This window comes from Eupeodes corollae, chromosome 2 (assembly GCF_945859685.1).
Source record: "Eupeodes corollae chromosome 2, idEupCoro1.1, whole genome shotgun sequence".
NCBI lineage: Eukaryota > Metazoa > Arthropoda > Insecta > Diptera > Syrphidae > Eupeodes > Eupeodes corollae.
Genome location: NC_079148.1, coordinates 5899403 through 5971491, shown reverse-complemented (window position 1 = coordinate 5971491; position 72089 = coordinate 5899403).

Sequence of the window (72089 nt, the reverse complement as noted above, 5' to 3'; positions counted from 1 at the left end):
TATTTTGATATACGCAGAATCGTTTACATACCAATAAATCTCAAATAACAGGTGATATCGTCATGAGATATATTACTCGCCGCGGTAGTCGGGATATCTCAATCACCAATCAAACCACCTCCGAACCCATTCTCTGTTCACCATCATATCATCCTCTCCCGAATCCCAAACAATATATGTATTATAATCCTCAAAAATATCAATTTCTCGCAATTGTGCTAATTGCTCATCAATCGAATTCCGTCGACATTAACATTAGACTTTATATATGGGCTCCACATCTGTAATTACACTCGCATCAGGAGCGCAAATACCATCAGTGCGACTCCACTTTCGCACTCTGTGCCACTCCTCCCTGACCCAACCCACTTCGTCCCTTCAACCATCAGCGACAGCTCCAACTCCAACTCCAACTCTTGTAACTTTAATTCCAAACACCGCCATCTATAGGTACATCCACAGCCACAGCAATCTGCGTTTTCTCCCAATACCAGCAGTTATCGTGCCAGCCAACCTCTGTGCATTGCAGGAAAATTATTATGTGGTAATTTTATGGCCTGGCCGATTGTTACGCAGAGATGGAACGGTTTGTGATAAGATTTCCAGCCATCGATAGTTGTGTCCAAGTGCGCTTATACTTACAAACACCCAACCTATAGCGATATAGCCGGGAAGTGGAGGGGTTGTTCTCGATTCTTGACTATGACTATCACTATAGCTATATAACATCGACAACATCCAGTTTTCCGCCCCCAGGCGTTGATTATGATTATTGTTATTGCATGTATCCTGGTTTTGGTTCTGGTTCCGTTTCGCAGCGACAGATATACAGCCAGCGCAGCGTAGAGACTCCTTCCTCCCATCTTCCAATCATGTTTATTGGAAAGATGTGCTGCGGGCGGAATTGGTACCCACTTTGTGCATAGTTACGACGACCATTACCGAACCGAATAAATCATCCTTTGGAATAGACCTCCAATTATTTGTCAATTTATGTCTCCTTCAAGGGCAGCAGACCATAAATAATTGCGCTGCTGTTGCTTGCCTCTTTCCCTCTTACCACCCCCTAAGCGCTCTACCATCCTTTAAGTGAAGGATAATTCCTTTCGGGCTTGCGTTTTGTCTTGTTTGATATTTTTTTTTATTTCTTTCTTTCGCTTTTCTTCTTCCCTCTTCTGTATTTTCTTTTTTTTTGCATTTTTGTGTGAGAATCTCTTCTTCTCCAGGATCAGATTATTGTTCCTCTCGTTTATAGAATATAGTTGGAAGTCTTTGGTGTGCTGCTTGCCAAAGTTCCAGAGATTTGTATTTGATGCTGGAGCTCCTTCTGTCTTCTTATTTCAGTTTTTGTTGTTGTCGGTAGTTGAATATTTTGTAGCTAAAAGTATTCTCTGCCTCAGTGGAACAAGCTTGCACCCACCCTGCCTTAGATGTATTGTAGGTATGTAGGTATACCTTTTGTTCGAAGGACGCAATTTAACCGGATTTAATCGGATCGCCCAACCAAAGTCGAGTGTTTCTGGAGCATCGTATTTTGAACTGATGAAAGGATTTCTTGTTCAAATGCTCCTGCTGTTGAGCAGTTGGCCAGGCCAAAAGAATGAGTTACACTATAGGTATGCTCTATGTATTGTGTGTGTATGTATATTTACTTGTATATGTTTCAATAAAATGCTGTCACTTTTTCTCTAAAAGTCTCAAAAAATGGCTAAATCGCACGACACATTCAAATAGAAAATAAAATAAATTTTAGGAGAATTTCACCATAAGAAGATTTTTGAAGAACAGTTTTTAAGTTAGAAACATATTTTAAACGATCCATGATTTTGATATCTGACTTAAAGAATGAGACTGACATTAGAGTCTTGGAGTTTTTTCAATTGTAAGGCCTTACTATTGACTGAGGGTGCAAACTTCGGAGAAACGATATTTGCCGAGGTTTTAACAGTGTGCCTTGGTCTGCCCAGGGTCTCAGGTATAATTTTAAGAACAGTCTAAAAGCCTTATTAAAATTTTTAATTGCAATTAATAGAAACTACAGTTCGATCGGAATTTTCAGAATTTTATACTTTATAGATTTTTTTGGAGGAAATTGCATTCCTGGAAGACAAGTCAATCCACTTCTAAGTACATACAGATAGCTCAAAAACTAATGAGCAAGTTGGTAAAGGTGTGTATTCTAAACAAGTTAAGTTTTAAACCACTGAAAAGTGTTCAAGGCATAATTTTTAGCGATAAAGAATGCTTATCCTATCTTAAAGAAAATATATTATCAACATCTGATACCCGGATTTTATCAGAAAGTCAGGGTGCCATCAATTCTTTTTACTCTGTCTCTACAAACTTCATAACTCGTCGATCATCTTTAATGGAGATGGCATAACAGTTAAACATTTAGTTTTGCTGGGTGTCGGGCCATAGAGACATTGAAAGAAATTCTATCAGGTTTGGTTAATGCTGGCATCAACTAATTCCTACATAAAGACACTTTAAATAAAACCAACATAAGGTGAAATAATATCAGCACCTTTCATGTCACAAAAAATATCTGGACTACTTTAGATTTAAAGCGTTTAATGCGCTTGATATCTCTTAATACCATATGCATTCTCAAATGTGGGGGAAACAGTTCTTTACCTTATCTGTACATATCGTGCTGTAGCTCAAAAACCTAAGACCTACATAGGAAAATTCTTCTAGAAGAGTTAGGGAAACAGACATATAATTAGTCCAACACGTTTCATAAGAGCTCAGAGAAGAAAGCCTGAAGAATCATTTGGTATCCCAATGGACCACCATCTGGACTGAGAGTGTTCTACTTCATAACGGACAGCCACTACAACTTTAACCTTATCTTACCTATAGGAACTATAGTGAAAGTGTTGCATTCGTACAAAATTTTGACCTCGAAATTTGAATCAAATATCTTTTTTATGTTAGAAAAGTTAAAAAACGTGGGTCCGGTGATTTTGCCCGTCTGTCTGTGCTTGTCCCAAAGGCTCAAGCCATTAAGTCAATTGATCTACTATATCGGCCTCCGATTTATTCGGATAGATCTTCTATGCTAACTTCTCTCGTTTCCTGGTACTATCGCTTATCCTTCTATAGCGACAATATTGTTAGGATTTATGGAGAAAATAGTGCCCCTAGTAGTACTGAGCTTTTTGTAGTCAAGCTCAGAAGGTGCATGTCCCCTCGGAAATATAAGACCAGCAGATATTATTACGCTTCTGGAGGTAAACAGATCTGAATTTATAACGTCTCTGGAGGCTTTTCAGATTGACAAGTTTATGGTCTCTGGTTGCAAACAGATCAACAGGATTTCCGCCTCTGCAAGCTTTAAGATAGGCATTATGGTGGCTCCAGGTAGCTTTAAGATCATTAGGTACTTCTTCCCTGGTAGCCAAAGCAGTGATAGATTAGATGTTATTAAAGTCCCTTGCGGAAATCACAACCTGGTGGACTGTGCTTGATCAGTAGCAGAAGTAAAACTACTTGAGTTTATTTACACACTGAGACTCTTAAAAGATCTGAAGGGTTACTTACCCACACTCGAGTAGGTTGTCTTATGTTATACTTTTGTCCTGACTGTGAATCAGGTGTTGACAAACTGGAATACCGTAGATTATAGATGGTATATGGTTGATGTTGTACTCATACATTATTTAACGCCACGATACACCTCAGTCTTTTGCCATAAACCATTTTTTGACGCCAATTTGAAAGATTTGTGAAAACTAGAAATGATAGGTTTAAAAAACCTTGAAACTCGTTTCTAACTTAAAAAAAATATTCAACCAATTAAAAAGGAACTTGAAATAAGCAATTCTCAACCTGAAGACTTTTTTGTTCAAGTTTAAGTACTCTGGTCATTGTATTGAACTTCTGCGTAGTCAATAATTTGACAGATGTCAAAACTAAAGTTACTTCATATTATGCTCCTGTTACACTTTAAAAAAATGTCTCTTGTTTGTGAAATTCATGTTTACGAAATTTGCTGTCGATGCTGGCTGTCCTACACGCTTAATACTAGTCTCCTATTTCTGTCTGCTCAAGGATGTCTAAGAAGCTTAAAGTTGAAATTGGGAACGGGATTGTTTCCTATTATTTTAATTTCCATCAGTTCAAAAAAAAAATTAAAAAAGGATTGAGATCGGGAAAGTCTGTCTTTCTGTCTGTGTTTATTGGAGAGATTTTGAATCTTCCACAAAAGTTCACTTTGAGTTAGTGAATTAAAGAAAAAAAGGACATTTCTATAGAAAAAGGCAATATATACACATAAATTCATTTCTATACAATTGTCTCTATTTTCTTTTTCTCCTCTACGTTTTCTTAAATATGTGTAAAAGCAATACAGACAGAGAAGAAAAAAATATAAAGTAATGTAATCCTTCTTTGAATTCTTTATTTCTTATTGTTCGCTTTTGTTCTGTTCCTCGAATTCTTGACACCATCGCACCAATTGTGTAACCCTTTCGATCGGGCGGAATGAGACATAAAATGTTTATCCTTTTAGTCGATTTTATCGCACGGACGTAGGTAGGTGGGTATAACACCAAAGCGTAGAGATATACCTACTCGAACCGAACCGGTAAATCAATATTATATGTAGGTAGGTAGGTGCCTTTAAGGAGGGAGCTATTGGGATGGAGGTTGGAATATGTGTGTTTTGTGTAAAATCCTTTCACACCAAGTTTTGTGGCCGTATAAATATTCGTCCTTATACATATACGTATGTGTTTTGTATATACCAATATTAATATGTAATGTTATGTAGGAACGTGGTGCCAAGGAATCCTCTGGTGTAAACGAGTCCAGGAAACATTTTCTGAACGATTAATGGCTTTTGATTTTTTCTTCTTGTTATTATTTTGCCTTTTGTGTCTGTTTAAGGACTTCGTTTTTGACTTTGATGTTGACGGGCAGTTGGAGAATTTATTAAACTCGGCTTTGAATTTATTGTTTTGGGCTTTTGTCATTTTCTTGGAATGACCAAATGGTGAAGAAGTATTAAGACTTTAAAGACATAAAATAAATCGATCAATGATAACTTTTTGCATTAAGTTTCTGACGATTGAATTCAATAAAAATAAAAATGCATTGGAGACATCCACTTTGACAGCTTGGATATTAAGGCTACGGTTTCACTATTTCACTCGGTTTCTGTCAAAATTAATTTTGAATACAATCTTACGTATCAACTTCACAGCTTGGATATTAAGGCTACAGTTTCACTATTTCACTCGGTTTCTGTCAAAGTGAATTTTGAATAAAATCTTATGTATCAATTTTGACAGCTTGGATATTAAGACTACGGTTACACTATTTCACTCGGTTTATGTCAAATGAATCTTACATATCAACTTTGACAGTTTTGCTATTAAGGCTACGGTTTCACTATTTCAGTCGGTTTCTGTCAAAGAGAATTTTTAATAAGATCTTACGTATCAACTTTTAAAGCTTTGATATTAAGGCTACGGTTTCAATGTTTCACTCGGTCTCTGTCAAAGTGAATTTTGAATAAAATCTTACGTATCAACTTTGACAGCTTATATATTAAGGGTACGGTTTCACTATTTCACTCGGTTTCTGTCAAAGTGAATTTTGAATAAAATCTTACGTATCAATTTCACAAACTGACATTCCGACTTATTTCCTGTAAGATTAGTGACCATCAGCTTAAATCGCATATTTTTATCAAGAATGTCAATGGTAAATTAATTAATAATCTTATACCAACCATGAGTACGTACCTTTATTTATCGTTTTGTCATACATCCTTTCTATGTAAATGGTGCAAATCCTTTGGAATGCGCGCTTCATTATCAGCTTTGTAATTATTCTTCCTGTTTTGTTGTTGTTCGTTCTGTCACACTTAGCCTTAACCGTATAAATATATACAAATATATTAACATAATAATATGTCAGTTGCAATTATTAATTAAATAACCAGAAATGACAAATTATTGCATCGTTTAAGTCGTCCAAATGTCAACAAGACAAACTGATGGAGACTCTCAACTCGATGCTATCATCGCGCGTCGTTCTGCTGGTTTGCTTCCTTTCCTTCAATATTTTGTATAGCTATGAAGGTACTTTGGCGTTCATTATCGTAGGAATAAGCTATATATACTATTTACATATATAAATTCACTTCATTCTACACTCTTGATATTATCCTCAGGATAATAGTTTGGGAAATTAAGTTGTATATTCTAGGATTGAGGTATTGGAAGGAGGGAATATGTGGCTAACACGACATTAGGAGACTTTGAAGAATTTCAAACAATTTTTGATTCTACTTCTTCATGGGGTTCATCTTGAACCATAGCAAACATTTTTTCAAAAATGAAACACAAACTAAATTTTTGGACACGCAGTATTTCTGATGTTTCAATCATCTGTCATCGAGAAACAAACATGGCACTCTATTCTTTGAGGCAACAAAGCTTGCGAGCAAACTTTAAAATGTTTCACAATTACACAAACTGTCAAAAAATCTGCAAAATGCTGTAAGCTGTCAAATTGTTATTATGGCAGCATTTGGATGTCATTTTCATTAACTATAATTTTTATCAATTGAAGGTTTTCCGAAATTAAACTCAACTTCTTAAACTATGATGTTGGCTCAACATCATCATCCAATTATACTTTCGTCGCGTACATGCCTGTCAGAGTTGATTAATTAGGAAACAATTTATTATTAATAAACATAAAAAACAAAATAATAATTAAAAAAACAAAATGTGTTAAACCTGAAATCCTTTATGGTATGCGAGTGGGTAACTGATGATGACAATTTGTTTACACAAACAGTGTTACAACTTAAGTTAAATATAATATATATAAGAGATTAATTAACAATTTAACATTTTAAGCTTTAATCTATAGGTAAATAAAATTCAATGCAATAAAATTACAAAAAGTTTAAATAATATAAAACAATACAAAAAAATCCAATACTAAAAAGTTTTTGAAATTAAAATAATATAAATTACAATGTGAGTAAAAAGGAGTACATAAATAATAATAAGGTTAAAAATATTTATGTAAATCAAAATACAAACGAAAACAAATAAAAATTCTAAAAAATATCATTTTATCAAATGTTCCTTGGGATCAGGGGCTTGTTTGACTTTACAAGTTTAACATTTGACAATAGCAGATTTTTTTCAACATCGTGTGAAACATAGATTGCTTCATTTAAAAATTAACTTAAATTATTATCAGTCGATTGAAAAGTATAGGTAGGTAATCAAAATAATAGCGAGAAGTTAAGGCTAGATTTGTAGGGTTTAGGAGTCTTGATTTCAACTACAGGATTAATTTAAACCCAACCTGGCTGTGCTGTGATGCTTTTCCTAGATAATTAACAGTATAAGCAAAATCGCTGTACACTTTTTTAACTTTCCCAGCATAGACAAATGGCTTCATAGAAATTTCGACAAATTGCACATGAACATAGCTATCCGAGTCGGCATAGATAAAGCTTTTGCCACTTTCAATACAATTTGGGGAGTTATTTAAGAATTTTTTTTCGGCTTTTGTCAACGTATATCTAAAAGTTTAAGGAAGCTCTTAGGGTTTTGCGCAAACCACGATTGTCAATCATCTCTGAACGAGATGACGGAACAGTTTAATATTCACCTCATTTGGGTGCCGGGCCACAGAGACATTCCGGGAAATTGCAAAGCCGATGAGCTCGCCAAAAACGGAACACTTCTGCCTTATGTTAGACAAAAACATAACATAGGAATACCACTTGCTACATGCAAATATCTTCTCAAGCAATATGCTCTAGAATCAACAAATGATAGATGGTCACAAAGTACCACCTGCCTAGCAACCAAGCAAATATAGCCAAGTATTGACTTAATATGGTCAAAAAGCTTTTTATCACTGAGCAGACAAAGTATAAGCTCTACAATTGGTGTAATAACGGGACACTGCCTCATAGGAAGACATGCTCTGAGGCTAGGGGTCTACACAAATGACTTCTGTAGAAGCTGCATGGACGAGGAGGAAGAGGAAACAGTCCAACACCTTCTATGTACATGTCCAGCACTCTCCATTAGAAGGAATAACTTCCTCGGTAATCTCTTCTTCGATAATACCAGTGAACTGGCAACGATTGACACAAAACGTCTCTCTACGAGTAACTTTATTAAAAGTACAAAATGGTTTATTTAAATTCATTACTCTACCATGAGTAACCTCATTAGTGGTATCACAATGGACCCTTGAGGTCTACGTGTGTCAATGACATCTGGGCAGCCACTCCAACCTAACCTAACCTAGGGTTTTGCGCATTATTATTGACTTAATTAACTTCCATTGGAAGTTATTGTAATAGGTCCGATTTGTCAAATTAAAAATTTTGACATTTCTCGACGTTTCAAGGTCCATAGAGTCAAAATAAAAGATTTTTAGAAAGATGTCTGTCCGGGCGTGTGTACGTACGTTCTTACGCCCGTACGTTCGCGATGTTTTTTTCGACATCCATAGCTCAAGAACCAGAAGAGATATCGATTTCAAACAAATGTTGTTGTACAGATAATAAGACAGAAAGATGCAGAAAGGGCTCTCAAGAAAATTGCGTGGGCTGTTTTCTTACCATAGCAGTTTGAAAAAAAGGTGAAAATGTTGGTTAACCCTAAATATCTTACAAACCAAAACCGCTAGAGACTTGAATTAAATTTAATATAATATATTGTAACGTGATACCAAACACGTATAATTTTTGAAAAAAATCAATATAATGGTTTTTTTATAAATCAATAAAACTGAAAAAAAAAATTTGTCACCTCCAAAATTTTACGACTGCAATATGATTTCATCTCTAAAACAATTTTGTGCAACGAAGAATAATGTTTTTAACATCTGATTAAATTTTGAGAAAATTCTAATTGACAGTTTTTTTTTATAAAAAATAAAAATCTAAAAAAAACATTACTCAAAGTTCGTAAAAATTGAATATCGATTCAAATATCTTTTCAAAAACATGAAATTTAGGCTTCAAGCTTATTTTATCTTATAAGAAATATTTTTTTTTAATATTTTGAAAAATGTTGAGAAAAATCGAATTGACAGTTTTTTTACACAAAATAAAACTCTAAAAAAAAACAATAATAAAACTTGGTAAAAATTTACTTTCGGCTCAAAAAGCTTTTTAAAAATTATAAATTTTGGCTTTAAACTTATTTTATTTCACAGAAAATTTCACAGTAATTTTTATATAAAAATCCAACAGTCCGTTTTTTCATAAAAAATAAAATCTACAAAAAATAGTACTCAAATTTGGTAAAAATTGATACGAGTACATATAGACAATGTTTTAAGCAAGACAAACCGACAGACGGGATGGGAAGTTATCAGTGTGGGTCGCATCCCAGCCTCTTTTTTTTTGTCTTGCAACTTGTTATAATTCGTGAAAATCCAAAGCTTATATTTGGTGTATAGAAAAGCAATGTCGGCCTTACGGTTTCAGGTGTTTGACCTTCTATTAAAATAAAGACATTTGAATGGTTTCGGTTTTGTTTTTCTTCAGCTTGCAAAATTTTCATTGAAAATTCTTGTCCGAAATTCTGGGAATTGAAATGATAAATTTAAGTTGCTTGGATGCCGTTTCATATATTTTTTGAACAAAATATATTTTGAAATAACTTGTTAGCCAGTTTAGCAAGATCGTAAATTATTATTTGCTGTCAATGATAGTTGCTTAAAAAATCATAAAATAAATTCTTACAGAAGCATTTGAAAATAAAAACATCCAGCCAGATTTTAAATTTAGAATATAAGTGATCCAGGAAAGAAACCATTAGAAATCGTTCGTCAAGGCTCACGCAAGGGGAACACTGCTATTGGCAAATGATTTTCACACCCATTAACTATACCTACTTTTGTCACCAAAATCCCACCCTTTGCTGATAGGTCCTGAGCGAGAGAACGCTGACCCTTGGGAGTTAGGAACTGGTTAGTAAAGATTAGACTAATATATACAGATTGAATATGAATCACAATTTTGCAGATATTTGTTTACATTTCTTAAGTCCTAAGCCCGTGGCGTGATGGTAAGTGCAGTGGACTGTCACACCAGAGGTCTTTGCTGTGTCACCCTTTTCACAGGCATTGAGAAATTCTTGTCATAAAAAAAGATTCCTCACTTATTTTTTTTAATAAATTAATTATAAAAAAATAAAAATTTGTTAAAACTGATTTTAATTCAAGAAGCTTGTGAATAAATAAGATATTGACTTCAAATCCCAGTGCTCAAAACCAAAACTTCTAGAAAGAATTAAACATATAATTTGACTAAAGCATTTGGAAAACCAAGACAGACATTAACTCCAATCAAAATACTGTGGTTGATATTTGGTAATATTTAAAGATATTGGCGCAAAATTTTAAACAACGTATTGTTATGGGTTAAACAATTTAAACGACTCCCACGTTCTTCGATTCCATTTACAAAACAAATATATGGCCCGCAGAGAGTTTGGTCAAAGATTTTACACAAAATCAAAATCGAGGTGTTTCTTAAGAGTCAAGTCAAAAAAATATACAGACTTGCCCTCTTTTACCAAAACGTAAGGGGATTTTGCCGTAAGACTGCTCACATTTTTCTTAACTCCCGATGATTTCCACACGATGTATTCGTGTTGAAAGAAACTTGGCTTAATTCAAGCTTTTCTGACACAGAACTTTTCAGTCAAAAGTTCGAAGTTTACGGAAATGATAGTCATGTTGGTGAAACAAAGGTGTTATCATAGCGGTAAAATATACACATTTCTCTTCTTCTGTATGCTTTTCATTTGAACTATAAATTGAACTGGTCTGTGTAATGATAATGGTACAGACTAAGACTATTTTCATTTTAAACGTTTACCTACATTCGTCCAAAAAGTTTGGAGTCTTTTTATGGCGATCTCTTGTTGGCATTAGACTTTCTTATTAGTTTGTTCAGCTCTGACACCAATATTTAACTTCTAGCACAGATAATAAATAATTATTTTTATTCAATCTGTATATATTAGTAAATATTTATAAATTTATTATCTGTGCTTCTAGGTCATTTTAATTTACCACAAATATTATTTGCTTTGTTTATTTTCCTAAACTGTCACTTTTTAGAAAAGGTTTTAAATTTTGGGCTATTTTAAGAAACAACATATAAACACCAACTTAAAATTAGCTGTTCTGAAATCGAAGTTATATAAGTAATCAAGCGAATTACTGTTTCCAGTAAGATAATTACTGAAGTCAAGACAAATGTCCAAGCGGTGGTAATATTTATCAATATTAGTAATTCCTGATCTAGATTAAAGAACAAGAGTGCTAAAAGAGTGAGAAGAAAATACTAGATCGAGAATTTGATTTTTTGAGTTTTTAAAACAAATTGTTTGCTGTAAGTCAGTAAGAAGGATTTTATCGAAAACGATAGTTCCAATTGTGAAAAAGAGAGAGAGGCTTCAAGACAAGATTCGTCGTCAGATGGAATCCAGTCACTGGATTTCTGAATTCCCAACTGTTGACTGGACCATTCCATCCATATCAAGTAAATTGTTAAGCCTTTAACAATAGGTTGTTTAGAAATTTGCGTACGAGATTTTAACTTTACCAAATTGTTAAAAGTTAGTAACATGTTAAAATCGTTAAAAATTTAGTAAATTGATAAAAATAGTTTTACCATTTTTCTTAATCGCTTAAGATTTTGAACCATTGACTTCATAGATTTCTTTACCAACTGTCCAGTTTATAGATGAATGGAAAATATTTTTTTTATTTTTCGAATATTTAAATCAGGATCTACGGACCAATTTGTAATTATCTTTTATTTCAAATATTTTTGAAATTGATTGTCTGTGATTAACTTTATTTTTCTAACAAATCTGTAATTTCTATTTTATGTCGTTAAGTCATTTAAAATTCCTGTATATATACTTTTGAAGCAATTGGCGAAATTGTGAAATTTTTGAAGAGACTGGATTGGTTACAGATTTTGTAAGGTCTGTGCATCATTGTGTCTCGAATGTGTCGATTGCTTAACTTTCTCAGGAAATAGGAGTGTCTCCCGACACACTACGGTGGACGGCTATTTTTCCAACAAAATTTTTTTTAGCGGCAAAACATATTTCTCACTCGGTGGGTATGTTAAGAAACAAAATTGAAGAGAGACCATTACATTCACAATAAGTAACTTTTTGGTGCGCTCTTTAGGTGGGATTGGACCTTACTTCTTCGAAAACGACTCTGGAACGGCTGTCACCGTCTTTTTTTTGCCTGCTATTTAAGAATACGACTTGAAGAAAATGTCGTTTCAACAAGACAATGCTAAATACCACACAACTCGATCGAATAAAGGCCCAACTATAATAGGCATAAGCAAACATAAGCTTATGTCAAAAACCCAACGAAAATTCACTCAAGTTTGTGAAATTACTGCATAGCCATAATGCAATTTTGCTTATGGATCTAAATGTCAGATTTTACTTAAGCGGCGAGCACCTGCGATCGCTCTTGCTTAAGTTAACGAAACTGATAAAAATTGAACGAAACAGAGCTAGGCTTTATTGCTAGGGACATTTCGTGGCAGCGTAATTTCTCGTTGTGGCAATATCAATGGCCACCAAGTTACGATTTAACACCTCTGGACATTTTTTATGAAGCTTCGCAAAAAACCGTGTTTATGCAGATAAACCTGTAATTCTAGGCCACTTAAAAACTGGCATTCGTCAAGTTCTGGCTGAGATATCGCCCAATATGTTGCAAAAAGAAGTCGAAAATTACCTCAAAACAATCGATGCTTGCAACAATTCGTGTGTTGGTCATTTAAATGATGTAGTTTTTCATACATAATACCAACGATCAAAATTTAGAATTAAAAGAAATATCGTGAAGATCTTAAACTGCAAAATGGATAACCATGTGTTCCACAGGGGAGTCATTTTGGACCTTTGCTTTTTACACTTTGCATAAAATATAATAAAACTCCTCAAAACTATGAATTATCCCATCCAACAGGACCTCATGGAATCTCTGTACGAGATTCTGCAGAATAAACAAATTTCTATATTTGAGAGCCCCACCCTGACTTCTGGAGCTCTTCGATGGTTGCTGGATCATGAGGCCCTGATCAAGGAGGAACTTCAGCAGCGTATTGATGAATTGTCCAGCGAAATTGTAATACCTTTAAGTTTTCTTAATATTTGTTGTATTCTGATGATATAAACATTTGTAAAACAATAAAATGTTTGTTACAGGATGCTTTATAAATAAATTAGCCTTCTGGTGACATAGAAATTTTGATTTTTTCTGAATGTCTCCAAGTGTCAAAATTTTACTTGTTTAAGAAGAAATTCTCACATTTTGTTTGATTACTTGATTAATGATATTGTTTCAGAAAAAGTTATTAAAACCAATGCGTTATTCATATCTGATCTTAAATTTTTTTAAATGTTCATATTTATTTTATAGCAAACAAAGCCTATACGAATCTAGGTTTGCTACTAAGGAACACAAAGAAATGTTCTGATTCTAACCGACTCAAATACCTTTACTTTTACATAGGTAAATCTTATATGTTGTTTCGAATAAATATTCTTTAAGGTATGCAAACTCTTGTGTTAAGAAGGATATAAACTACTCAAAACAAAATACTGCCCACCCAAAATTTATTTTGTAATTTGCCTACAATATTTGTTTTCTCAGTCTTCAGTTCTAGTATTGTTTTTTTTTTTTTGATTTTTGATTCTTATTGTTCTTTATTTTTTCGTGATTACAATGCCCGGTCCTAGACGCCATTTCGATACTGAAAAAGCAATTAAAGAGTGTCTCAAATGGCTATTGCAAATCGAGTCGGTCGCGGCGACACGTGTTGAAATGCTTACAGAAAATCGGGAGTGTAGCAAGAATACTACGATCAGGAAAAATTTGAGCAACAACTCAGAAAAGAAGATCGGTACATTCGAAAAAATGCCAGTCTGGAGCGTACTGTAACCGACCGCACTTTTGAACCTTAACTGCGGTAGTCAACTGGCACTCAATTCAGTGATCGCAATCGATTTCACGAAAATTATCAACGTTCAAGAGTGCGTGCTATTCTGCTGAAACTTATACTTGCCCATCGGACAGAGTGATAAAGGTAGGCTGGTGAGCATTCAAATTGGATCATGGACAACTTAAGGTCTGCACTCTTTACAGAAGAATTTAAAATCAAATACGAGTGTAAAGATAGGTGGGTGAACGTTTTAGCGACCGTGCATTCACGGAAATGACCAATTTGGGAGCCCCAGTTACATTGAAATGGTAGTGAAATGGAGTTTGCGATGGGTTTGTTCTTATGCAAAATAATGATTGCCCAAATACGGCCCCTATCACGCAAGCAGATTTTCTAAATGCCAATATTACACTTTTACCATGCCCATCAAAGAACCCAGACCTCAATCCGATCGAACATTTATGGGACCAGATAAAAGGAAGCCGCAAAAAAACACAGCAGTGTTCACACTAAACAGGAGCTCATAAACGCGGTAAAAGCCTATTGGGAGAGTTTACCTGAACAAAATGTAAGGTATCTGATCGAAATCGTACCAAATAGGCTAACAAAGTGCATACACAGTAGAGGAGGCCAACTCGACCCTAAGCTTTAGAAATTAACAAGATCATAACATCAAAAACTGATGTGTAAAGATATTTTTTTTAAATTTGTTGTAGATGTTTCTATAAAATGTTTTTTTTTTTAGTGTACCTTGAATAAAGAATTGTTTGTTCGTGTTAAAAGTGTGTACGCTATTATTTAATACGTAGTTGAAACATAATAAAAACAAAATTAGGTGGCACAACAGTCCGTTGAGACCTAGGGCCCAGTGCTTACAACTCTCAACCATTCCTGTGTGTCTTTTCAGACGAAAGCCAAAAAGCTTTGTGGGCCCTACTTTGTTTTGAGTAGTTTATTTTCAATGATATTTTGTTCTTATTTGCTTAAACGTATTTATCTTTATTTTACTTGAAAAAGTCTTTACAACTCTACAAAAACAGTTAAATTTTAAATTTTTATTTTCATATAGGTATTCTTTCAAAATCATTAAATTAAAAAAAAATACTCCTTTCAAAACAAAAACATCATTTAAAAATTTTAAGCGGGCACCAATAAAAAGTTATTTCTTTTTAAATTGTGTATTTACCTTGAAACTTAAAGCCATAAAATCAGAAAATAAATGAGAAACAAAAAAGCATTAAATCCTTCCACAGAATCCAAATAATTACTTTACTTTATCGTATAATAAAAATTATTACTAAGGACCTTAACGACTTAACGAAGCGTAACATCAAGAAAGTAGGTACTTAACATTTCGTACTTATTTCGCCTTTTCATTTTTTCCGATTGTTATTTTCTTATTCATCGAATACTAAAAGCACAAAATTTATAGTTGCCTCCATAAATATCGTTTATTTAAAGTGAAATCACACTTTTTTTTACCATTTCAACCATGATGAACATAAAAAGTTCTTTTCTATACAAGAGATGGAAACAACCTTCAACCCGCCCACAATATTCTTTTTTTATTTTGTAACAAAAGGCATATAAATTATTCGCTCAATCGTTCAAAGAAATAACCATCATCACTTAGGTACACTTCCACTTCTGATACTTTGCCAGGCAACCAAGACCAAACCAAACCAACTAACCAACCTAAGTAGGCAATCAATTTCAATTTTAAACTGACCCCAGCTGACCATTTTGCCAATCATCGATTATTATCATCGAATTTGCTTTTACGGCTCTCTTTTTCACAGGCAGCCTAGCAACGTTTCTATACCTAGAACAGTAGATATATCCTAGGACCTAGATCCTACTTTATAACAAAGCCTTATTTCGATTACTCGCACTCTATAGATCCTGGCTCTTTGTGGATGTGTATGCCAGCACATATCGCAGGAGAGACACTTTACTCTGATCTATCTGTGGAAAGCGTCTATATTGGTGATGACGATGAGCCGCAAAATGCTTCCGCCGCATTTCGACATATCAGCCCGGTCATCCGGAAAATCACAACCGTATTAGGAAAGTCTAATTTTGTATTTCTATTTATCCACTCGAATAAAAAAGTGTGTGTTCTTTTTGTGTTTGGAAAAAAGCCGATATAGCCTGTGAGGACATTTGTGAGCCTTTTAAGATACATAAATCAACGTTATTGGAGCTCTTACACACCCCAAAGCTTCCCTCTTTCGACACTCACCCGCCACCCAAAAAGAATAATACTCTATTCAATAAGGCTATCGATAATGCATTGGCATTCGATCCAGATCCAGAGGGCCACATTGTATACATAGGAGTGGATATTGTAGGGGACGACTACGACATTCCTGTATGCTAACAATTTATTTTAATGTCATCGAGAACTCAAACGTGCAACTCTAGATACAGATACACAGGCAGCAGGGTGTAGCGCATGTTGCATGAATTATTATGTAGGTCACAGCTGCTACTGCTTCTGCTGCTATTGCTATTTGTGCTCAAGAGCCCGAGTAGCGTTCGATTAATGTCAAATATTTATGGACAAAAGTTATTGAGGCATATAATGAAATGATATGAAGGGAGTTGAATAAAACTATTGTCTTTTTATCGATATGTCAATTTGTTCGATTTTGAAAATTACACAAGTTTGAAGATTTTTTGGGGAACTAACGTATAATAAGGTTTGATGATATGTAATTCTGAAGTGAGTAATTATGTTCCCATTTAATTAATTTTTCATTGTAATTTTGTCATTGTAAGTACAGCACAAAGTCTTTACATTAGTTGGATTGCCTCTAAGACATTGATAATTAATTTGATTTATTTTGTTTTTAACTTCCCATACATTTTATAATGTGACGTGATACCAAATTGGTATAATTTTGAACAAAAATGCATCAATTAACTTCTTTTTTATGATTTCAAACAAACTGAAAAAAATCACATAGAATATACTTCGAGCAAGAAACAATGAGAATTCCAAAAAGGTATTCTAATAGTATAAATGTGTGTTTGTTTGTTTGTTTGTCCGTGCTTCACGTCTGAACGGAGAAATATTATGACATGATTTTTTGTGTGGAGGTAGTTACAAGTCTGGAGATTGTCTTAAGGTGATTTTTACCGCGGTGAAATATCTCCTTTCCATCTCATTTAAGCTGATCCGCCACCGCCGCCGGCAATGCACGAAAGTTTTCTAAAACACTATTAAAACAAGAAATTGGCGATTAAAAACCGATGCCGATTGATATCTATGTGACAAAGACGAATGGTTATTTAAATTTAGTGTAGTGTACTTCTAAATTTCTTGCAAGTGTTTAACATGATTTTGGAATTAACGTAAATGCTGTTTAAATGGTAGGCATGTCCATTCGAGAGGACACAATCGTCCACAGGTTTTTCTTAAAACCCACCTGTGTCTATCAACTCCTACTCTCACCTTCCCACGGTGAACATCGGGTGCCTAGCTCCTCAACTAGAGATTGGGTTTAACCCCAGTGGAAAGTTGTCGGGGCACCAAACGAGAGAGGGGTTAGAGGTGTTTCCACTAAGGTATTGATCCTTAGCTAGACGGCCAGCGGACGAATTTTCAAGATGGAATCAACGGTGGCGTCTACAGTTCCAGTAAGGTTGAACACCTTTTAAGGCTTCTACGACTTATTTGGAGCCCAGGCATATAAGGAGCGGTTTATTCGGCTCCTCGTCCTTGGAGTTATATTGAGGATCTGGTCCTCCAGGTTGGGGGTTGTGCCATCGGGGATGACTTCCTGATAACGCAAAAAAATACATTAGCTGCGAAGCACCCGCAAGCCTCGAATACGGACGGATTAAGTTTTGACAATCCAAGCAAACGAAATAAGGACAACGAACTTTGGATATGTACGTGGAATTTTAGGTCCCTTAACAGACCACGTGCAGCCTAACAATTAGAGGAAGGCTTAAACTGCTGCAAAGCACATATAACCGCCGCCATCCAAGAAGTGCAATGGGATGGACCGGGCAAACGTAAACTAAAAGACTGCGATGTATACTACGGCGAGTGCTATCAAGAACAAAGACAGCGTCTATTTGGGTGTGAAGAGAAGCCATCTTTGGAGAATAATCGGGAGATACAGCCTGTACGACACCACCTCCGACAACGGATTCAAGCTGATCAATTTCGATGCGGGGCGAGACGTTCTGGTAGCTAGTACGCAGTTCACACATTTTAATATCCACGCGGCAAATCTCCTGATTAATCAACTGTCAACCAGATTGACCACATTGCGATCGACGCACGACACTTCTCCAGAATACAGGATATCCGAACTTCACTCGGACTACTACCACGTTGTAGACAAGGTACGGCTTCGAATATCACGGTCGAAGCCAAAACAAGGAAGTACTATGAGAAGTTTTGACGTAAGACGGCAACAATCGCAAGAGACTGCCTTGTCTTTTCCGATCGAGTCTCTAGTAACCTCTTAAGGAGTCCTATGCTGCCTGCATTAAGCATAGTGGCAACTTTGCTTTGCAAAACAGCGAAACCCCTGGCTTAGCGACGAATACCGGCAAGTGCACGCAGCAAAACAAGAGGCATACAAAACGGCTCTGCACAGAAGGACAAGAGCTGCTCGCGAGCTGTTCGAGCAGAAAAGGAGAAAGGAACACCGGCTTCTTAGGTAGAAAAAATTAGAGCACGAGAAGCTCTCGATCGAGGATGTTACCAAAAGGTAAAAAAAACCTCCTAAGGGTACCAGCCACGAACCGAAGCCTGTAAAGACGATCAGGGGAACATCGTAGTAGAACCGCAGTCGATGTTGAGAATATGGAAAGACCACTTCTCCAAATTATATAACGGCGATGACGAACCAAATTCGCAGATCAACAATACCGCCTACTCGACGTCGACGAAGTGAAGATAGCTACATCTAAACTGAAGTCAAACAAAGCTGCTGGAGCGGACGGCATCGCTGCCGAACTATTTAAAGCAGCAGCGATGACTTGGTAGAGAGCATGCACAAACTCATCAGCATAGTGTACCCGATATATAAGAAAGGAGGCCCTCTAAATTGCGCCAACTACAGAGGCATCAGTCTCCTTAACATTGCATATAAGATCCTCTCTGCCGTATTATGTGAACTTCTGAAGCCGTTCGTCAACAACCTGATAAGTCTTTATCAGTATGGCAAAAAGTGGACCAGGAAAGTCCACTATCGACAAAATATTCATACTACGGCAGATCTTGGAAAAAACCCATGGGCTTCAAATCGATAACCTTATCGATTTTAAAGCCGCGTATGACAGCATCTAAAGGCAAGAGCTCTACAGAGCAATGTCCGGTTTTGGCATAACTGTCAAATTTATTGTGCAGAATGACGATGGAGAATGCTCTATCAAGGTCGGAAAAAATCTCACCAATGTATTTGATGTCAAAAAAGGCGATCCAATGTCATTCGACTTCTTCAATATCGTCCTGTAAAGAATTTTGCAAAACTCAACCGTCAACACTAGAGGCACGATCTTCCAAAGATCCATCCAATTACTAATCGACAGCTTTAACTTTGAGGAAGTTAAAGACTTTGTCTACCTAGACACCGCTATTAACACAGACAACGACACCATCGCTGAAATCAAACCAAGAATAAATCTTGCAAATCGCTGCTTCTTTGGACTTTGAAGGCAATTGAGAAGTAAAGTCCTCTCTCGAGCATGTTAAAACACCATCTATAAGACACTCATCATCCCGGTTCTCATTTATGGCGCTGAGGCCTGGACTCTGTCACAGAAAGATGAAAGCGTCTTAAGATGCTTCGAGAGAAAAATTCTTCGCTTGATTTTTTGTCCCGTTTGCAAAGATGACCGCGTATCAGGTGCCGCACGCAGGTGGGTGAAACTGGAGACAGCTAGCTAGGGGCCGGGCTGGTTGGAGACGCATGTTGGTTGAGGCCCAGGTCCGCCCGGACTAAAGCGCCACCTTAAGTAAGTAAGTAAGACGTTAAATTTATCGGTTAAGTAGGGATTCCAGCAATAATTTTGAAAATAAATTCAAACATTGGATAAATTCACAGGATAAATGAGGGAAAATTTGACAACAGAAACTGTCATGGTTCAAAGCAATCGCTTCATGGCCAATAGATTTTCTAAATTCGCTTAAGCAGTCCGGTGTACAATAGAAATGTGGTTTTTAATGTTCTGTAATAATTAAAGACTGTATTTCAATATAAAAAAACAATTTCTCTTAATAATAAAATTGACTTCTTTCAAACAATACAATGGAAATTTATCAGTATGGGTAGTATCCGAACTCCTTTTTCCAATACTTTAACCATTAAAATTCTTAAATCAAGTACTCCAGACTTTTTAACACCTTATTCTTTTGGGATATCATTTTAAGCTTTTGGGAAGCTATTGGTAATGTTAGTCTTATGTAGAAGGTTGGGAAACTACTTATAAGCTTTGAGAATTTATGTCAAAAAAAAATTAAATTTCCACTTAAAAAGTAAATGAAAATGTCTTAACTTTTAATAAAGCTTTTAAGGTGGTTTATGTAGAAATCACATACATTTTTGTTTATCAATGAAACTGGATATGAAAGTTCTGACAGAAAACAGCTTAATTTAATCAAATTTATTTACTATTTCCAACTTTTTAAAAATACACAATAAATTCTCCACTCCCTAGTTTCAACTGCCTACGACTTACTAGTAGGTCCTCGCTTCACTTCATCCTTGAGCATTGACTTGGAAGTCGCTCTCCGCAGTTCACATATGGCAGGTTACTCTTATAGACACACCGCGCATAAAAACCCCTGCATCAAGCAATCAATGAAGCAAATAGATTCCCCAGAAAGAAGATTCAATCTATCAAATTAGTGAATGCAATATTAAAAAAATAAGACTAGAATCTATAATTTATTATCAGACTATTCGGTTCAACGTCGGCCGGCGCAGTAGAGATTAGTGTTGTTCCATGATGCGCATGCGCAACTCCATTCTCGCAGATCGCGCGCATTGCCTTTGATTCCAATCATAAATTGCTCGCGTCCTAAATAAACGAAGGGGAGTCGCATATGGAGGGTTGGAAGAGGGATCACCGATCATCAGTAAAGTATAAGATGGTGATCATGGGAAGCTCCGCAAATGCTCTGCTTTGGATGCGAGATGCGAGCATCTGTGGGTTTTTTCATCTCGCGCACTAGGCCATTCGTGAAGTGAGTCGAGATTCAGACTCTCCGTTGTTATTAATTTCATTCGGCCTTCGAGTTTCGAGAATGGTTACGTGCGTGCGCACTCTACTCCATCGATGGCGGCGCTGCGTCGTATAGTCATCGTAGTCGTCGTCGCCAACCTCCAGGTTCCTTCTGCTCAGGTTCGTATAAGCCATACGGGGCATATGGAATTATTATAATTCACGATGGCAATATAAACTCCCGATGCCGATGCCTATGCTGAAGCCGATGATGCAGCTGATGGTGATTATGATGGAGATGGAGATGAAGATGATGATGGAAATTATGGCAATTTTCTGCCTCGGAATTACTTTATGGAGTTCAAGAACTCGCGCTGTCGCAATGTGTAATTGCGAACATCATTAGCTAGCATAAGAATTTCAATTTGGGTCGTCAGCGTTAGCGTCTGCGTCTTCGTCGCATCATCGTAGTCAACATTCGCATTCGAATTCGCATCAAGCTGATCGTGCCTTGACTCTCGACGACTCACTGGTGGGTCTTTCCATTGCACATACCTATGTTCATTTGCAAATGCGAATCACCCCAATGCCATCAAATCATCATCATCATCGTCTTTGTTGTCCTCAGCGTCATTCAGATTTAGCCATTCGTCCGTCTGTCGGATCAGATGATATGGCAGAAGATGGAATTTCAAGACTCAGGTTTTTTGTTTTTTTACGATCTTAATGAAAACATAAAGTTGAATTGATGAAGCAGTAGGTCGTTTGAATACGAAAACGGTCATAAATGGACATAAATGTTTATTAACTAAATCGATGTTTTTTATGTTCTGTTTGGTCATTTCGTAGAGAGAATAATTTGAATATCATTACATTTTGTGTCTGTTGTTAAATTTTATGAATGAGAATGCATAGATAGTTTTTTTACCATAAAAATTGTAAAGTTTGGTTTGAAGAAAGTTACATGAATCACTCAGATCTTTAAAATCGAACGGGTCTGCAGGGTGCGCCATCTGTAAGTCGACATTGAATAACTTGGACATTTTCTAGCCACTTTTGACAGATAAACAACACGTCATTCAGTGAATTTTAAGTTTTAAGTTCATAAACACCAAAAAAAACAAGTTGTAATCGATCGTTCAACTCTTCAGAAAAACTACTCTAAACGAAGTGCCTTTGCTCTCTAGCCTGATTTTTGACAGATCAGTGAAAATATAATGAAGTTGTTCAGGGGTGAAAATGGAGCCATCGTCAATAAATTAACGTGGCCTTGGGGCACTTGTCTGTCCACAAATTTGAGAAAAATTTCTAAAGAGTTATTCGTTAGGGATGGTTTCATTTTGACAGCTTGTGGTAGGTATATTGCTTCTTTTGCTTTCTGTCAACATATTTTCTTTTAATCAGCCCCTTAAGATAATTCTTCACAGCCTTTAAGTGTTAAGAAATTTATGCAAATAAAACAACTTTATTATTAAAATGATTGTTCTGTAGTAGCATCAACGATGATCGTCCTTCAAAGTCAACTTCTCAACGTTTGGTGCCAAATTCTAGTCAGCCAAAACCTGTAAGTAAACGAAAATTAGGATCCGCGGAAAACATCACCGCTGTTCGGGAAAGTCTGCAGCACAATCTGTGGTAGCCAATTTTACGTCACTCACCTCATAAGAACTTGGCCTGTCGCAGACCAGGATATGGTAATCGATACAAAATTTAACAGACCCAGGAGCTAAAACCAAACTGACCCAAGACCATACCTAAAAGCGTCCTTTGTTCGCTAACTGGATTTTAGAGCACTTGAAATTTGATCCCAATTTTAGTTGAAAACTTATCTTTAGCAAGGTGGGCGGTTTTTAAATGAATGGGTGAGTGAGCAAAATTGCCGGATTTGGGATGGCACCAATTGACGAGAGATTTAGGAGGTGTCAATGAATCCAAATAAAGATACTACTTGGTGGGATGGAGGCATCATCATAGGTCCGTCCTCCTTCAAAAATGGTGCAAGCCAGGCCGTCACAATCAACGGCGGTTGCCATATGTCCATACCAGTTTCTTGTGACCTGAATTGGATGATATAGACACCAAAGACATATGGTTTTAACAGGATGACGCCATGAGCCTCACAGCTCAGCCCACAATCGATATTCTACGAGAGAGGTTTCATGGCATGATTATCTCGTGTCGAATAAGCCATCACGATCGTGTGATTTATTCCCTTTAGACTTTTTACTATGGCACTTTCATATGTTGCAGGTCTATTCAAATAAACCGTAAACCACCACACCCTTAAAAGACAATTCATTTGATGCCATCGGTCAAAACTAATTTTTTTGAAGGTGGTGCGCTTTTTAAAGCCCATGTCAACTATTAAAATACATCTGAATTCAATTTCACTAAGAAACTAAACCCTGTCGATACTGTGAAGTTGTCATCTGTTTGCGCTGTTTCTAAAACAAGCCGCCCATTTGTACAAAATGTGCTTTAAAGAAAATCCTATACAAGAATCGGGAACAAAACTTCTAAAGAAAATATCCAAACAAAAAATTTATAAATTGCCTTTCAAATGTTCTTGGAATTGACAAATATTTTTGTCAAAAAACTAAATGCATCTCTCATGGAACATGCAGACCATTGAAAAAAAAACGCATCCTAGAACAATTATTCCACTTCAAACGGCTGCCATCTAGTGTCACCGGGTATATGGACGCGATGTTCTTGACGTATAGCAACAGCAGGGAACTCGACGGTATAAGAAAAATCATAACTCATCAACCATATACCAGAATCTAAGTTCTCGATTTAAGGACGCGCGCACATCACAAGAAACTAATCACTGATGGAGACTCAACGGACAGGATAATAACTTATCGCCGTGTGCCCGTTCCCATGTGTATTATATATGCATAGGTAAGGTACGCGATACAAGACGCCCGATTCAAATCTCGCCCAATCACATAAATCATAAGTTGGAGATTTCTAGGGGCAGCATCACCATCGCATCGTCTCTGGCGAAGGCGATGTTGATGCTCCTTCCATAAATATACAGATACACTCACCGCACCAACCGGCACCACGTAGATCGCCTACGGTGCATTCCCAGATGAGGTGATGCTGTCGTCCAGGGCCCATATTCTATCAAACCTGGGCTACACCATCAGCATTTAACATCCAGAATCCACCATCGGCATCAGCATGTTATAGAGTTAGGGAAGGAGGACCCTGGAGTGCAGAGCAGGTATGTTAATGGAATATTAATAAATTGCCCAACAAATTGCGTATTCAGTTCAGGTTGCTGTTGCTCCTGCTGCTGCTTGAGATGCGCTCCTAGAGATCTCTGCTGGTGGGTTAAATCACGGACACAGGAAGGTCGCTCATTTTTTACTGTGACAAATTGATCTGGGATATGTTTTCCAAGGATTGAGGACTTGTGGATGATGCGCTAACTCTCAAGGCAGTGCGGTGCGGTGAGTTACAACGGCCTCGCAAACACCCATGAATTTCTTAGGTATTCTCATTTTGTCGCGTAACATTGTTGTTTGAATCGCCTATACCTTTAAAACGTTACAGGGGCTTCGATGGTGATGGCTGTTGGTGATGCTGACGTCCTTATGTTGTTTAAAGGAACCTTAGCAAGACTTTTTTGTTGTCTGGCATGAGATAAAAAGTTATTTGAATTGGAAGCTCCTAGCTAAGGCGGTGCTACTTACTTACGTGTTGGGAGGCATAAAATAACCTTGGCAGATGTGTCATTGTTCTTACATAGTGATGAGAAATTGATTTTGACTGGACCTCCTGGACAGGATAATAGAAAATAGGTTTTTGTCTGCTTATTGTTGCAGGTTATGAATTTAAATAGTATTCTATGAACATACAAACGTAAGTAAGAACGAAAGAAATGTGGAACATGGAAAATATGGATTTATGAAGGATGAAAAACAGAAACATTAAACAACGAGGACGGTGCATTTAAATGGCTTTCATTTTCCATATAAGAAAGGTGCCTCAAAGAAAAAAAACATGTATAGTTCCATGTTGGTAATGGATCTCACAACTTCATTTCAACTTCCAATCGCCAGAAAAGCATGGTTTTTATAATTTAGGATTTTCCAATAGAAGGTTTCATTTTGAATACCTTATAGCTATTTGAGCAGCTTTGAAGCTGTCATCTTTTGACTTGTTAAAAGTGTAAATTACACCATTACAATAAACTCTATTATAAGGCAATACAATTAATAAGTTCTTCATTACATTAATGCCACGTGCGCCATACAAGCATCAAAGCATTCACAATTTCGAAACAAAATTTTCTGCATCGTGTTATTTTTCAATTGAACTCTGAGTTCTTAAGCGTGAAAAATTAGCTATATGGAAGTGGCCTACAATATTTATTAAAAAAACGAGGTGCTGCAATCTTAACAATGGTGACCATTTGACTCATACCGTTTTACATTGCAATTGGTATACTTTACGCACTTAAAAATTGCATTACATTTAAAATATGGTGTTTTTATATCAAAATGGAACTACTTATTGGAAACTCCTTTTTATTTAGGTTCTTTAAAACTTAATTCTACTTTTTCTTTTTAAGCATTTTTTTAAACATTCAAAATTATTTACCCCTATAATTTTCGTGTTGTGGTGATTTATAATCAATGAATTTCTTTCTACGACTTTGGAGCGTAGTTATTTGTTTTTATCATAATATCTTGCAAACAAGTTACAAATAATATCTTGAACCGAAAGAGACAAACCCACCAAAAAGTCAAGTTTAAAGCATTAAAAGGAAATTGCTTACAGACATTTCAACAAATAAGTGTATTATATGAAGCAAACAATTCATAAATTTCCAACTAGTGAATTATAAGTTAAGGATATCCCTGAAGGGGAATCCAAAAAAAACGTTAAAGTTTAAGTCGCAGGAAATGCTTCGTGTTAACTACCCTCTCCTCAACAATGTACGTCCCGTAGATCAACACCTTTAGATGAGATGCTATAGGTGATTATGTCATCGGTGGAAGTATTTGTATCTCAGGTAAGTCAATCTTCCTGTGTATTTTGCCGCAAATAAGGAAGGATTGTCCCATCGGTAGCCGTATATGCATTCAATTTACTCGATAGACCGCTCAGGATTTTGATGTTATTCATGCTCATGTGTGGAGAAATTCGATGTCGACTTTATGTTCAGTTGCGCTGGTATTTGTTAAAACTGGAGGCAATGCTTGAAGCGAAGTTGTTGTTAGACTTGTAAATGTCCTGTTATTGAGCTGAATTGATTCATTGTAAAGTTGAATCAAACTCTCTATTAAAGTTTGTGACGAATATGGTGTCTTCATTGTGTCATCCACTATCATTGCAGTGTTAGAACGTATTATACAACTAGCATGTTCTCCTTTTAATAATCGAACAATGCAGCCATCTTCATACAATTTTTCTCGGGAGCTTTCGTCACAGACTGTCACATTGCCAATATTTAGGGAGGTGGCAGTTACTACTTAGGTTTCCTCGTGGTTCGCCAAAATTTTGGCAAAAGGAAGGTCCACTCGCTTTTTTTCTGGTCAATTACAGATTGTATTCAGTTCTACCAAACTTAGGCACTAAAAGGACATACAGCAACATAGTGTTGTTAGTGAAAACAAACGACTTGCCGAATTGTAAAGCTTCTACCACATTTGCATACGGTAAGGTCTCGACTTCGCTGATGACCCTGTTGATTTCTTACTGGTACAGGAGATTAGTATTGACTATTCCATGAGTTCTCTATTATACTCTGCTCATGCAAAGCTCTGGACTCTATTTTATACAGTTGTTATACAGTCCGCTGCGTCGGGCTTTCCCGCCAGCCACTTCCATGCGCATGCGATAGAGTTGATTGATCTTTGTTTCCTATGAGCTTTTCCTTACAGCAAATAGAGACGTTCATGAAGTTGGGTGAGGTGATGACCTGCATGATTTCTACTTCAACAATTTCTGTCATTTTAATCAGCAGTTTCCTCTAATTTGTCCAAGCGGATGATGTGAACAAGTTTGAAGTGCCCATCGATGATCCAGCCTTGTCCTTCCTTAATTGTTACCATTGTAAATAATTATTAAGAAACTGTTTATGATATATTAGAGTAATTAAAAGATATATAAATGTTTCAAGTACAGAATTAAAATTATTATTTAATTTACACATTCTAAGGATTTAATGTAGACAATATTAATTAATATTAATTATTATAAATTCAATCTAGGAATTACAAGAATTAATGTTTCAAAAAGAAAAGAGGCTTATTTTTTGCTTTGATACCTCTAGATGCCGTGTTTACGACATCGCCTATATTATATTTTTTAGGAGAGGTTCTGTGTTTGTTCCGTTAAAGGTTCGTTTGTCGTTCTTTTATTTCAGCTTTCAAATCATGGTTTATTTTCCTCCTAAAGTCTGTTAGGTTTTGGTAATTAATTCCCGGAGATCTGTCAAAGAATACGTCTGAAGGTTTGATTTTCGTAAACGAGTGGATACTGTTACTAGACCTGTCGACTGCAATGTTTAGTAGTTCTTTTAAGAGCAAATCTCTATACTCTACTTTGAGGCAACGGAAGATTTCAAGGATTGTTGAATGAAATCTTTCAACCTGCCCATTACCCTCAGATCGATGTATAGGGGTTCGATACATCTTTACCCTTAATAACTCAATGAAGTTTGCAATTATAGGACTCACGAAGTCACATTCATTGTAAGTCACAAGGATTTTGGGGACGGTTAAATAATGAAGATCTTTTATTATCTTATCTATCAGGTGTAAGACCGATCTGTTTTTAATATGGAAGAGTTTTCCAAATTTAGAAAACTTGTCGACACAACTTATGAACTTTTAGTTCTGTACTTCAATTATGTCTAGATGAAGGATTTCACATGGATAGTTAGGGATAGGAGTAGGTTCGAACTCGGGGCGAATAGGATGTCTGTCATATTTATTATTATTGCAGATTTCGCAAGCCCTAACGTATTTCGTAACTAGGCTATTCATGCGAGGAAAATAATATCTCTCCAGCAATTGCTCTTAAAATCGAGAATTCATGTGAGACATTTTATGAACAACAAAACCAACAACGTATCGAAGAGACAAAGGAATTAATTCATAAAATATAACAGATTTGTCGAAAATTTCAACTAACGAATGAGACAAACCAACAAACAAATAATCAGACGAATATGCTAACATATTCAAGAGCATATCAATGGAATATTATGAAAGAGAAATTTAAGTAACACAACAACCGAATCAGAGGATTTGCCTGGAAAATATTCTGATAATAATATTTTAGAAAATGAATTAATGAATTAATAAATCAACTGAGATACTGATGGGCTCAGCTAGCTGAATAAAGAAACCGATCTTCGTCTGGTATATAAACAAACGAATCAACTAACAGGTAACACAAATCAACTGACCAATCAAAAATTTAACGAATAAGTTATGATATCATGTGAACTATTTTGTAAACAGATAAAATCACTATCAAATCAAGAAAATCAACTCATAGATTCATAAAAGAAAAATGAATACATGAACACTTTTATTGTTGAATAAATTAATTAAAAGTAACGAAAACAACAACAGAAGTACAAAAGAAAATAAACTAACTTACGAATCAAATTTACTAAGAATAAACTAGCGAATCAGAATGAAATACTGCAAACAGATAATATAAATCAGCAAATCAATTGAGGAATTTGGTAAATAAATAAATAAACGTCTGTGGATGAAAAACACCAAGTAACTATCCGATTATTTTGTCCAGTATAAACAATCACATCAACTAACGAATTAATCGAATCATCTGAAAAACAGAACGGAACGATCTGCAAAATTCATAAAACGAAATTTGGACATTTTCTAAACATATTAGGTCCGTTCGTGTTGCCTCCTAAAACAGTCCAATTTTACGGAAACATACGAAATTTTAGCAAAAACCACTCTTTTAAATATCTCTTTTTACGAATTTTAGTGCAGAAAGTACGCAAACAGATCTATAATCAAACAAATAGACACACAATTTGGAGTTAACAACATTAAGTGAAGGATCTGGAAAATACATAATTAAATATACAAGAAAACAATAAACTAGCGAAAATAGTAAACTAGCGAATAAGAATAAACTATTATAAATTTATAAAATAAAATAGGAGGGAATGTTGGAAAACAAATTTGTGAATTATCAAATAATTGAGAAAAAAAAAACGAGAAAATAGAAAAATCAACATGGAAGACTTACTTAAACATTACAATTATAAAGAAACCATAGTAACGAATAGGCAACTTCATCAATAGTAAACAAACGAATAATGCAAAACAATTGATGAATCTAAAGTTCAATTAATGAATCAGACAATTCACATGCAATTTTTTGCAAATGTTAGTATGAACTCAAAAAATCAAAAACATTTATTTTGAAAAAGTGCACCGGGACAAAATGTCCCTTAATTTTAAAAAGCTAAATTATTCCTGTTACCTGCTTTGATCTTAAACAAAAATTGGAGTAAATCAGCATACATTTTAAAAAATATAATTTATTATTTTCACTTCCAAGAAAAAAAAATCACATAATATTTTCTGCCAACATGCTGAAAATTAAAAAAAAAAATCCTGTCAATCTCAAAAAGCAATCTTTTTTAACACGAAATACACCCCATCACTAAAACAGTATGACATCGTCTCATTCCCATGAAAAATGATCCACATTAATAAGAGTCACCTTCTTTTGACAAAGAACCAAAAAAGCAACACAAAAACCTAAAACAACACCCAAAATGACATCACGTTGTATAAAGAAGCTTATATGCAATCATACATATATACTCAGCCTTCCCGCCCCCTCTGTGACAATCACATTGCAATGCAATAAAAACTGATTCCGTATCGCGACGCGCGAGCGTCACACTGAGAATTTTTCCCAAACGCTCCCCTAGAACAAACCCCAAATCAGAGCCCAGACTCATATCCAAGATATAGTCTCCCTGATGGTATATACATATATGAGAAGGTAGGTATATGACTCGCTAAAAACATCACACAAGCTATACATTGCCGCCCCACGTCCAACGTCCAAAACGAGGACGAAAAACATTGTCTTCTTAATCTGGAAATTTATGTAAACATTCCTCGTTGCAAAACACCTGAACCTGCTGAACAACCAGCGAAGAAATCAACAACAACAACAGCAAAAAAGGTAAAATAAAAAATGTGCTCACGAAATTCCAGGCGAGGAGGAAGCCTCCAACCTCTTGCTCTGGCTCTGACTCTGGATCTGGACCCACATCCCCAACGAACGACCATGACGGCGACAAAAAAGGCGATCACAGTGCAAAAATTGCAATTTACTCTGTTCTCGTCGTCGCGAGACGTCTCCCGCTGCCGCGCCTCTGTGTCGCTCGTTGTCGTCGTTGTCTTCGTTTACCAGTTTGTTGTTGTTTTTGGCGGGTTTAACGTTGGAGCTTAGAGGGAATCCTATAGGTATAGAGAGTCATAGTTATCGTCATCCTCATGGTCGTAGAGTCGTGGTCGTATAGTCGTCAACTCCATTCGCGAGTGTTAGGACTGAATTTTTAGGAACGTCCTCTCATCTGGTGGAAAGGATTCCGCAGCACTTGAAAATTACATTCCACTTAGGCCGCAGCTACATGCGGATAGCATGCATCCGCGTTTGCGTTCGCGTTCTCGTCCTGGCTATAGCGATTAACTGGAGCTGATCGAATCCGAATCCAAATCCAAATTTCAAGAGAGCTCTCATATCACGGGCGATGGCGATGGCGGGCGGCAGCGACGACGACGACGGTGGTGCTCTTCGGCTCTGTGAGTTGATGCATGCATGAATCTTTATAGGCAGCCGGGTGCATTGCACAATAAAGTCGTGCAATTAATACATGATCCTGAATAGATTGCATTCGCACGACTTTTAAGTGGTACACGTGTTCTCGAATATCACATGGGACCGGCCGTATATGGTGTAGGCGGCAGTTTCAGTTATACTGGGGATGAACATTGAACAGCTAGCGACCCGATCCACAAGAAACATCATCTCCTAGTGCCACCGAGTCAAGAAACATTCTAAGTTGGATTCTGTTAGTGTGATTAGATTTGAGTTACGTTGTTTTATTTTTATTTTTCGTTGTTAAAGCTTAGAGAGTTAGGTAAGCGTTGGTGCATCACGCCATGACCAGACCAAACCATGCTCGAAATCACGATGCACAATTTAGTGGTGTCGGACCAATCTAACAGCTATCATAAGGTGGCTGTTTTGCTATTGCCTCATGATTTAGGGGTTACCACGGATGGGCAGGTTGTGATATGAGGTGTGATATTTTTCCTGTAAACGTTTACTTTTGAATAATATTTAAGGGGAAATAAGCTCCACAATTACAATTAAACTGATAAGAGTTATGAGTAAACTACTTTATGACATGCTTAAGAATAGAACATATTTTACAAAACAAAATAACACCGTAAGATCAATTAATGAAATATTTACAAACCTACTTTTTGTTAATATGGACTTAAGATCTAAAAGATCAATTCAGGTTTCACAGGCAAAAACATCGCACGGAAAAATTAATATTTGTTCAAACAGCCATTTTAAAACAAAAATTTGTCCATATAATAACCTTGGGCCCTTTCCCTGACAACGCTTTCATATAATCTTACTATCATTTCGCAAAAATTAAAAAAAAAATTAAAAACCAAACATAGAAAACATAGAATATTGATACATGGAGTTCTGACATACTCGTATCTATAAAAATAACGTAAAACTGTGTTTACCCAATTTAATTAATTTTGAGCTGGTACAAAATTTACTAGGCTAAACGTAAAGTTATTCATAATGTTACATACCCGATTTGAATGTTTTTTTTGTTTTTAATGGTGTTTCAATTTTAGAAGATACAATTATTGAGATGTGTCGACGTTAGACGCCTACAATGTGATTTTCCGGTCGAGCCTCTAAATACCTCTTAAGGAGTCCTATATGCTGCATGCATTAACCACTGAAAACCAGTGGCAACATTGCCTTGCAGCCATCAGAGATGCCACCTCTGAAGTGCTAAGTTTCACACGGCCGTCACAGCGAAGCCTCTGGTTTGACGACGGATGTCGGCAAGCGCACGCAGCGAAACAAGAGTCATACAAATTGGCGCTGAACAGAAGGACCAGAGCTGCTTTCGAGCTCTACGAGCAGAAGATAAGAGAGGAACACCGGCTTCTTAGATGGAAAAGCAAAGAGCATGAGACGCGCGCGATCGAGGAGATAGAGGGATGTCACAACAGGAAGGAGGTGCGTAAATTTCACCAAAAGGTAAAAAAACCTCCCAAAGGTACCAGCCACGAACCGAAGCCTGTAGAGACGATCAGGGGAACATCGTAATAGAAACGCAGTCTATGTGGGAATATTGAAAAAGACCACTTCTCTAAACTATATAACAGCGATGACGAACCGAATTCCACTTTAAGGGAGATAGAGCTACTCAACCTAGGCGACGCAGATCAACAATTCCGCCTACCCGACCTCGACGAAGTGAAGATAGCTTTATCTACACTAATGTCAAACAAAGCTGCTGGAGCGGACGGTATCGCTCCCGAACTATTTAAAGCAGCAGCGATGACTTGGTAGAGAGCATGCACCAACTCATCTGCAAAATATGGTCGGAAGAAAGCGTGCTCAATGAGTGGAATCTCAGCATAGTTTGCCATATACATATAAAAAGAGGTCCTCTTAACTGCTCCAACTACAGAAGCATCAGTCTCCTTAACATTGCATATAAGATCCTTTCTAACGTATTATGTGAACTTCTGAAGCCGTACGTCAACAACCCGATGATTCCTTATAAGTGTGGCTTTCGACCAGGAAAATCCACTATCGACCAAATATTCACACTACGGCAGATCTTGGAAAAAAACAAAGGAGCTTCAAATCGATACCAACCATCTATCGATTCTAAAGCCGCGCATGACAGCATCTATAGGGAAGAGCTCTACCGAGCAATGTCTAGTTTTGGCATCCCTGTCAAACTTATCCGTTTGTGCAGAATGACGATGGAGAATGCACGCTGCTCTATCAAGGTCGAAAAAGATCTTACCGATTCATTTGATGTCAAAAAAGGTTTTAGACAAGGCGATGCACTGTGATGCGACTTCTTCAACATCGTTCTGAAAAGAATTGTGCAAAACCCAACCGTCAAAACTAGAGGCACAATCTTCCAAAGGTCCATCCAATTACTCGGATACGCAGATGATATTGACATAATTGGAAGATCAAAGCGTGCTGTCAGTGGAGCGTTTTTGAGCATTGCAACGGAAGCGAAGAAGATGGGTTTAGTGGTCAATGAGGGCAAGACCAAGTTTTTGCTGTCCTCAAAAAAGGACACTGAACAACGACGTCTTGGACAAAACGGCACCATGGACAGCTATAACTTTGAGGTAGTTAAGGACTTTGTCTACCTAGGCACCGCTATTCACACAGACAACGACACCAGCGCTAAAATCAAAAGAAGAATAACTCTTGCAAATCGCTGCTTCTTTGGACTTAGAAGGCAATTGAGAAGTAAAGTCCTCTCTCGAGCATTCAAAATCAACATCTATAAGACACTCATCATCCCGGTTCTCATTTATGGCGCTGACGCCTGGACCCTGTCAAAGAAAGATAAGAGCGTCTTAGGATGCTTCGAGAGAAAAATGCTTCGGGTGATTTTCGGTCCCGTACGCATAGATGGGAATGTAGGAAAAGATATAACGACGAACTGTACGGGCTGTAGAGTGACACTGACCTAGTTAGCAGAAATAAAGTCCAACGGCATAGATATCTAGGTCATGTAGATCGAATGGACATCATCGCTTCAGCCCGGAAGGTGTTTGAATCCAATCCCAAAGAAGACGCAGTAGAGGAAGACCGCGACTCAGTTGGAGCACGTAGGTGGGTGAGACCTCAAGAAGAAGACCAACTTTTTAATTTTAGTTAAAGAATATTGTTGGTATGCAGTTATTTAGAGCTTATTAATTTATGTACGTTTTAAATTTGTATTTCTCAAACAACTGGTGAACTATTTTCAAGATATCGAGAAAATGTTCAATTTTTTTATCAAAAATAAAAACAATAACATTTTTGATCATCAAAAAATACTCATATAGAATAAAAAAAAGAAACAAACATTATTAAAATCGGTTCTTCTTTATTTTTGGAGTAAAACAAAAATAGACATTTTATATTGAAAAAGGCAAATTAAGAACATACAATTTAGAGGAAGTTTTTAAAAATCTATTAAACAAAAATCTGGCCAACAAATTGTGTAAATGCTTTACGCGAATCGGCTGTTAGTCTAGATTTCATAATATTTAATTTTACTTGGCGCTTTCGTTTGATTTAAATATTAAAACAATTTTCAAATCTTTAAGTAAATGAATCAAATACTAATATAGACAAAAGATCTCCAAATATCCACTACAGAGCCATGTCATGAAAAATTTCAATGGCGTGATCTTATCTCCAACAATAACTTTTTTTAAATTACCGGATGCAGCTGTTTGTTGACAGATCTAAAGCTGTATGTTCGTTATTTGTTCTCAAAATTCACAGTCTCTTCAGTTGACTTAAGTGGTTTAAGCTATTTATCCTTTTTAAACTTCCCATAGGATGTTATTGTAAGTGGTTCGATTTTCCAAACTGAAAATTTTGAAATTTCTCGCTGTTTCAAGGTCCCTAGAGTCGAAATGAAAGATTTTTAGAAAGATGTCTGCGCGTGCGTGTGTACGTACGTTCATGACGTTTTTTTCGTCGTCCATAGCTCAAGAACCAGAAGAGATATCGACTTCAAATAAATTGTGCTATGCAGATAAAAATGCAAAAAGATGCAGAAAGGGCTCTCAAGAAAATTGCGTGTGTGGTTTTTTTACCATAGCAATTTTGGTTTACCCTTAACATCTTACGAACTAAAAACAGTATATACAAGTACATTTTTTGAAAAAAATCCAATTTACGTTTTTTTATAGATCAAAAAAACTGAAAAAAAATTGTCTCCTCGAAATTTTACTAATACAAAATGATTTTATCTGCAAAACAATTTAGTGCGAAGAAAACTAAAGTTGTTAACAACTTTTTTTTAAGAAAAATCGAATGGACAGTTTTTTTGATAAAAAATTAAAAAAAAACATTATTCAAAATTAGTAAAAATTGATTTTCGACTCAAATATCTTTTCAAAACTTTGGGATTATGGCTTCCGGCAAATTTGAACTTACAAGAAATATTGTTTCCAATATTCTGAAAAACTTTGAGAAAAATCTAATAGACAGTTTTCTTACAAAAAATGAATAGCTAAACAAAAAAATTAATAAAAGTTTTTAAAAATTGATTTTCGACTCAAATATCTTTTCAAAAATTTGAAGTATGGGCTTTAAACTACTTTTATCTTTTAAAAATATTGTTGTCAATACTCATTAAAATTTTGAGTTAAATATAATTGACATTTTTTTTACAAAAAATAAAAACCTAACAAACAAAACAAAACTAAAACTTGGTAAAACTTTACTTACGACTCTAATAGCTTTTATAAGTCAAAAGTATTGTCTTCAAACTCTTTTTATTTCACAGAAAACATTGTTTTCGATATTTAGTATTTTTTTTTTATAAAAATCAAACAGTCCGTCTTTTCATAAAAAAAATTAAATCTAAATTAAAAGTTGATGTTCGGTTCTTGATATCTCTCAAATTAATTTCATTCATCCGATTTGAAAAATTTAAGAAAAATTCTAAAAATGTTAAACATTTGATTTCGACTAAAACATCTATAAAACAAAACTAGGTTTTCAAACTAAACTATTTCTTTATATGAAAAATATTGTTGGCAATTGAAATATTTTTTAGACTAATTCAACGCACAACTTTTTTAACCCAACACGAAAACCTGCAAACTTTTAAGCAAGACAAATCGACAGACGGAATGGGAAGTTATCAGTGTGGGTCACATCCCAATTTTTCTTTCTAACTCTCGTTGATTAATCTTGTAAGCCAAGAAAGTTATACCCTTTTGTAAAATTGCTTCAATTTAATTAGTAGGGTTTTGCAAAAGTTAAAAAAACCCATGGTGATTTATCTTGTGTATCAATTTATTGTATTTATCAGAAAATAGACGGAAATAAAATTGGTAAACTATCTTAAGTTATTTTTATGTTTGATATTAGACAAGAAAGCTAAATCTCTTATTTCAACTTAAAATATTTTACCACATATTTTGTTCTGCATTTACATTTATTATATTATACCAACACAAGGCGTATTTTAAAAGCACCAATAACGGTTAAACCGACCTAAGACCATCTAAGGATACGAATTTATTGAAAAACTGTAAAAGTTGATTTGGTAAAACCACTTAAGTAAAAAAAATTTTTGAAAATTGAAATAATTGTTTATATAAAGGCAAAATAACTGAATCTTCATAAACTTCTTGATATTTTTAAATTAGGATTGCACGTTAAAAATCTGCTTTCAAAAAAACTGTAGAAATAGACTAAGGGGCTTTTACCTTTTGAGCACAAGTTTTGTTCATACCTTAATTAAGATTTCCAAACAGTTATAAATTCTTGAATCTTAAATTAGCAGAAAATATTTTGTTCATGAAACTAAATAGGTTTAAAAATTGTATTTATACTGAAATATTTTCGTAAATCAATTTTCAGACGTTGACAAAATTAATTGCCTCAACGCTTGCACATAGAGCTATGCATCAAACAACAAAGCTTAAGTATTATTAACGACATTCCTACTCAAATGATGCTGAAGGCAAGCTTGTTTGCAAATGGATTAGGGCCAACATCATTGGAGCTAAGAAAACGGTGATAGTTATTTAAAAGTGTTTTTTGAGTTTTTTGATTTTTATAACTTACCACTCAAACATGAGATTTTATGAGACTTTTAACTTCTAAGCCATTCCCAGTTTAAATCCTTATTTCGGCGTATTTTACTGAAATATTCACATCTCTTTGTCTTAAAGCAGATCAAAACCTATATTTGCCAAGAAATCTGAAAAATCTATTTTTTTCAGCCATTTTGTTTTCAGGAACTTAGAAGATATATAAACATATTGCAAAAAAAAATCAACTTATAGCCAAGTACAACATTTAGTTCTAAATATTTTTCCGTCATCTCGTTGCCTTTTTCTGGAACCGGAACGCCTCTATGATGGCAATCTCAACCAAAGTAAATATTTTCTTATAACTACCACAAACGAAGTCATTTGGTCATTCGGTCAAGATTATTGTAATTTCAAACAAATGACACATAATAAAGCATCATTTACATTGACACATTTTGCTTGATTATGTGACATTTATAGCTGCCATAGAAAACAATAATACACACCACACTTGTATATAAGGAACGTAAACAGAAAATCGCCGCCATGTCGCCAATCAATAGCTTTAAGTCGACAGCTTAATCAATCGGTGTCAGAGTTTCATGATTATTCAAAAAACCTTTTGGTTTTGATTGGTGTTTTGAGTTATAACAAGAATTTCACAAGTATAGGATAATGGTTTATTCTAGAAATTTCAAATTATTTGTATTTAACTCGAAAACGTGAAACGTCAAAGTCATTTTCAGAGGGTGTTGTTTTAGAAAACCTCGCACTCCGTATTTGACAATATCAGAATTTTTTGTGTGACTATTTAAAATAAAGGGTATTTTTTGAACTCTTAAATGGAATAAAACAAAAATGAGTTTTATAAATTGACATGAAATTTAAATAAACTGTTCTGACATTATACATATGAGCACCAAGTTGGGAATGGATCAAGCCTAATCTGGTGGTCTTATTCTCTCTGACTTTGTACAACATTTGAGGACGTATGTATATCGACAATAAAGCGGCGAATTTTGGTCGTTACGGTCTCATTTTCATAGATTGTTGCGCTGACTTGTTCCAGCTTTATCAATTGATGAACGAAAACGTCAGTAATCATGGCTCAACAGCCAGTAACATTGACTATAACGTTCTGGCCTGCATCGTTTTTAAAAAGGTACGGACCAATTATTCCACCAACCCATTAAGCACACCAAATAATAATGTTTTAAGGATGTTACTATTACTTTGTGTCAAAATATACTTCATCTTTATTATCATTCAATTCGGCCATTTTGCTGATTGACTTATCGATTCGAAAAGTGGTCTTGTACCTATTTTTCATTTTATTTTAACCACTTTGAAAACTAAGACGTACATTGGTTCTTCCAACTCTCAAAAAAAGTTTAGAATCTTCTGAAATTACAAAGAAGTTATATACAAACTAGAAATAAAAGTGGACCTAGGTGGGTGCCCTTAGAGACAACATATGAAGAACCTATTTTTCATGCTATTAAAAATGTTGACTATTTGCTTTCACTAATCTTTTAACATTTACTAAAAATGGTAGAGTTATACAATGTTGAAATACATTTAGCAGAAGTACCCTGTACTTATAAATATTTATAAAGTCAAAAGTTAAGGAAGCTTCCTTAAGCTAGTTTTCTAAAGATTTGTCTTCTTCTGAGTCGGCCATTGTTATTCTAAGAGAGGTTAAGGTTTTTTTTTCAAAGCACTGTCTTCTTTTGATGAAATACTTTGAAGAGTAGGAAATATAAGTACCAACATTGTTCGTAGTTTTGAGGTCAGTGTTTATTCTGTAAATATACATTCTTAAATAATTCCTGGTGAAATTCACATGACCCAGTATCGAGCTCCAGCACCTTAACAATATTATAAGAACCACTCATATATTGAATAATTTTTTGGATTTGTGAAAAAGTTCAGCGCCATATTCTGCATTATAAGTAATAATCCTCTGTCCACCCCTTCCCAATGCCCCTCTAATAACTTAACATCATGATAATATGACCACAAAAGTGACTTCCTTTTCCATTTGTCTCGTTGCCAGCCTCACCTTAATAACGCTACATAATAATTGTAAAACGTGAGATTTACCAAATTGATTCGGCCAACAACACCGCACCGAAGACCGACCCAACCAAACCAAGCTATAGCGATGGAAGTTCTGCGCTTTTAAGATACTTTGCGGTACTCGTATAACATATATTGTAAGATGCGACTCGAAATTCTAACGTTAGGTGCGCGTACCAAATATTTCCAACACACTATACACCGGGACTGGTGGTGGAGTTTAAGTTGATTTATTTCCGACTTTATAGCTGCACATGATCTTTGCTGTTGTTTAGAGAGCTGCACAGAGCTGCTGCTGCTGCTGCTGAGCGGTGCGGTACTTCTGTGTGTTGCATTGTTGATCATGGCTCATTGCGCAATAGCAGCTTTTTTTAGAGTCCTAACTTTTCTTCTCTTTTTTTTTTCGTAAACAAGCCTTTTGGCCTAAAGCGCGGCTGCATGTTACCTTTTGGAAACATATGCGCGGACTACCAAAGGTTATCATTTCGGCTGCTTGATTGGAGTCAAAGAGGTGAGAATTTATTATTGGAGTTTGTCGAAGAGATCTACGAGGCAGGTGATGCGGGGGAAGATTATATTGTGAGTTTCTACCTACTTTCCAGCCATCATTTAAGCCAACTTTTGTACAAAAAGACTGACTGACTCTGTGAGCTGGATGCGGTTGTATAGTTAGCTAGTTTTGTGGTGGTGGCGATAATTACCTCATTTGGAACGAATAATTGAAGTCGAGGTGCGAATTGCCGATTGGGAAATTTCGATTTCAATGATTTTTATTTTATTCTGTATTTTGTATTCAGCTGCCCGATATGGGCGGGTGTTATATAAAATTTATTGGTTTGACTCAACTTTTTGAGAGGTGAAAGAGGTGATGGTTGTATGATCGTTTGAACTACTAGCATTTTAAATATGGCCCAGACAATTTTTTAACGTGGGTAAAAATTTTGTATACGATTCTTTTGTTAGGAATTATCATTCACTCCGTGGATAGAGGTTTTGAATGGTTTTCTATATCCATAACTGTCTATGATGTTTATGAATGACCTTCCCTTGGGGGAGATTCAATTTATGATTAAGTAATGTGGCGTCGAAGGTTATGATAAGTGCTGTAAAGTGTGTGAATAGTTTTTTGATATGAATTTGATTCCTAATGACTTTTATGACTCTTACTTGTGATTAGGGTCAATAAAGAGGTAATAAGTGCTGCGTACCGGATCACATTCAGGAATTCCTTTATTTGTTTTTAGAAAAATAGGAACATACATTTATCGAATTTAATTCTTAAAAGCTCTTGATCGAGAGGAAAAAAGTGATATCTCGACAGAAATAAGTTTCAAAAATTTTACCAACGAGTACAAAAATTATCTCAGGGGCTTAAGGAATTGAACAGTGAGAAGAACGTCGTATTAATTGATGTTTTCTTATAGGTAACTTTAGATTGGCAACACTATTTTAAGTTAAGGGGTTCAATATGAACAAACTGACACCTGAACAAAGCTTTCAAATTTTGCAAATTTATTTTGAAACTTATGGTTCTTCTTTTTTATAAGCGAACTTTGATTAGCGATGAAACTAACAAACTGACTGTTGGGTGTGCTTTATGGGTTGGTGCAATGATTGGTTCGTACTTCTTTAAAATCATTCAATTATGGTCGCTAAGGAGCCAAAATTACTGACTTTGTCGTTCATCAATGAAACAACCAAGAACTGCAGGAGATCTGGTTCCAATAAGACGGCGCAACATATCACACAGCTAGTGCTACACTTGATTTGTTGAAGGAAACGTTTGGTAACAGCATTGTTAAATGTTGCAGACCCGCGAATTGGCTTCAAAGATCCAAGAAATTGTAAGTTAACGTTGATACGCCGTTTCAGATTGATCACTTTGTGGACAACGTTCTCCAATAATGCCGATATACACCCCAAAATGTTGGAATAAACTCTTCTTAAATTCTATCTCTAGATTAGACTTGGGAACCAGCCGTGGAAATCATATATCATATTTTTCATAAAGATAATTTCTTACCAATTTAAGAAAATCATCTGGGCTTAACTCCATTCTAAAGTTGTATAACTCTAAATTTTTAAATTAAAAACAACCTTTAGAACTGCAATAAATCCAGAGATTATGGAAAGATCACTGCTCCAAACCTAATAACAGCGAGCATCGGAGATGGTCGCCATTTAAGACAGTTGAAGCATCAGAACAACTATTTCGCCTACCCGAATTCAACAAAGTAAAGATATTGCTCAATCGAATTCTAAGTTCGAAAAATCACTGTTGGAGCTAAAGACCCCACCGTCTGATCAAAGTATAGGAAACAATGACTTGATAAGAAGTATAAACCAACTCTTCTGAAAAAATGTCGTTGGAAAAAAACAATCCCGATTCTCAAGGAAGGAGACTTGGTTGACTGCATCAACTACATTGGCATCGATCGCCTGAATATCAATTATAAGAACCTCTCTGTAGTATTATGTGAACGTCTGAAGCCGTTCTTGATAGGTCCATAACATGTAGAATAGACAAATCTAACATCCACTAAAAATTAACATTGTTGCGGATCTAGGAAAAAATAAAGATATTTCAAATTGATGAACAACAACACTTCAAGGCCGCGAATGACAACATTTATAGAAAAGAATTAAGGCACAATCTTTGGAATTAAGGCACAATCTTTCGAAGGTTCGTCATTATATTCGAATACACCGATGGTTATATTTACGTAATTCGAAGACCCAACCGTTATTTCTTCAATCATCTATACTGAAATAAAGCTTGGATCTTCCAATGGACTTTGAAAGAGGTAATCTTTCGAGCAACTTTAGTTACCCTTTTTAAAAAACTTATTATCCCGGTTTTTACATGGCACTGAGACTAGTATCCTGTAAAGGCAAAATGAATACGTCTTATGGTATATTTCAGGACAAATTGCTTAGGACACGTTTTAGAAATGTTTTCCATTTGCTTAAAAGATTTCAGAAATGTTTCTGATTTGTGTTTTTGATGTTGACGCTTAGAGAAACATCTCGAAAATGTTTCTTTGATTGGATTTTTTGTATCTATTTTCTTTTCTTTGTATTTTTTCTACATTCTTCATCTATTTCATAATTTGTATTTTTAGAAATTTGAGCAAATCATTGGCATTTTTGATTTTGATTTAACATTAAACACAAAAACGATTTAGAAATGTTTTTCGAGTGTCCAGATCGAAAAAAAAAACATTTCAGAAACAGTTTAGAAATGTTTCTCTGTTTCTTATTAGTTTTTTAAATGTTTCTAAAATTTGTCTGAAATTTTTCTTTGTTCTGAACGCACCTTTAGAAAGCATTAACACTTAATTTCTCTCGTCTATACAGTTGTGCTTTGGAGGAGTACGGGCTGAACAGTACAGTGTACACTTGTACAACCGATACTAAAATTTCAATATTTGGGTCATGTAGAGCGAATAATGAGTCTTCGAATCCAAGACGAAGACCTAAAGTGCCACTTTAAGCATGTATATAGGAAAATCCGGAAACCCTTTATCTAAGTCCATAGCCTAAGTTATTTCCAAAACTAAGAATTCCTCAGGGAAACCACTTATGGCCCGTTTTCTTTATAATTGGGAATCAAACAATTTTTAAAATTTAACTTTTAACGTAACCTTAGGCCAACGACCGATCGGTCAACATCAAAACAACAGTTTCATTCATTAATTCATTCCTTTTCCTCTTCAACTTTTGTTATCTAAAAACAACAATTTAAGTGTTTAAGCTGTTTTTTCAACCGATAATGCAGACAACTTTGGATTAAAGCTTTAAATCGTAGCTATACATAAATACATACCTACCTCCTAAAATTTATATAAAATCAACAAAAAAATATCATCAAAAATAATCGTTTCTTTGTAACTGTCAACATTCTGCTCGTCGTTCATCACAATTCACCAATTAAAATAAAATAATTTCCGATGATTTCCAGTCGGCTGATCTCTCAAATAGCTCGAAGACAAAAACTGTATCATCAGACCAGAAACAGCCAAAAAAAATACACACACGCTACCAAGTGCACATGCTTGAAAATAAATCGTTTTTGGACTTTTTTTTCCCAAATAAAAAAAGAACCATTTCAAAGACAGCATACCGCAGATGAAGCAACCACTTCAAATTTAGCCCTATGGGTCTTTCCCAAAACCCGACAGAATATAACGATGACGACTGCCATCATTATGATGATGATGATGACGATGTTGCCGATGACGATGATGAACACAATATACCCTTCGTTTGGTGCAGCTGATTAAATGGGACATCATCAGCAAACCAAAAGTTTCGACCGTTCAGTCTTTGACGACGGCGGTGGTGGTGGCGAGCTAGGGAAGTCGTCGTCGTTTGGTATCAATGCGGTTCTTCTTTTGGGATCGACCCGAACCGAATCGCTCACAAAATAATACTTCACCATTTAAAAAAAAACGGGTAGCCAATTCCATCACTATATAGACTTATAGGTAGGAGTTCCATAGTCAATCGAAATTGCTGGAATAGAATGGGCGAGGCCAAGCGATTCGCTTTTTCGATTCGCATGACCAACTGGGTTCCTTTCTCCCATCGGCACTTTGTGGTAATTTCTTCCCATTGAAACCGCCCGTCCTGCAGAGACGCAATAAAAAGGACCAGAGCCAAAGTCGAGAGTCTCAAATACCCAGCAAAAGGATGAAAATGAAATAAATTAAAACTTTCTCCTATACCGAAAAAAATAAAACACTTCTTAAAAAATGAGTAAGAAGGAAACTTATAAAAAGGACCAAAGTGAAAAGTCAATACACACGCTTCCAAACAAAGCGAGCTATATAAGCGACGAAGACCAAAAGAAGACCAAGTGCGAGTTGTGGAGAAAGTTTTAATAGAATTCCAAGTGTATAGGGAACCTATATCCACGGAGACGGAGTACTACACGCAACGGACCCAACTGCCCTGACGATGATATTCTTTTACCTAAATACGTTGCCGATAGCCTTTCTATATAGTCTTTGATAAGTCCTAGATAAGTTGAATGCCCTTTTAGGGATAGGAGAAACTCTTAAAAGAAGTTTAACTTCGGTGTCCTTGCTAAAATTTGATATTCCAGCATAAAAAAATAGATAAAAAAAGGGTTTAGCTGCGAAAGCTTTTTGAAGAAGAGAATTTTTATCTTCGCATATCCTTCAGAAACATTTTTTTCTAATTTTTTTCAAATGACGATTTCGAATTTGTAAAATTTTAAGTCTTCGTATGTTAACTAAGCAAACGATCAATGAGTCAGTAGTGACATAATTTGCCGTTAATTAGTATTTAATTCATTGCGACAATCTGAATTTTATAATTTTAAATATTATAGATATTTTGTTTTATCTATGTTATGTTAACTTATCTCAACTTAGTTTAGCATCTCACATAAAACGGGATTAAAGACTCTGATTTGGATACTTATTTGACATAAATTGAACCATCTGGTCAAAAATCAAAATTTGAATTTTCTCAAAACTGAAATAATAGATTTTTATTAAATTTTCTCTTAAATGTTTCAAGACCCTTGAATCTAAATAAAAGATTTGTAAAGATATGTCAGCGCGTGCGTGTGTACGTACAAACCTTTGTACGCCCATTCAGCCGTACGTACGTTAAAGTAAACGTTTTTAAAACGTCAAAATAAACGTAAAAAAAGAACCATTGAACGTTGTGTTGGCTCATATCGACGTCTTTAAAAGAGATAGGGTTTGAATATCTTGATGATCCAGCTGAGTGTTCTGGCAATAACAGCTTCAACTCGATATCACTTCTGAAAACAAGAGATATTTCTTTAAAAAGCGGCTTATAAAACTGAAATTCGTTTTTATGTTTAAATCGAATTATTTATGCAACATAATATTTCGCAATTAGTGCGTCAAACTTCACCAAAACATAGTCACCAACTTTGAGTTCAGTATCGATTTTAAGCTTAAAGTCATTTGTGTTTGATTCATCAAAATCGGAGACTTAACCTTCTAGATTTGTTCCATCAGACTTATCGAAATCTGAAAGGCTTAAGTCTTCTAAATCACTTCAGTCAGGGATTTCAGTTTCTTATAATCAATTCCTTTGATTTTTTTTGTTTCAGTTTGCAATATTGGCTTTCCCTTTATTAATTCCATTTATAGATTTCAGTAGAAATTTAAAAAAAAATTGAACGTCCATTGGATTCATTTATTATTAAATAAAATATCGCTTACCTCGTCCTGAGCAAAGTTTAACGAAATCACTGGAAAATTGAAAAATAAGTCAAGACTGCACAACTTTTAAGAGACAACTGTGAAAACACGTATGTGATAGAAAACAACAGTGTGGCCAAAAATGTTATCAATTTTTGTATTTCAAAGCCAACTGTGGATTTACAATTGCGAAAGTCAAATGTGCCCCACCGCCAAGAGTGCTCCACCATTAACCTATATATTGGGACGTGGTACCAAGCTGATATAAATACATAGATTTGAACAAAAATAATTCTCAGCTCGAATATTTTACGTAGAAAATGATTTTATTTACGAAATAATTATATGCACGAAGAATAGCGTTTTTGACATTTGGTAAAATTTTGAGAAAAATTGAATTAACAGTTTTTTTTTTAAATTAAAAACATAACTAAAACCTGGTAAAAATCTATTTCCGACTCAAATCTCTTTTCTAAACTTAAAAATATTGGCTTCAAACTAATTTCATCTTATAAAAACTTTTGTTTTCAACATTCAGTAAAATACAAAAGGTCCGTTTATTCATAAATATTTTGATCTACAAAAAAAATAGTACGCAACATTGGTAACAAAATATATTCATGAATAGGTAAAAGTATTGACATTAAAATTATTTCATTCGGTGCTTAATTTTATTGATAACTAATTTGAAACAAGAAATACAAATTTTCAAAAAGTGCGACTATAATTGGTAAAAATTGGTTTTCAACTAAAGATCTCGTTAACAAAAATAGATTTTGAAATCAAACTGTTTTATCATATGCAAAATATTATTTTTATTTTTTAATTAATCTCATAGAAATATTCAATTGACTTTAAAAAAAAATCGAAAATCTACAAAAACAACAAAAAACAAAATAAGAAATTATCTCGACCCAAGTAATAGGATAACAAAAAAAGATATTGAATTCAAATTATTTATCTTACACAAAATATTGCTAAAATTAGTTTGTTAAGGTTTTCAGCAAAATAAATAAATAGAGTAATGCCCCAATTTCCATAAATTTTTTCCTGCATGAACTGATATACTTTCTTTAAAATGTTTTTTGACCGAAAATGGTATTATTAACTTCCCATAGGAAGTTATTGTAATGGTTAAAAATTTGGCATTTCTCGACCTTTCAAGGTCCCAAGAGTGGAAATAAAAGATTTTTGGATAGATGTCTGCGTGTGCATGTGTACGTAGGTTCGTACGTCGCTACGTTTGCGACGTTTTTTTGTTGTCCATAGCTCAAGAACCAGAAGAAATATCGACTTCAAAAAAGGCTCTCAAGAAAATTGCGTGGATGGGTTTTGTACCATAGCACTTTAAAAAAAAGCTAAACATTTTGGTTAACCCTAAATATCTCACGAACCAATAACGCTAGAGATTTGAATTAAATTTTATATTATATATTGTAACGTGACAGCAAACCAGTATGGTTTTGAAAAAAATCCAACTAATGGTTTTTTTATGAATCAAAAAAACTGAAGAGAAATCTGTCACCTCGAAAATTTTACGATTTAAATATGATCTCATCCCCAAAACAATTTTGTGCAACGAAAAATAACGTTTTTTGACTTGTGGTAAAATTTTGTTAAAAATTTAATTGATAATGTTTTTAATAAAAAAATAAAAACCTAAAAAAAACATTAACAAAAGTTGGTCAAAATTGTTTTTTCGACGCAAATATCTTTTCAAAACTTTGAGATATTGGCCTTAAAATAATTTTCACTTATATGAAATACTGTTTGACAATTTTTTTTACAAAAAAAACCTAAAACAAAAACTATTACAAATTGGTAAAAATTGATTTTTGACTCAAAAATCGAATTGACAGTTTTCTTACAAAAAAATAAAAACCTAAAAAACAATACTAAGCCTTGGTTTAAATTTACTTTCGGCTCAAATAGCTTTTCAAAAAATTAAAAATATTGTCTTCAAACTTTTTTATTTTACAGAAAATATTGGTATCGATATTCCGCAGCTTTTTTTTATAAAAATTCAAAATCTACAAAAATAGACGCAAATTTAATAAAAATTGATGTTCGGTTCTTGATATCTCTCAAATTAATTTCATTTATACAATTTTGAAAAAATTAAGAAATGCTACTACATTGGTAAAAATATGTTTTCGTCTAAAAATCTATAAAAAAAACTATATTTTTAAACTAAACTATTTCTTTATATAAAAAATATCGTTGGTAATTTTAAAATTTTTAAGAATAATTTAACTGACAACTTACTCAACCAACAACTAAAACCTACAAACTTTTAAGCAAGACAAATCGACAGGCGGGATGGGAAGTTATCAGTGTGGGTCGCATCCCAGCCTCTTTTTTTGATTAAGTATGGAATGGTAATGCCCCAATTTTTATAACTTTTTGCTTCACAAACTCATACTTTCTTTAAAATATTTGTTGACCGAAAATGTCATTATTTTATTTGGATTTAAAAAAGAATATTAAGATTTGTTTCTTCAAAATTCGATATCTCAGAAACGAGTCAAAATTTGTTAACGAAATTCAAATGTAAATTTTTTTATTTATATTCACTAAATAAATATTAATTTTTTTAATAAAATTTAAACTTTTTATGTATACAAAATTAATTTAAGAAAAACATCTACAAAATTCACATACTAACTATAGAGTCGTGTCGTAGTTTTATGGGTAGTGCCTAAGACTGACGTTGATTGTCTGTTACACCTTGAAGTATTTTAGTCACAAGTAGCGCCTCTTGTGAGGAATTAACAAATCTTCTAAGAGTAATTCTTGTCTTGAAAAATACTTTGCCAAATTAGAAATTCGGCATTAGAACTCTAGGTTCTCTCTATTCCTGCCGTAAGTCAATTTATTTAATAATTTCTTTGCTCGTTCTTAAAAAACGAAGGAAGAAAAAACATTTATCGGATCAAAGGAACGTATAGACGAAAACATGAAAATGTCTTTAAAAGCGATGAAATAGGAATCTATTGACTTTAAAACGTCTAAAAACGGCAACATTTGTAATACTACTACAAATGAAAAATAAAAAAACAATTTTTGAACTTTAATTCATTAAAAACAAAGAATTTAAAATGCGCCATGGCAAACTTTTGACTATTTTCAGTTTAAGTTTTCAGTGGAACAACATTTTTGAAATTTCGATAAGCGATATAAGAAAATTATGCATTACTTTGTTTCTGGAGATTGAATGTTCAATTTTTAGTGTTCTAATAACCTTCAGTCAGTACGTTGAACCTGCATATTTTATTTTTGTTTCTATTTCAAAAAAAAGAAGAAAAATTCTTCGTAAGATTAAGCAAATATGGTAGTCATCATTTTGAATTTAAATCCACCGAATTATTTCCATAACTATGTTAAAATATGTCCAAAGAGGAAATATTTATAATAAAATATTATTAAATTATGTCCATAACTAGGTGCAAAAAACATGATATTCTTCAAAACTGCTTCTATTACGCATCTTATCAATATTTATGTAAGCCACATAAACAATGGAATTATCGCAGCTTAATTTGTTCGTTTTTGTTTAACTATGAAATAATACCAATCGAAGAATCATCAAGATTCAAGGTTATAAAATTGGCAAATGAAAGTTAAACCCAAGAAATTCTTCACCTGTTATGGTTATAAAACTCTTAATTTATTCAACAGCTCAAGTTGTCATATTTCTCATAAATGAAACAACAGTTAACTTATAAGACAGTCATTCCTGATATGAGTGTTTCTTAATTAAAAATGCAAAAATAAGTATATTGGAATCTCTCGAAAAAAACAACAACAACCTTGGCATAGCAATCATCACAGCAGGGCGGTGACTTCGATCTTCCAAGTCCAAGATGCAGGCAGCTGAATCTCGATGTTCATCTCATCTCAACCAGCAGATTTACCTCAATTCGTATTCAAATTCAAGGCGGACACTGAAAATAATGGCGGTGGCGATAGAAGCGTTGGTGATTTCTTTAAACATTCTGTCGTAAATAACATTTCAACACCTTTATTGGCCCAAAAAGAGACTTCGGGCATTCTTATGCCTTTTTGGGCCGCCATAAAGCTGTCCCAGAATCAATAGGAGGTGCGGTGATTATTTATTGGAAATTATGGCGCATGCATGATCCGCGATTATCTTGCTTTTTAAAAACAATGAATTTTATCCACTTTTTGTCGATCTTATCGGTGTCAAGTCAAATTTCAGTTTTTGAGCCTTTTTTTCGTTGGACAAGCATCACCAAAAAAAAAGAAGAAGGTGACAAAATTATGTCATGTTGACTGCGACAACGCGACGATGACGACGACGAGGCACGGTGCAATCTTAGCGTGGATGTGCGACACAACTCTGACAGTTTCTGGTTAAAGAGTCTTAAAATGCAAATGAGGGACATTTCCAGGTTTTGTTCTTATGGTCATAAAACGCCGACCGACCATTTTTATAAATGGGGCTTCGTTTTGTTCTGTTACGAGTATAGATGTATCCAAACTCGGAATATGGCTTTATTTGCGTTGGTTGGCTTGGTTGGTTGCATGGTAAGACCTGAGATGTGACTGAGGTTTGTAGTGTTTTCTTTTATAGTTTAACCAAACGAGAAAAGAGATAAATTTCAATTTGCGAAAGATTATCTCGTTTATATGGGTTGATGGAGGTGTTATCGTCGATTTGGTAGGATAAACGATTTTTTGTCTTTTGTTGTATCTTTTGTTTATTTAAGTATCTTGGGCTATTTTAAAAAACAGGAAATCTGCCATTATCACGGACACAAGAAAATAAGAAATATGTATTTCGTTGTTAGTGGATCGTTATGAGCTATTTCAAAAAGAGGTTTACAGGTCTTACAAGTCATTCCTTTGAATGAAAAGTTTTATTGACAAATTTTACAAAAAAATTAAATCAAAAGTTAAGTCATCAGTCTTATTCTATCATACAATCCAATGAAAACTCTAAATTCACGTTAATATACTGTATCTTTTAATACCAGTCTATATAAACTGCAATAAATGGGCGCAAGACTTTAGCAGCTTATACAATTTTCTCTTAGAATTCGAAAAAGAAGACCTAATGATCATTGGCGATTTTAACGGGAGAGTTGGAAATTCACAAATACTGAATGAAGAGCCGGAATTTTTGACTGATTCAATAAAAAATTTAAGAAGTGCAACAGATGAAGTCTTGGATGGCAATGGGAAGAAACTAGTTGAAATGTGTGAATCCATCGGCTTAATGTTACTAAATGGACTAACAAACGGCGATACAAATGGTAATTTCACATTTATCAGGGGAACTGCTTGCTCAACGATAGATTATTGTCTTGCAAATCGAATATGGCTAAAATATATTGCTGACTTCATAGTGAATGAGCTTACCTACTCAAAACATTAACCCATATCTGTTCAAGTTGATATTAAGCTTCAGCAGGATTCTCAGCCTAAACAACAGTATTTATTACCTAAACTACGGTGGTATGAAAGAGATTTACAGAAGTATACAGCGAATCTAAACCACAATGTTAGCCTTATAAACGAAACTGACCTGCAGTCTATATGGGGCTCAGATATTCTTACTTCGTGTATTATAGAATCAGCGAAGCCTTTGCAGAAAAAACAGTTAAAATAGGCAAGCAACCATGGTATGATTAGGAATGCGAATCTGCAAGGAAAAAATCATTTGCATTTCTCCTCCTGTTAAGAAGATGCAATTCCAATTACGCTAAAATCATGTATAACGAGGCTAACAAAAACTAATAAAATGTATGCGCTCAAAAACAAAAGCGTTATTCACAAAGTTTATCTTCAGCCCTGAATAACATCAAAGACAGTCCTTCCTTCTGGAAAACTGCCAAAGTGCTAAATGAAGCCCTGTTCTCGCAAAATATCAAAGTGGAAGCTGGAGAGTTAGCTACACATTTCGAGAAACTCCTAAATCCGTCACCAAATCCAAACCCCATGGAATATGCACTCCCAAATCCACAGGACATTTTCTTAAACCGATCTATACTGCTCGAAGATGTTACAAGTGTCATACACCGATGTGGATTGAATAAAGCCCATGGTGAAGATCGCATATCGTATGAGTTTTTCAAGAAGGCTTCAACAGATTTTTTAGTAAAACTAACATCGACATTCAATTTTATTTGGTCCACGGGAGAAGTCGCTGACAGTTATAAGAAAAGTGTAATACTACCAATTTTAAAAAAAGGAGAACCAAAAAATCGCAGTAACTACAGAGGTATGTCGTTTTTAAACACTGTCATGAAAATCTTCACAGGCATCTTACTTCAACGTTTAACAGACTGGATAAACGAAAATGACCTGTTAAGCGAATTTCAAGCCGGCTTCCGCAATGGGTACTCAACAGTAGATAATATCTTCTTTTTAATTAGTATTGCTCGTATGTATGTGGAAAAACGAAAAAAAATGTATGCGTTCTTCGTAGACTTCAAGGCAGCTTTAGATTGCATAGACAGAAAATCTCCATTTCTCAAACTAAGCAACCTTGGAGTTTCAACAAAAATGTTAAGAATCTTTCAAAAGCTCTACGAAGAAAATAAGTCGGCTGTTTGGGATGCAAATATTCTTTCAAATTGGTTCGAACCAACAACTGGTGTAAAGCAGGGATGTCCCTTGAATGCACTCCTCTTCTCAATTTATTTAGACGATCTAATTACGGTTCTTTCGGGAGGAGTTCTTTTTGATGGAATGTCATTAAAAATATTGCTCTACGCTGATGACATTGTAGTTCTCTCTGAATCTCCCAACATGCTCCAGATCATGATAAATAAACTTTATTGTTACTGTAAACCGTGGAACCTAAAATTAAATACAGCTAAATCAAAAGTAATGGTGTTTCGAAACGGGGCGGGTCGTCTTGCAAGGAATGAAAGTTGGACTTGGGGAAATGAAAAACTGGAAACTGTTAAGGAATATAAATACCTCGGTGTTTGGATAACTCAAACGCTATCATTCAAAAAGCATTTACAAGAAAAACTTAAAGAATCTAAACGCGCGATAAACTGTAATTGGAAAACAGTATTCTGCAATCGAAATATCGCTTCAAGTGCAAAATACAGAATTTTTGAGGCATTAGTCAGATCAATTATGTGTTATGCGCACAAGTTTGGGGTATTCTCGAGTTTAAAGAAGTAGAAAATCTCTTACGTTTTTTCTTAAAAAGAATATTCAGACTTCCAGAAAATTCACCAACGTACATGTTGCACCTCGAAACTAGTCTACCTCCACTCTTGATTTACATTTTTCATATATAATAAAGACCTTGAAACACCCTAATCATCGCCTCACAAATAAAATCGCTTTGCATCCCAAAAACAGAAATGAACAATTTTTTTCGGAATGGAGAAGACTGAGCCTAGAGCATGATGTTCCACTCCAACTAGAAAATGAAGATTATTTAAGAATAAACCTGCAAACCCTTTTAAGTAAAATTGAAGACTCAGCTAGAAATGCTTTCATCGATCATTGTCAGCAAAGTCAAACAAGAAGCTCGTATAAGCTTTTAAGCCATTTCCTGGAAGAAAATAATTACTTTAATGACCAGAATAGTTTAGATGTTATCAGTAATATCTTTAAAGCGAGAGGCGAACTCCTCAGACTTAATTACGTACCCTACATAAGCGAGCAAAATACGGAATGCACCTTGTGCAATATGAGAACTAGAGAAGACATATGTCTTTTCATTGGCATTATATCCTATTTTAAACTCAATCAGAAGATCAATTTGGAGAAAAAATACTCTTAATGGAGATGAAATTCAGGGTATTCTTAATGGCGAAAATTGGACACTTCTTTACTGCTACATCAAAACTGCCTATAAATATCGAAATCAAATCATAAACGAATCTTTTTGATTCTGCCTTTAATTTTATAATCAAATAATTCATTTTTATATTTATTGTATTAGTTTATCTATTTGTTAAAAATGTAAACTTTGCGTTAATTTAACTCATACTTTGTATTAAGAAATATTATTCCTCTCTTTTCGGCTGACAGCACATGCCAATGCTCTTTTGTGATAACTACCAAACTAAGTAATTACTTCTTATAAATGTAAATAAAAATCACACTTACTACTACTACTACTACTACTGTATCTTCTCTTGTATGGCATCTTGCCACTTTAATGACTTGGGATGTACCTTTAAACTTCTATTGTAAGTTATAGGAATTTGTCTGATTTGCCAATTTAAAATATTGACATTTCTAGAAGTTTAAATGTTCCTAAAATCTAAGTCTAACATGGTTCCGGAATGGCAATCTAAGTTGAAAATGTTTTGAAATAGTTTTTAGGTTTTTATCTTTTGGGTCTATCATAAATAAATATAAGTCCCTTTTTACAAATTTCAAGATACTTTTAAGAATTTGCATTTGTAAGTTTTTTAAAATAAAGGTCAATGTATCATCAAAAAGTGGTATTAAAATTAATTTCCAACGCCCAACAGAGTTATACCACTTCCATTTACAACAACATTATGAAAATAAAAACCAACAAAAGTTATGTCCATCTTTTTAAATTGGGTACGTGAATAAGCAAAATTGCTAGATTTAGAGCGACAACAAACAACGCGAGATTCACGAGTTGGATTTAAGTTGGCTAGGCCTTGTACGAAGATCGGTATAGATCGATGATTCGATGATCACCAACTTCTTGTAGTCGAGTTGGATGGTTTAGACACCGTATCTGGCGATTGCGATTCTAGAAATGACCGGCGTAAAAAGTATTTCGAAAACAGACATCTCCTTAAGAATCATTTATTTTGACTCTACTTTTTCATTTTTTCAATTCAACAAAACGGACTGATAAAAGAAATTATAAACAGTACTAAAATATTGAATATCTACTCGAATATCTTCTAAACAGTTAAAGATATTGGCACAAAGTTTTAAACATCTATTGTTAAGGCTTTAACATTCCTGTATGCGAGTACTGTTGCTAAGGATGGAGGGGTCCTACAGTTTAAAGCCGAATCAAGCTGCTAATTTGAGAAAGCACTATATGTGACAAAACAGCCCCCACACCATATGGCACTTTGACCGTGCTACTCTAAAACACTACCTTCAGTAATGAGTTTCTTCGAATTTTCAAAACATTTTTGAATTTTACTATTCCAAACAAATTTTGTACCTTTTCTAAGAAGTTGGTATAAAGCATGCCATTCATTTATACCAGCTACATTTTTAATAAATTTATCATACTGTAGTTCTTTTACTTTTTTTGGAACTGGGGCTTCATTTATGGCTCTAAGTTTATTTGGATTTGAAAAAATTCCCATTTCACTTATACAATGACCTAAATACATAATGCTTTTTGATTGATGGCGCACTAGATATAACGAAAGGCGATCTTGTATACCGAATCTATTCCTTGTGGGTATTAATTGTGACGTATTCCCTTGACTTTTGGGATTTTTAAAGTCGTTAGTAAGCATCAGGAAAATGGATTATAAGAAATAATTTACAATTAGCTAAACTTTCGAAAATATCTTCGGATTTTGGAAGTGCAAATACGTATGCCCTTATTTTGTTTTGACACAATGACAATCGGCGAGGCAAATTAACTAAACCTTACTGGTTCCAAAATATTCATATCAAACGATTTATCTCATCTTCCACTTTATCCCGCAACTTATAAGGCACTGCATAAGCACTGTGGAAAATTAGCTGACACTCAGACTTAAGCACAATTTCTGCTTTAAAATATTTAATGGTTCTTTCTATGGAATGGTATTACAAAGAAAATATGCATGGAATTCTTTGTTAATTTTTTTAATTATTTATTCATTCTTATAGTTATTAAAGAATTTTCTTGGAATTCACCATTAAGAAAAAATATCTTACGCCAATTTGGATACACAACATCAAGCCAATCTCGACCAAGCAAGGGCTTTAACTTCTTTTCAGTGTGGATGATTATTAATTTCAAGTTATTAACTCCTGAGACGTTTGGAAAACACACTGCGACTTTAATCTTAACTGCACATTTTATGATTTAACCTGTGACTGACAACAATATTTGATTAGTTTTTATAAATTCAACGTTACTTTATTTAGACCTATACTCATCTTCTGAAATTGCAGAGGAACAAGCTACAGAATCAACTTTAATAATAATTGGAACACCTTCAATGACGGCTTCCACGGTGGCTGCTTGACTTATTGCCCTTATTGTTTTTGTAGAAACGGTGTTTATAAAATCGGTATAGCTTGAAGATAATCACCAAAATTACACTTTATGTCAATGCCTTTGATTTTACTATATATTCGACGATGGGCATATTATTTCGATTAACTTTGTAGAATTAGTAAGATTCTGATATTTCGAAATAATTGGTTAAAATTGTGACCAATTCCGTATATTATTTCTCTGATGGCTCGTCGGGAGCACACATTTTTCTGACTATAGAAAATGCATTAGAGCCCATATATGTTAAGAAAAGTGGTACTTTCTTTGCTTCTGGTAAATCATTTGCGATAAAAAATTGTGCTAATCGCATTTCATGTTCGACGAAACCATTTCCAATGACATATGGATCGATGTGTCCAATTTAGAAGTCATATTTTTCCTGAATTTTTTTGTCTTTTCTTCGTCACTTTCGCTTTAAGATTTAGACATTTGTTTATACGAAGGCGTAACTTAACCTTTTATAGTTTGAATTTTTTTTTTATTTTTGTTAAAAGTACTTGATTGACTGATTTTAAATAAGATCTTTCTTCCATGCACAGTTATCCTCGTAGCCAAATTTATTATTTTTTAAAAGATGTTTGTAGATTATATCAAAACACTTTTGATTACTTTGCAATTAAAATAGTTAAGTTACAATAATAACTTAACATTAATATTTAGTGATGTTTTGTTATACTTAAATCTAGCTTACACTGAGTACAATAATAATGTGCTCGATTTTTAATATATAACAATTAGGTAAATCATCTTTTAAGCTCAACATTTTAATAAAGCGTTAAAAACTTTGCGTCATTTTTGAATTATTTCCTTACATCTGCTAAGATTAAAAAAAGAAATCCAGTTATTAATTCTTCAATTAACATCAAACCCTACGCAAAATTGGTAAAAACAGATTTTCGACTAGAATATCTAAAAATAAATCAGAGTGTTCTGAATTCTTAACTTCCCATAGGAATGGGTCCGATTTGTCAAATTGAAAATGTTGACATTTCTCCACGTTTCAAGGTCCCTAGAGTCAAAATAAAAGATTTTTAGAAGAATGTCTGTGCGTGCGTGTGTAAGTACGTTCGTACGTCCGTACGTTGGCAACGTTTTTTTCGTCAAGCTCAAGAATCAGAAGAGTTATACAGATAATAAGGCAGAAAGATGCAGAAAGGGCTCTCAAGAAAATTGCGTGGGTGGTTTTTTACCATAGCAGTTTGAAAAAAGGTGAACATTTTGGCTAACCCTAAATATCTTACAAACTAAAAACGGTAAAGACTTGAATAAAATTGTATATAATATATTGTAACGTGATATCAAAGAAGTATATTTTTTGAACAAAAAATTAATTTAACGGTTTTTTTTTATAAATCAAAAAACTGAAAAAAAATTTGTCACCTCCAAAATTTTACGACTAAAATATGATTTTATCTCCAAAACAATTTTGCGCATCGAAGAATAATGTTTTTGACATCTAATAAAATTTTGAGAAAATCGAATTGACACTTTTTTTATAAAAAATAAAAATCTAAAAAAAAAACATTTGGTAAAAATTGAATATCGATTCAAATATCTTTTCAAAAACTTGAAATTTAGGCTCTTAACTTATTTATATTTTAAATGTTGTTTTCAACATTCTGAAAAATGTTGAGAAAAAACGAACTGACAGTTTTTTTTACAAAAAATAAAAAAACGTAAAAAAAAATTAATAAAAATTGCTAAAAATTGATTTTCGACTCAAATATCTTTCCAAAACTTTGAGATATTGGCTTTAATTTACGTTTACCTTTAAAAAAATATTGTTGTCCACATTCAGTTCAATTTTGAAAAAAATCAAATTCACAGTTTTCTTAAAAAAAATTAAAAACCGAGAAAAAATTAACAAAAGTTGGTAAAAAAATGATTTTCGACTCAAATATCTTTTCAAAAATTTAAGATAACAGCTGCTAACTAATTTTTACTTATAAGAACTATTGGTTTCAACATTGGGACAAATTTTGAGAAAAATAGAATCCACAGTCTTTTCACAAAAAATAAAAATATAAAAAAAATGTATAAAAGTTAGTAAAAATTGATTTTCAACTCAAATATCTTTTCAAAACTGCAAGATATTGGCGTTAAACTAATTTTATCTTATAAGAAATATTGTTTTCAACATTAGACAAAAAATAAGACTAAGAAAAACAATACTAAAACTTGGTAAAAATTTACTTTCGACTCAAATAGCTTTTCAAAAAATAAAAATATTGGCTTCAAACTTATTTTATTTCACAGAAAATATTGTTTTCGATATTCAGTAATTTTTATATAAAAATCCAACAATCCATTTTTTCATAAAAAATAAAATCCACAAAAAATAGTACGCAAATTTGGTAAAAATTGATACGAGTACATATAGACAAACTCTTAAGCAAGAAAAATCGACAGACGGGATGGGAAGTTATCAGTGTGGGTCGTATCCATACCTCTTTTTCATTTGACTTCAAATAAATTTTGCTATACAGATAATAGTGCAAAAAGGACTCTCAAAAACGTTGCGCATGTAGTTTTTTTACCATCGCAATTTAAAAAAAGGTGAACATTTCGGTTAACCCTGAATATTTCACGAACCAGTAACGCTAGAGACTTAAATTAAATTGAATATTATATATTGTAACGTAATAATAAACAAATATCCAATATATAAAATTCTCTTGTCACAGTGTTAGTTGCCATACTCCTCCGAAATGGCTTAACCAATTTCAATAAACTTTTGGCATGAATTGGGTAGGTCTGAGAATAGGTTCTTATCTATTTTTTATATTTCTACTAGCTGACCCGACAAACGTTATTTTGCCATATAAATGAATTCTAGAGAATATTTTGCTAGGAATAAATAATAACGTATTGTAAGTGTGTAAGGATGTTGTATATAAGTGGGAGAGGTATAGCACTGTAGCCAGTGACAAAATATGATTCTACGATGCCGTGAGCTTTTTAAACAATTCATAGTAGAAATGTACGTAAATATAGAGAGCGAACGATTACGATTCTTGAGATTTAATCAAAAAAAGCTGAGTGTGGAAGAATATATTCACCTATACGAGACGCTATCATCACCAACGCTGACGGCACTCAAATCAATACCATCATCATACATAGGCAGTCTACTCCATCCATATGGAAGAATATGTCGAGGATGCTTTGATTTAAGTGAGCGAACGTTCATGTGTAATCCGAAATGGTCGGAGATTACATCTTTCTTATTGCCTGGCCAAAACGCAATACATCGTCATGACATTACAGCACGTGTAATTAGACACAAATTGAAGTCTCGTTACAAAATTACATGTATTCGGCCCCACACGTTGCTGGATTTATAGCGTTGAATGGCAAAAGCGGGGATTGGCTAATGCCCACATTCTGCAGAAATCGACATTATAATTTCTGCTGAAATTCCACATCCTTCTACTGATCAAGTGTTGTTTAATATTGCTACAACAACCATGATTCATGTCCCATGCGGCAATCTGAATCGTTCATCGCCTTTTATGGCAAACGGAAAGTGTACTAAAAGTTTTCCAAAAAATTGCACTAACGATACAATGACAAATGTTGATGGATACCCAATATTTCGTAGAAGAAATCCCGATATTGGCGGACAATCATTTGTTAAAAATATTAACAGCGTAGACATTGATTTAAATTAGGTGGCGCAACAGTCCGTTGGGAACTAGGGCCTAGTGACTTACAACTCTCAACCATTCCTGGGTGCAAGTACTGTTGTCAGGGATGGAGGGGACCTACAGTCTTAAGCCAAATCCGAACGGCTAATTTGAGAAAGCACTTTTCATGACAAGAATTACTCTTGGAGAATTTTTAAATTCCTTGCAAGAGGCAGTACCCGTGCAAGAAACTTTAGATGGGGATTGAAACCAAGACCTCTGGCTTGACAGTCCAACGCACTAACTATCATGCTACGGGAACTAACATTGACATTGACATTTCAGGTTGAAAGTACCAATGTCAATGCTCCTTCGGTTAATATTGATGACAAAATAACACTTAATAAAATTGGCCGATACGTCAGCTCCAATAAAGCTGTATGGCTGTATCTTTATTTTCCCAATTCATGAATGGGATCCAGCAGTTACTCATTAAGCCGTCCAGAGCGTATATTTCACGAGCGAGACACCGATTGTTATTAATCCACCAAATACAACACTCACTCAAATTTTGCGACAACCCGAACTGACAGTTTTCTGACAAAAAATAAAAACGCAAATTTGGTAAAAATTGATGTTCGGTTCTTCATATCCCGTGAATAATAGAATGTATTGATTTAAATTAATTTCATAGCAAAGTGAACGAGAATTGATCCATGAAAAGGAACTAAGTTCTTGATTCACACATTCTTGATCACATCTTAGTTAGTAAAGTAGATAATCCAATTTACACTGTGGTAATTGAAAACGAAACTACAGGCCACAACCCAACACTGTTTTACATTACAACTGAAAGACACGCTGAAAAACATTATTAGTAAACTTATTCGGGAAGAAATTTGGATTTCTGTTTTAAAAGAGGAAAATGCTGGAACAATGTACAATTGAACTGAACAATTTACAAGATCTTAAGGCTATATTAAACCAAAAATCTGTTTTTTTATAAGAACCAATTCAAGGAATTCAAAACAATTCCCAGGAAAACTTGGGAATTGCTAAATGAAATTCTAGGAAGATAAAATCTATTATTGATGATAAATTAACAAAAAACTTTAAAACAGAATTTAAATCAGTAGCGAATAACTTTGCTGAGTTTTTGTCACCACAAACAGCAAATATAATACATCAATGCGATTTGAAAACATCCATACATACAAAGACTTATAAACTAAACACAATTTTTACATATGCCACAGATGAGTGTGAGGTTAACACGGTTATAAAGTCACTTGTGGTAAATAAGTCTCCTGGAATAGATGGGACAAGATCGGTCGACATTAAGAATAATTCTGATTTATTTGCCCCAAAATTGTGCAAAATAATAAATCTAATCCTAACCGATGCAAAATTACCTAAACATCTTAAAGCTGTTTTAAGACCGATCTACAAAAATGGATTGACGAACCAACTGACAAAATTATAGACCGATTTCAATACTCCCTGTCCTCGAAATGTGTCTTGAAGGAATAGTCAACAGGTTGCAAAGTTTCATCGAAAAGCATTCACTTATTACAAAAGTCAAAAGAACAAAAACACAGGACAACTGCTTTGTGAATTTGCTGACTTTATAAACGAGAGCTTAAATATGGGACATAACGTACTTGTACTGTTTATGGATTTTAACAAAGCTTTTGATACACTCAACTATTCGAAACTTCGCAATCGAAAGTTCTCCGTCAAAATAAACGATGTTAAAGTGAAGAAAAGAGTGTGGAATATGGAGTTCCACAAGGATCTAACGAACTTCTTAGTGTTTTTAAGTTAAGTATCCCGTTTGCTTTTGCTGATGACATTGCAATTGTTGTTCGCGATAAGTCTCTGGAATCGGGCACAATGATAATGCAAAACGAATTTGATTCCGCTGTTCGAAGTCCACATGTCAAAAAAAAAGACAAACAAATATATTTCAGGAATGATCTCCGTACAATCACGCCCACAACATGCATTGAAGTTGTTGAACTCTATAGATATCTTCTAGTTGTTATTGATTGAATGTTCTGGAGACAAGTTCTTTACGCATTGGTAGAGTCAAAGCTGACACACATCAAAAAGCTACAAAAACTTCAAAATTCAGCTGAACACAAATTTTAAGGACTTAAAGTCGAGCAAATTTTCAAGATGACCACAATATTAGAATATCATGGCAACAACATCACCTTAATACCAGACAACGCGCACGAGTTGCACTTCCCGTACCACCGCACTAAAACACAAATTATGGGAAGAGACAGTTGGCCCTACAATAGTCAATTCAATGCCTCAAGAAATAAAACAAATACAAAATTACAAAACAACAAAAAAGCAATTAAAATATTTCTTTTTAAATGATATAATTAATTAAATCCTTTAACTTAATTTAACTTATGTAAGATGCTTACTTTAATTTAATTGTTGAATTAAATCACCCTGTAAATTAGTCTATGTTTGTTTACAAAGTAAATTTCATGAAGTGTCAAAACTTTTAAGAAAAACCCTTCCGGTTGTCAAAACCTAACATTATATAATTTCTGTCTTTATTCAAGTCTCTAATTAGTAAGGCAATCCATCAAGATCGTATTTTGCATTGGATTTAAAAGACAGAGAAACTAAAACGCTTGCTTTCTCTCAACAATAACCATAAAAACAGTATTTTGTGAAAAGCTTAGGCTTCGCAAGAATATACAAATTGTACATTTTACTTAGTAGATAATAAAGCTAAAAAAATAATCCAATTTGTACTTGTTTACTAGCTGACCCGGCGAACTTCGAACCGCCTAACAGTCAATGAATGTCGTGTTACTTTTTAGATCAACTAATTTTGGCTTTGATGAACGTAAAACAATGATACAAAATAATTTATTTATATACATAGATAGAATCGAAAAAGTATTTTATTATGATGAAATATGATGAAAACAGACATACAGAATACAAATTGAGAATAAAAAAAAAAAAAAATTAAAAATAATAATTAAGTACTTCAAACTCATGTCAGAAAAAAATGATTGAAAACTATGCTGTGCAGATTGGGGAAAAAAATAAAACTCGGATTAATTCATTAGTAGAATTCTAATTCAAGCACTTTGTGGTAAACGATATTCTTTGTTTTTTGATCAGGCTCAAGAACAAATAAAGCGGATGGTTTGCCGACACGTGAGCATGCCACGTGCAATTGACCATCAGAAAAACATGATTTTTCTAGATTGAGGCCCCTGTGATTTGTTGATCGTCATGGCGAAGGCAAGACGTACATTTCAACGGAATATCGTTAAAGCAGTCGACGAAATCGGAACAAATAATTGTCAGAATTTTCACGAATCATCAAACGATATGCGTAATAATTCATCAAACTAACCTTCTTGGTAGTTTCCTCACCTGAAACAACTAACAACTCTTACAGCTACTCTCTATTAAATAAGAAATTACAACTTTTTTGTGTACTAAAATCAAACAGAATAAAATGTATATCAAGTTAAAATGAAAATAACAATATTGATCTTACCATTCAATGGATTAATCATTTTGATATTAAAGTGATATCCATCGTCTCCTTGCCAAAACATCAGCGGGTATTGTACCCCGTCATATAAACGGTGTGTATCATATATTCTTTGTAGTTGCCCAGTATTGCGTCGTGTAAGTACAATATCACGTGTTTCCAAGTTTTCACCAACAATCAGGATTGCCACTTCATCGATTGTTGGAGCATTAAATGTGCGTTCCAGCTGGTCTTTTGTCTGCTTTGGTCACAACTTTATAGTCATCACTTGGCATGCGCTCTAAAGCAGTCTTGAACAGCCTGACCAATGCATGATGTTCATGAAGCATTTGCTGCAGATCTTGGAGAATTGCTCTTTTCGTAGCTGTGTTGATCCCTTGAAGCCGGTCAAGTTGTTCTTCCATATTGCCCATGAAGTATATTTGCAAGAATTTATGCTGTGTATCTTCTATAGGTTGCAATGATCCCAATGATCCAATGCGATGGCAAATCTGGCCCTGAATCTGTAAAGTTAAAACCATAGTTATAGTTAGATTTACAAACACTTTTTTTTTCAAATAACATGCCATTTTTATTTCAGGACAAATACAGAAATCTAACAAACTACATTCCAGATTTTTTCTTACAACGATAGAAAATAAAGTTTTTAACGTAAATTACCTTTAATGTCGGATTGTATCCTTGTTCTTCGATAATTTCCGCCCAAAATGAAGTCATTTGGAAACAGACATTTTATTTTTGAGTGTTTTCTAGAAAATTTCGTAATTCTAGTGTTTCGCCATAAAGCAGGGAGCACAATGGTTCTGGTGGCGGGACCAATAATGGCAATTTCACTTTACCACTAAGGCAGCACAAACCAGGCGTTTCACCAGCAAATTTCAATGCTCCACAATTCTAGCAAACAACGTCCATGCAAGCTGTAGTCGATGGTGCAATCATACAGAAACGCTGCTCGATTCAAATCAATACTTGAACCATTTCTTCTAGCACTTCGAAGATTATTCCTCTGTTCATCTGTACGATAAGCTCGACGATTTCTCGTTTCTAACCTAGCTGTTTCACGGGCTGCTTCTCATTGCTATTATGTTTGAGAATTAAGGCCTTTCTTTGCTCCATACTAACCTGGCGCTGTTCTTGTGCAATTTCTCATTCTCCATCAGATAATTGACTAGCAATTTTCCGTTGCCCAATTGCATTACGGCTTCGCTTGGAAAGATTAGATCTTCTAGGACGCGGCATTGTTATTAAAATGTGCACTCGCACTAAACCACCAAATATAATAACAGTGCCTGAACTTTCGAGACAAAGACAATAGCTCAAAGAGTAAATAACCACTACGTATGAATAGCTTATCAAGAAAAATCATAGACAACCTATAAAAAGACAATTTTCGGGAACTGAAAATTAAATAATTAATAAATAATTTCCGAAAATTAATGTCTAAAACAAACACTTATAACAGTACCTAAACTTTGTAGACATTTCACAAAAAAATAAATTTCTGAACGTGCACATGATGCCTTCAGAAAAAAATAAAGTTGTGGCTTAAAGTTATCAGCAACCAGGCCATAAGCTCAAAAAAAATAGTTGTTACACTATTTGACAGGATTGGACAACAAACGTTTGACATGTAATAAACAAATCAGCATCTATTTAAATGATTAAGTATTCATCACACAAATCGAGTTTTCATTATTTTTAAGATGTAGGTATTGTGCTATTCGGGACGGAAACAAATCCAACAAATCAAAAACCATTGCAATCGGTCCAGCCGTTCTCGAGTTCTCGACTTTCTTTACTTTATATAGATAAAAGATATAAGAAATAAAAACTTTTAAGAAATGCTTCTAAGCTTGGTAAGAATTATTGTTCGACCAAAAATCTCGTTAAGAAAGATTTTGAAACCAAACTATTTCATCATATGCAAAATATTGTTGGTAATTGAAAAATTTGTTTTAACAAAACACGAACACCTACAAACTTTCAAGCAAGACAAATCAATAGACTGGATGAGAAGTTATTAGTGTGGGTAGCATTCCAGCCTTTTTTTTAAGGAATATTTTTCGAATAAAAATAAGAAAAAAAAGAGGCTGGGATGCGACAAACACTGATAACTTCCCATCCCGTCTGTCGATTTGTCTTGCTTAAAAGTTTGTCTTTATGTACTCGTATCAATTTTTACCAAATTTGCGTACTCTTTTTGTAGATTTTATTTTTTATATGAAAAAACGGACTGTTGGATTTTTATATAAAAATTACTGAATATCGAAAACAATATTTTCTGTGAAATAAAATAAGTTTCAAGCCAAAATTTTTAAGTTTTGAAAAGCTATTTGAGTCGAAAGCAAATTTTTACGAAGTTTTAGTATTGTTTTTATTTTAGACTTTTATTTTTTGTAAAAAAAAATGTCAATTCGATTTTTTAAAAATTTTACCAACAATATTTCTTATGAGATAAAATTACTTTAAAGCCAATACTTAAAATTTTTAAAAAGATATTTGAGTCGAAAATCAATTTTTACCAACTTTTATACATTTTTTTTAGGTTTTTATTTTTTGTAAAAAAACTGTCAATTCGATTTTTTTCAAACTTTAATTGTATGTTGACAACAAGATTTTTTGAAAGATAAAAGTTAATTAAAGCCAATATCTTAAAGTTTTGAAAAGATATTTGAGTCGAAAATCAATTTTTACCAACTTTTATAATTTTTTTTTTTTAGGTTTTTATTTTTTGTAAGAAAACTGTCAATTCGATCTTTTTCAAACTTTAACTGAATGTTGACAACAAGATTTTTTGAAAGATAAAAGTAAATTAAAACCAATATCTCAAAGTTTTGAAAAGATATTCGAGTCGAAAATCAATTTTTACCAACTTTATAAATTTTTTGTTTAGGTTTTTATTTTTTGTAAAAAAAACTATCCATTCGATTTTTCTCAAAATTTTTCAGAATGTTGAAAACAATATTTCTTATAAGATAAAATAAAATTGAAGCCTTTATTTCAAGTTTTTGAAAAGATATTTGAATCGATATTCAATTTTTACGAACTTTGAGTAATGTTTTTTTTTAGATTTTTTATTTTTTATAAAAAAAACTGTCAATTAGATTTTTCTCAAAATTTTATCAGATGTCAAAAACATTATTCTTCGTTGCACAAAATTGTTTTAGAGATGAAATCATATTTTAATCGTAAAATTTTGAAGGTGACAAATTTTTTTTTCAGTTTTATTGATTTAAAAAAAAAACCGTTGTATTGATTTTTTTCAAAAAGTATACCTGTTTAGTATCACGTTACAATATATTATATAAAATTTAATTCAAGTCTCTAGCGTTTTTGGTTCGTAAGATATTTAGGGTTAACCAAAATTTTCACCTTTTTTTCAAACTGCTATAGTAAAAAAACCACCCACGCAATTTTCTTGAGAGCCCTTTCTGCATCTTTCTGCCTTATTATCTGTATAACAAAATTTATTTGAAGTCGATATCTCTTCTGGTTCTTGAGCTATGGACGACGAAAAAAACGTCGCGAACGTACGGACGTACAAACGTATGTACACACGCACGCACAGACATCTTTCTTAAAATCTTTTATTTCGACTCTAGGGACCTTGAAACGTCGAGAAATGTCAAAATTTTCAATTTGACAAATCGGACCCATTACAATAACTTCCTATGGGAAGTTAAAAATTGAAATCAAACTTTCTTATCCTATGCAGAATATTGTTGTAAACTTTTAATTATTTTTTTTTTAGAACAATGTTTTCTTTACAAAACTCAAAAAACAACTTAGAACTAAAAAAGATATTGACTTAAAAATTATTTTATCTTACAAAAAATTCAGAAGTGTAAAAGATTTTTAAAAATTATTGCTAAAACTGGCACAATAGGGAAGTTATCAGTGGGTCGCACCACGGCCTCACTTTTCATGTTTTATTGACCATTTTTTTTAGTTAAAAAATCAAAATTTAAAAGTCTTTGATTTCCAATTTAATTTTCACCCAACATTTTTCATTCCTGAATAAATATTAAGTATTTTGAAGTAGCAATGTAAATTCTTAAAGTTCTGACATTTTTTTAATCAAGAATAAAAGCTCTTGCTTCATGATCAACACTTGTATTCTTAACTTAGTTAAGTATTTTTAAGTACCTGGGTTCATTTAAACCTACGAAAATTATGAGTGTAAAGTAAAAAATTATTAGTGTTCTGAGAGTAGCATTTTAAAAACCTTAAATTTTCTATTTTCTGCTGCAATAATTTTACAGTGAGTCTTATTTTTTTTAACGGTCACACATTTCATCTCGATTAAATGAAACGACATATACAACATTCCGGTTACACGCCATTTAATTCAATTAACTTATTTTCCGGTCTTCCCACACATCTTGAAAGCATTTTTATATACGTAACGCTGGTTGGTTGGTTTGGTACCTGACCATTGCACAGGATATGCACTCATGCAGGTAAGTGCAGAGTGCACACACTGATTTGAGCTCAAGGAGCCGTGAAACTAATTAAAAGATGTCACATAAAAAGAAATTGACCCCATTATAGGAAACCTTAAGCATAGGTACATTACATACGTTAGCTTGAGCTCTTTTATGGGTTTCCTTTTCCTCTCTAGCTCTCACTCTCACCAAAGTATGGAGAGGACTTAAAATGAAAGATATTATCGTCCGGAATATAAAGGATTTGTTTTCGTTTCGTGAGATTATGCTCTAAGCAATTAGCTAATTGATTTTCATGTCGCTACCAAGTAATCCCATTTAATGACAACAACGACTTCAACGACGAAGACTACGAGAACGCCGACAACGACATCTTGCGTATAACGATAACGAGAACAATGCTATTTGCCAAGATTTAAGTCACATCACTGGTATCCTGCGTTCCGAGTTTCGGTCTCAACTCTTAACTCATCTCATCTCTCATCGCCACCGCCGCCGCCGCCTCACCATTCGTTGTCCAAAAGAAAAGGATGATTGATGCATTTTGCATAAGAAACCAAAATTCAGATGCCAAACTGTACTCGTATATCTGGAACAGGAACACATCCTTTATCTGGGTCTGGGGAATTGCAGCAGGATCTTATGGTGGGGTGTAAAATTGGAGGGTGGGAGGGAGGTAGGTGCAAGGAATGGGACATGACAACATGACTGTGATGATGGCATCACACCAAAATGCGGACATAAATGTAAATTCACGAGCTGTGCTGTGCAACTGTGATTGCTGCAACTTGTGATGCTGTTGCTCTGTTGCTGTTGGTATTGCTGTGGCGGCCATTGTATTCAAATTTTATGTGCGGATAAGTTCTTGAGTAATGGTCGCTTTGTCATCATCAGGAACATCATCCATGTCGTCATCGCTTCATAGCCTTGTAGATCCCCGCTTACCGCCTGCATGCGTCCGTCTTATGGACAAACTTCGACTTCTTCTTCATCTTCTTGCTGTGCTGGGCTGTGCTGGTGGTGTTATGGCTGATGGAGTTGGATTCTTGGTCTTGGTATTATAGTCGTTCCACTTGTCCGCTCGTTTGACATGAATGCTCATTTTGCGTGGAGAATTACCACGAAATGGGATTGTGAATATATTCCCAGTGAAACTCTGGAGTGGGTCTTTGATGTTTGGCCGCCGCTATGACAGTTGCGCATTCGCACTTTAGTGCCATGGCAAATGCGAAAATTCCTTAAGGCCACAACAAATTGGAGTGGGTTGTCCTAAAATTGTCGGTAGGTACACACATGTATCGTGGGGATATATGTATGTTTTTTGTTGTAACGTTCATGATGTGATGATGGCTAAAATGGACAGACAGAAAATTAAGAAATAAGGTTTTATGTACGCGATTACAAGAGGTATAGACGACGCGTTATAAGGCACCTATAAATTTAACCACACACTGTGTGGTGTGATTGAGAAGCGTGCTTCGGATGGTCGTATTTTTTAATACAAAATAAATTCTCATGTAAGAATTAATGGGAACTGAAGGTAAACTGTCATGACTTTTTCGCCAAATTAAGGTTGAAATTAAGGTTTTCTTAATCAGAATTTTGGTTTTTTAAAAAACATCATTAACTTTTTATATCTTCCGGACACGAGTGATATATATTTTTTTACTCAAAACGAATGTTACATTTTATTATTAAAAATATTCATACATTTTAAATTCTTCAATTTGTTATGATTTAAGTATTGCTCTATATTTGGCTACAAGTACTAAAATGAAACCCTATGTTATTTTTAATATATAGATAGTTAGAAACATAATTTTATGTTCAAAAAAATTAGTAATGCTGGTTTAAAATTAGTTTTGACAATAACTTTACGTTGCCTGTCAGGTTTTTTTTTTGTTTGAACTAGCATTTAGAATATAAATTAAATAAGTAACTGTTTTAAAAGGATTCGTTTATGATTTTATTGCGGTAAGACATTGCAGTTCAAAAATGATTAAATAACTGATCTACATTTCCTTCACAGTTGAGGAGGGAGACTATTTCTTCTGGTGACGTTACAATGCTGCCGAGCAAATTTCTGCGTATTCCACAAAAGATTAGAGACTTTCCTATGAAATGGATTACATCTTCCCTTACTCTTAAGTTTCAAAGGCTGCAGTAGATAGGCAGATCCTCTCGATGTATTATTAGAGCTTATCAATTCACCTCTCATTTTTAAAATTGCCGATAAGAGGTGCTGGTTGTTCTCGATTCCGGAGGAACTATTCGAAAGTCTGTTCTACAGTAGGCAGCAATGTCTTCTAGCTTCTTATACCACAGATTTTTCTTCTCAATTGTTTTTAATGCCAGAATTTTTGAGAGTCTTTCATCGGGCATATTTAAGACTTTTTTGATATAATCAATATAAAATATAATAGTTTTCAGGAAGAGCGGTGGTAATCCTGTCTCAATTGAGATCACATAGTTTGTGGTGTTTTTCGGTAAACGAAAGCATCTTTTAATGAAGAACCTCTGAAGTTTTGCCATAGTTTCAAACGTCTCCCCTCCCCATACCTGTGCTGCATACATCATAATAGATTTTGCCAATGCAACAAAAACACTATGAGATATTGACTAGTTTGAGAAGCATTTCTTCCATGTTGCAGATATTGCACTTTTAGATTTAATCAGCTTTTCTTTAATATGTGTTTCCATATTAAGATTGCTGGTTATGGGAAATCCTAGATATTAAGTAGGCTTTAACAATCTCGACATTTGTGATTCCTTGCTGTTCTACCAGGACCATTGCAGGATATTATCACCTTGGATTTGCTAAAATTAACTGTCAGATTCCATAACCGGCAATACACATTTAGTCGGTTAATCATCAACTGTAGGGTTTCGGGGGAGCAAGCAAACAATATGACGTCATCTGCAAAAAGGAAGGCTTTGATGAGTGTTCTCGATATTTAAATTCCACTAGGAAGAAAATCATTTAGGTCCTCTATGAACAAGGCAAAAAGATTTGGGTTTTAATTGCAACCTTGCTTGACTCCCATATTCTATTCGATACACTCCGACTTTTTGGCCCCATTCCATACCGCTGCCTTATTTTCGTCATAGATGCTTTCTAGTATTATGCCCAAATTTGTCTGACATCCCATAATTGTAAAGCTTCAAGAATAGTGATCGGCGTTCAACGGTATCAAAAGCTGCCCTGAAATCGACAAAAAATACGTAAAGCTTTTTTTCTTTTGTTCAATAGAGGTTGCCGCTATGCTATGCAGTACAAAAATATTGTCGATAGTAGAGTAGCCACTTCTAAAACCTGCCTGAAATTCCTCAAGCAATTTATTATCATGAATCCAACGGGTCAATCGGTTATTAAATAATGTTGCGAATATCTTGTAGGTGGCGTTGAGAAAGGATATCCCACGGTAGTTGGATGGATCATCAATGTTGCCTTTCTTGTGTATGAGAAAAATTAAGGAATTTTTAAACTGTTCTGGAATACTTCCAGTATCCAATATTGTATTGAAAGCCGATGTTAAATTAAAAGTTAGCCTTTCTATTCATATTTAAAGAAGCTACAGAAGCTTTTCCGTCCTTCAATTTCACTAATACGGTTTTAACTTGATCATGAGTTATGACACTATTCAAAATATCATTCGAGTACGAAGGTTTAGCGTATTGGTATTGGATAGGAAGAGTAAGACTCTCCGGGTTCAAATGTAACAGAAAGTGATTATGCAATACATCGATAATTAGTTTTAAACTGATTTTTGGTTTTGTCGCTGTAGCAAAGGTAAGGATACGGATATCCCGATCCAAGCCAAAACAAGGAAGTACTGTGAGAAGATTCGACGTTAGACGGCTACAATCGCAAGAGACTGCCATGTCCTTTTCCGTTCGAGTCTCTAATAACCTCTTAAGGAGTCCTATGCTTCCTGCATTAAGCATTGAAAACCAGTGGCAACATTGCCTTGCAGCCATCAGAGATGTCGCCTCTAAAGTGCTAGGTGCAGCGAAACCCCTGGTATGACGAAGAATGCCGGCAAGCTCACGCAGCGAAACAAGAGGCATACAAAATGACGCTGCACAAAAGAACCAGAGCTGCTCGCGAGCTCTACGAGCAGAAGAGGAGAGAGGAATGTTGGCTTCTTAGATGGAAAAAAGAGAGCATGAGAAGCGCGCGATCAAGGAGATAGAGGGATGTCACAACAGGAATGAGGTTCGTAAATTTTACCAAAAGGTAAAAAAAACTTCCTAAGGGTACCAGCCACGAACCGAAGCCTGTAAGACGATCTGGGGACCATCGTAGTAGAATTGCAGTCGATGCTAAGAATTTGGAAAGATCACTTCTCCAAATTATATAACAGCGATGACGAACCGAATTCCGCTGTAAGGGAGATAGAACCACTCAACCTCGGCGACGCAGATCAACAATTCCGCCTACTCGACCTTGACGAATTAAAGATAGCTATATCTAAACTTAAGTCAAACAAAGCTGCTGGAGCTGACGGCATCGCTGCCGAACTATTCAAAGCAGCAGGCGATGACTTGGTACGAAGCATGCACCAACTCAGCTGCAAAGAATTTTCGGAAGAAAGCCCGATACATAAAAAGGAGACCCTCTAAACTGCGACAACTACAGAGGCATCAGTCTCCTTAACATTGCGTATAAGATCCTCTCTGCTGTATGATGTGAACGTCTGAAGCCATTTGTCAACAACCTGATTGGTCCTTATTAGTGTGGCTTCAGACCAGGAAAGTCCACTATCGACCAAATATTAACACTGCGGCAGATCTTTGAAAAAACCCAGGAGCTTCAAATCGATACCCACCATCTCTTTATCGATTTTAAAGCCGCGTATGACAGCATTTATAGGGAAGAGCTCTACCGAACAATGTCTAGTTTTGGCATCCATGTCAAAC